At 37.6% G+C, this 72,089-nt stretch overlaps 2 protein-coding genes across 3 annotated transcripts; one reads left to right on the plus strand and one right to left on the minus strand.

Annotated features, from left to right (window-relative positions):
- The first annotated feature begins 30,167 nt into the window (after positions 1-30,167).
- LOC113298659 (zinc finger protein 593-like) lies at positions 30,168-32,500 on the plus strand. 2 transcript variants are annotated; one of them, XM_026547453.1, is made up of 3 exons: positions 30,168-30,479; positions 30,616-30,678; positions 32,071-32,420. In XM_026547453.1, the coding sequence occupies exons 1-3, from the start codon at positions 30,289-30,291 to the stop codon at positions 32,171-32,173; spliced, it is 357 nt and encodes a 118-aa protein (XP_026403238.1). In that variant the 5' UTR covers positions 30,168-30,288; the 3' UTR covers positions 32,174-32,420. The 2 variants fall into 2 exon arrangements, with proteins under 2 accessions (XP_026403238.1, XP_026403239.1); XM_026547454.1 differs by lacking the exon at positions 30,616-30,678 and having other exon boundaries at positions 32,071-32,500.
- Positions 32,501-32,611: 111 nt separating this feature from the next.
- On the minus strand, positions 32,612-39,021 carry LOC113298658 (ABC transporter B family member 1-like). Its single transcript, XM_026547452.1, has 10 exons — positions 38,308-39,021; positions 38,129-38,183; positions 37,867-38,042; positions 37,587-37,787; positions 37,233-37,492; positions 36,833-37,146; positions 36,483-36,706; positions 35,115-35,488; positions 34,222-34,936; positions 32,612-34,115 (listed from the first exon to the last, which is right to left on the minus strand). The coding sequence occupies exons 1-10, from the start codon at positions 38,767-38,769 to the stop codon at positions 32,838-32,840; spliced, it is 4,059 nt and encodes a 1,352-aa protein (XP_026403237.1). The 5' UTR covers positions 38,770-39,021; the 3' UTR covers positions 32,612-32,837.
- Between the last annotated feature and the right edge of the window lie 33,068 nt (positions 39,022-72,089).

The following is a 72,089-nucleotide window of genomic DNA, read 5'->3' on the forward strand; positions in this document are numbered from 1 at the left end:
GAAACAAAAAAATAAAGGACAACACGAAAAGAATCATATAAATCTCAAAATAGACTTGCAACCTGTAGAGTTAGGCACGAGGGTTCCACACACCATGTTCTGATAGCCGATATCAAAAACGAAATTACAAATAGTTTTATTTTGATATGTTATCAAGGAAACAATTGTCCGAAACAATTTTTCCACTTTAGTTTAGCAAACCAAAAATCAACTAAGTACCTTAGTTCCTTTGCTAAACCGATTGTACAAAAAACAATCGCTTATTCGATAAGACCAAAATAAATATAACTTTATTTTTGTCATCAGGTTATAATTATCCATAAACTTAAACCTTTCAATTTTAAACAAGACAAGTACTAGGTTAGTTAACTAGCATTTCTTGTTAAGGCATTCGATTAGACTTGAATAACCGAAACCTCACTTTGATAAGTCTAACTAAGATCAGAATTAACTTAGTTTCTCTTATCCGGAATCGAATTGGACTAAAAAACTCATCCCGTAAACCTTTTATTTCGTTAAGCTATAAATAATTCATACAAACCAAATAAATTAACTTGCATAATTATTCACCTCAACCGGAAGCAATTGAAACAACATAGACATTAAAGCACCGCAATTGCACCGAAATTTTGTAAGCCTAAACAATTGATATCACACAATAAAGCAAGATAACAATAGTTTTTCTTAACTATAACCAATTGAATCACACATACATCCATACACAAATAATGGAATAAACATCAATTGTACCGAAATTTTGTTAAGCAAAAGCAATAAATATATATGAAATAAATTCAGGCTTCTCTTAAACAGGAAAACAATTAACTAACAAGATTGTTACCTCAAATTTCGCATCCACTTCTCCAATAAGTTTGCATCTTCGTCCAGGGAGAATTGATATCGAAATATCATCATGTTGTCATCCTTATGCAAAAACAAAATAATAACAACAACCAATCCGGTTTAAACAATTGCAAGCAAAAGTTGAAAACTGGAACTACAAGGTACTAATGTACCTTGACAATCCCTATAGATTTCCTTAGATTTTCGAAAGTAGATCTATCTAAGGGTTTAGAGAGAATATCAGCTAGTTGACGTTCGGATGGAACATCACCATTCTCATATAATTCTCTAATAAAGTGATATCTAATATCTATGTATTTAGTACGAGAATGTTCAACTGGATTCTCAGTCAAGCGAATAGCATTTGAGTTATCACAAAGGATGTTCCTAGTTGAAATATTTATTCCATAGTCAATGAGCATCTGTTTCATCCATAGTAGTTGGGTACAACATGTACCAACAACAATGTATTCTGCTTCACAGGTTGACAAAGACTGTGAATTTTGTTTCTTGTTGTGCCAAGCAACAAGATTTTGACCAACATAGAAGAAAACACCAGAGGTGCTTTTCTGATCTTCTATACACCCTGCCCAATCAGCATCTGAGTAGGCAACAAGACTGTTGTTTGTATCCATAGAGTAAGATAAACCATAATCTAGGGTACCATTAACGTATCTTATGATTCGTTTTACATCTTTAAGATGTGACTCTTTAGGATCTGCTTGAAATCTGGCACAACATCCCATACTGAAAGCAATGTCTGGTCTTATTGTAGTTAAGTATAGCAAGCTTCCTATCATGGATCTGTATAGTTTTTGATCAACATATTTTTCTCCCGTACTGGATTGGAGTTTCCCAGTAGTTGGCATTGGAGTTGCCATAGGTGTTGAATCTTTTAATTCGAATTTTTCAACTAAGTTCCTTGCATATTTTTCTTGAGAAAGAAGAATATTGTCTTTTTGTTGCTGTATTTGCAAACCAAGAAAGTATGACAATTCTCCGACATTACTCATTTCGAATTCTCCACTATAAGATTTAGGAATTCATTTGTTAGAGATTTTGAGGTTGATCTATATATGATGTCATCTACATATATTTGTGCTATAAGAACATTTTTACCACTCCACTTGGTGAAAAGTATTTTATCAGCACCTCCTCTAGAGAATCCCTTTTGAAGTAAAAAGTATGTCAACTTGTCATGCCAAGCTCTTGGAGCTGGTTTTAGACCATACAAGGCCTTTTTAAGTTTAAAGACATAGTCTGGGAACAATGGTACTTCAAATCCTTTTGGTTGATCTACAAAGACTTCTTCTTTTAGATCCCCATTTAAAAATACAGACTTGATATCCATTTGAAACAGTTTTATCTTAAGATAGCAGGCATAAGCGAGTAAAAGTCTAATTGATTCTAAACGAGCAACAAGAGCAAAAGTTTCATCAAAATTAATACCTTCAATTTGAGAATATCCTTGAGCAACAAGCCTGGATTTGATTATGATAATTGTTCCGAATTCGTCTGATTTGTTCTTGTAGATCCACTTGGTTCCAACAATGTTTACTCCTGCTGGTTTTGGAACAAGTTCCCACACTTCTTGCCTTTTAAACTGATTGAGTTCCTCATGCATAGAGTTTACCCAAGCTGGTTCACTGAGTGCTTCCTCAATATTTTTTGGTTCTATTGAAGATAAAAAACATGAATAGTGACAGACATTCTGAAGTTCTCTTCGAGTCGTAACTCTGGCATTGGCATCTCCAATAATATCTTCAGTAGAGTGTCTTTGATGTACCCACTTGGCAGGTTTTTGGACAATTATTTCAGTATCATTGGATTGTTCAACAATACTTTCATTATCATCTTTATCATCTATGTCACTAATTAGAGGAACCACAGATGGTTCTTCTTCAGTCTTTTTTCTTTAATAACAGTCTAAGAGGGAGGAAGTTCTACTGCAGTGTGGTTATCTTGACTAAAGTCACTAATGTCATCAATAACAACATTAATTGATTCCATCATGACTTTGGTTCTAATGTTGTAAACCCGAAAGGCGCGACTATCAGAGACATATCCAAGAAAGATTCATTCATCACTTTTGGAATCAAATTTTCCTTTATGTTCTCTATCTTTGAGAATATAGCATTTGCTTCCTAAAACCCTTAAATAACTCAGATTGGGTTTTCTTCCATAGGATAATTCTTATGGAGTATTTAGAGTTTTGGATCTTAAGTAAACTCTGTTTATTAGATAACATGCTGTAAAGACAGCTTCCCCTCAGAAGTTTAATGGTAGGTTTTTATTGTGAAGCATCACTCTTGCCATTTCTTGAATATTTCTATTCTTTCTCTCGGCTACACCATTCGATTGAGGTATAATAGGAGCAGAGAATTGATGAGTTATCCCAAGACTATTACAGTATTCATATACTTTAGTATCCTTGAATTATGTACCACGATTGTTTCTTATCTTCTTAAGCTTGCGACCTTGTTCATTTTGTATTCTGTTTACAATAATCTTGAACTCCTCAAGAGTGTCATTCTTGTGCTTTAGAAAAGCAACCCATGTGAAACGTGTATAGTCATCTACCATTACTAAAGCATACTTATTTCCTCCAACGAATGCTTGTTGGATTGGACCAAATAGGTCCATATGAATAAGATCGAGAGGAGCACGAGTGGCTATGTCTCGAGAAAGTTTGTGTGGAATTTTTCCTTGCTTACCCTTTTGGCATGCTCCACAAACTTTAGTGTTGATTTTTGGAACACCTTTGACAAGTTGACGATTAATGAGTTTTCCAAGCATTCGGTAGTTGATATGACCAAACTGTTCATGCCACAAATGGGTTGACTCAACCTTAGTCAAGTTACAGTACAGATTGGACTGTATATCAAGAAGGTAACAATTATTCATACTTCTACGTCCTCGAAAAATTATTTTTCCGGACTTGTCTTCAATATCACAACCTTTCATATTGAAGATAACTTTGTTACCTTTGTCACAAATTTGACTAACATACAGAAGATTAGCTTTCATTCCTTTAACATAAACAACATCATGAATTTCGGGAATACCAGGAAGTTTGATAGTACCTTTCATACTAATAAGACATCTGCTTCCATTTCCGAATGTTACGGATCCTCCTTTGTAGACTTCTGTTTTTGTGAACCAAGAGAGATCACCTGTCATATGTCTACTACATCCACTATCTAGAAACCACTAGAAAGGTGAAGTTGTTTTAAGTGCAAAATCTCCCAGACATAGTTCATCAGGTTTAGTATGAATTGTTAAGTTTTTATAAAGATTCTTAACACGATTTATCAGATGTTTTGCAAAGCAAATTTTCTGATTTAAATAACTCCATCCTTCTTGAAAGAAATTCCTGGAATGTCTCTTATTAGTTTGTTTGAGACATCTAGATGTTGGTATTGAACAACTTAGAAAATACTTTGATTTAGAATCATCTAAAAATTTTACCAGCCTTCTATCACTTATGATATTACTGATTTCATCAGTAACTGACCGGTTTTGTTCAATCCCTTTATCTAACATCTTGCTAAGGCCTGAGAAATATTCCGAATCTTGTTGAAGATCTTCTAAGGTTCTTGAAACGTTAATCGAATTAATCATTGATTCAATTTCTTATAGGTTGGATCGCGCCAAACACAGATTGTTAGATCTTTTCGTGTTTGCCTGCTTTGATACCAATTGAAAAGACGAGGGTACCCAAATATATCTCAATCTAAAACTTTTCCTACCTATAGGTCCTTTCTCCGAGATCGAGGGTACGTGTCTATGGACTGAGTCGATACAATGCATATCGTCTATGGATACGAGATCGAGGCAATACAACAACGAAGTATTTTTATTTGATAAAAAGATTCAGACTTAACCAAACACAATAGGATTCACTTATCAAGTAAATAGGAATTAACGTTTGTGTGATTTACTTTAATTATAATGAAACAATTATAATGCGGAAAATAAATGTAAATGACACAACAAGATTTTGTTAAAGAGGAAAACTGCAAATGCAGAAAAACCCCGGGACCTAGTCCAGAATTGAATACTCTCAGGATTAAGCCGCTACACAAAATTACACCAACTTCGTATAGTTTAGACCAAGCAACTAAACCTATAGTTCACCTAATTCCGTCTGTATTCTCACGCCTCCAATTATAAATAAGTCACGTACTTGGATCAGTTCCTTTGGTTCGTATTCCAAACAGTAAAGGAACAACAAATATGTTTGGTATCAACTCTCTTCAACCAAGTGATATGAGTCGGACAAAGGCTCTTCTGTTTATCTTAACATAAACTCCTTTGTCAGGTCCTTAGATATATCTTATGTTCAATTAACAAAGTAATCGTTAAGATTTTGCGATCAACACTCTTAGTCCAAAGAATTGTGTTAATGCCGATCTACTCAATTAATCAATCCAATTCTATCACAAGGATAAAACCGATTATTAATTGGATCCTCTTTTTACCGAAACAAGTATTGTGCACACCAAAGATTATGAACTCACAAATCAGAAATCTTAAATATCTTCTTTGTCTTCAAATCTTCTTAGATCTTCAATAAACACCTGCACACAATCACTTAAATATCTTGTGATCAATCACGCACAGAATGGAGTCTGTTAACAATGGATTATCACAAGATCATCTTTAAAACTAACAATAGTCTAAAGATCCCTGTCGAAACTCTGAACTAGTTTGAGTGAATCTTATATCAGAAGAGAAGATTCTCAAGCATAAACAAACTAGGTGCAATCAAAGTTCAACCACTGTTAGTTAATCAAATCAATGGAAAAAAAAAGATAAACCGCAATTATCTAGTTTCCCACCAAAGATACTGACTAGAGCTTCTCAATCCCAAAGAAGACTTTAAACTGAGCGGCTGTAAGAGAGTTTGCCTAATTAGGTTACTCTCCTCTCCGAATAGGCGGCCTCACCAGTAGCAGCACAACAAGAGGTAGTTTGCTGTTACGAAGGATTAGTTTGCTAGAAATGCAAATTTCAAGTATTTATAGACTAGGAAGTTTGGACACCAAGGAATTCCCAAAACCGAAAATATTCTCAAGATATTCATTAAAGCACAAATTCGGTTTGCATAATTCCTGTAAATGCTCTGTCCAAAAATAATGATTGAAATATCTCGGAAAATCTCTAATTAGTAAATGCACATTACTAATTCTTATTTCCCTACAAAATGATATTAATAACCTTAATTAAAAGATTCTTAACTTATTTATGTTTCGATCCTGGGATTCTCTTCCCTTAGCTATTAAGGAATAACTTTGAACAATTAAATAATAAACATTCACACCACTTGTTCAAAGTATGTCGACATCCTAACTTTGTAAGTTCTCTTTCATACTTACAACCTTGAAACCGATTTTCCACAATTACAAACAAGTTTAGAATTGGTTCATCTGACTTTCAAGAACTATGTGATTGATCAAATAACATTCAATCACAAATTATGGGTTTAATGGTTCTACCAAAACAAGATTCGGTTCTACATCCATGTGAGTAATGTGCATAGTCATACTAGCTTTCCAAAATTCGGTTGACTAGGTAATAGGATCGGTTCCCCATATAAATATGGTATCTAACTTGAATGTGTTGCACATGTCCATAGGATCGTTCCCCTTTGCATAAAAACGTGTTGCATATGTCCATAGGATCGGTTCCCCTTTCTGCTATAAACCTGCTGCAACTCATACAAGGATCTGTTCCCCTTTTTGATGTACTGCACCTCTTACTAGGATCGGTTCCCTTTTTCCCAGTTTTGGTCAGACATAAAAATACAAACCCGATCATACCATCTCATGTGATTACTAAAGATCGGTTTCACTAATAAAAGTCATACCAATACATAAGTCAGGCCTTTGTGAATAATTATACCAAGAACATAAACAAGTTGTGAGCGGTTATACTCAATCACACATATTGGTTGTTCATAAGATAATCAATGAATAACAAAACCAATAACACCTGGAAATTTTCTTTTCGATTCACAAACAAGTGTATGAACTTACTTCCTTTAGAACACATGTAAACATTGTTCCCTAGGGTGAAACCCTCACCTCATACCCATACATAATCACAATAGCATTCAAATGATTATGGTGATGTCTTATCTACAAAGTTTAATGGTTAAGCAATAAACCTCGTATTGTATTCCTTAATACTATGTTTATCTAAAGTTCAAATATGCTTCGCAGTTTTGTTTTCAATATGCAAGACTTGAAAGATACGTTAGGGAATGAAACAGTTCAAGTCAAATATCACTAACCTCAAGTGGAAGGATGATTGTTGTCGTTGTAGCTCTTTGCTTCTTCACATCTTCAAGTCTTCGCAATATTTGTAATGTCTCATATCCTAATACTTTCAAGATAACCTATATGAAGTTGATTCTAGTACATAATCAAGTGACTCTTAACATGAGTTTTGATTCACTAAAATATGACAACCAAACTTGACATACCAACGCTTGGTGGGTTCAACCGAGCTATGCTCTAACAATAGATGGATGCAGCCGTTTACTTTTTTTTTTTTTTTTTTTTTTTTTTTGCAAAAACCTAGTTTTAAGTTTCGACCATGGATGTAATACCCATGGTGAAATTTTGTTCGAAGGGCTAAGTGCCCGTTCGACCAGCCATGTGTGCAACTCGGTCATGGGCACATATCCCGTGGCTAGAGCATGATTCGCGCGTGGCTTCTCCTCTCGTCCTTGCTAGCTCGTTATCCTCATAATTCCCATCTTTGAGCTTTGGCTATTAGTGGTTGCATCAAAATTCGACAAGAAGTTATGTGTATGATTCCTCTTATAGCATGAAGCAGTGACTCTCCTCATTGTAGTTATTTGAAAGTGAACGTAAAGAATCTTCGTTAAGATGTCACCTGGAAATATTTGTGCCGCTAAACTGGGAAGCGTTAACAACTCCAAAAATATGCCAAACATTGATGATGAGCTCTTCGTCGTGCCCTATCCGAATATTAGGAATCATCCTGGCCATAAGATAACCCTCCTCACAGGTTCAGAGAATGAAGAGGCTACTCCGTTAGTTTCTCCGGTGCGTGTGATGAGGTTTTGTCTCCAAATGAAAGAGTTTTCATCTTCTCCTATTGATTTCAAAAAATTTCACAATCCGCTGCGCTCTTATGAAGGATGGATGAGGCATATGTTGAGCAATGAACACATCAAGAATAACCTGACTAAATCACAAGTTGTTGAAGCTGTCATGGTGTCTGCAACACTTCATATTATGAAAGATGTTGCAGGTTTGATCACTTTCATTTCTCGATGTTGTCCTTCCATGCATACGGCCATATGTAGATGGGAAGAAATAACCATCACGTTGGAAAGTGTAGCCGTTTTGTTGATTCTTCCAGTTGCAGGGAATCTTGATGTTAAGTTGTCCGCTGAAGAAGGGGTGATGTTCGATGCTCTAGTGAATAAGGAGGAAGGATATAATCAGAAGGAAAACACCTGAAAAATGCTTTTATACTTGGTGGGTGTCTAAATGGTTTCCTACGAAACTGAAAGCAGGCCAAGTGTTGGATGATGTACTCAGTGTTGCTGCGTTTTTATCCTTGTGGTTGTCCAGGGGCATTTTTGATGATGGCTCTGGTAAGAAAATTATAAGACAGAAGCTCGTTATGTTTACCATTAAGTTGGCGCAAGGCGCAGTCCTCCCCTTAGGCAGCTTGTTCCTTGGGTATTTGTACTCTCATCTGGATACCCTGGCAGCAGACATGTATGTTTCCAACGGATATATGAAGGTGGATTCTCATGTTCACATTGTTTTTCTTCAAGCATGCTTATGGGAGCACTTTAACGTTATGCTCCCATCCCGGCGACTTCGTTCTCCAGTCTGTATGGAGGTTCCAAAATACTCCACTGGCAACAGAGGCGCCCAAATCCTGGGTTAAAGCTTATCGATTTTTTCGACAGTGTGCCTGCTATAGATTTTCGTCCGTGGGCACCGGTTCATTCCTCTATAGTTCAGCCAAAAACCTTTGTCGCCGCTCCTGATACAGTGTTACATACTGGTGGAAAGGATATGAGCTTTGAAGATATTATATTTATGCGAAGCTGCATGCCGAGATATATTCCGCCTTTCTTTAATGGATCCTTTACTGTAGTTCCATATAACATCGACAGGGACACCCGTCATATGGGATTTTATCAGGGTGTCCCGTTTTATCGTCCGCCCACGCCTTCAACAGAGCTTTTGCCATATGTTTTTAATGCCAGCCTCTTTGCCACAAAGATGAGCCTTCCCTTCTTGCTCCAGGAAGAAAACCAGCGACGACTAATAAGTATAAAGAATTATGGAAAGAAGATCTCTTATCTTTTCAGGGATTCATGGAAGAAGTTATGACAGTTCCACGCGACATGCCTTCTCCTAAGACTTTGAAGCGACATAAGATGTTGAAGCCGCTTCCTTCGGGCAAACGGACTAGGGTCAGTCCCTAGGAGAAAGAGACGAGTTCCAAGATGCGTGCAGGCGGCATTCGAACGAAAGCTCCGGTAATTTTTAATTCTTCCAATATGCAGGTAGATACGTGATTTCTCTTAACCAACTAATTTTAATCATTTTGATCCAGCCTCATTAAACGTCTTCCTCCTTTTAAAAAATCAGGTTTTCGGGAATGTGAATGCTTTTGCTAGACTCGCATGCAATTACAAAACAGTGCCTTCAGAAGAGAAATCTGGTGATACTGAGTCTGTCGAAGAGGAAACTGAAGACGAAGAAGATTCGGGGTTTGACGGTGATGAAGGAAGCACTTCAAAGCGTGGTAGAGAATCTAACTCTCCCAGCGAACAGGAAGATGAACTGGTACGTCTTCTACACATTTTATGAAGAATGATTCGTTCCTTGATATGAAATAAACATTAACCAGTGATATCGCAGGACGAGACCGTAAAAGGAACAATATCGAGGTGGATATGGATGATGATGCAGGGAACATTGCTACCCCTTCCGGTGAGAATGGATATGCCACATCCGTGGTTGTAGGTATAATTTCCCCTGAAGAACCTCTCGGAAATGACGCGGCATTAGTTGTGCATTCCGTTGCTGGAGCCACTTTTGACGCCCCTTTCACAGACCACGTGCTAGTTGGAGGATTCAGCGTGCCGTCTAAGTATGCAGAGTTGTACACCAAGATATGGAAGAAGCATGGGCATATTTCCACTTACAAGAAGATTAAGAGTCATTTTTCATTGGTTTAGCGCGTTGAAGAAGCTCTATATTCCATTCATGACATGTGCAGCGTGACTGGACGCACCGTCTTTGAGGAGATAGTTCAAAACTAGGAGTTCCACTGAGATATGTTTGTGAAGTTTGAGTTTAATGCCTCCTGGTTCTGTGAAGGATTTTCTAAAGTCCAAGAGCTGCAAGACAAAATGGATGATGTTCCCTCCATGGACTTCATTACTCAGCAAGAAATAGAGGTCGGGAAATTATCCCAGGAGTTGAAGCTGAAGCAGGCTTCTCTCTAGAATATAAAATACGCCTTTGCCGAAGGAAGAATTGTTGTTGGACGATTTTCATTGAATAATTTATGCTTTCCCCTTTATTTTATTTTTAGGTGTCTTTGAGTGACGTGAGGAATAACTTTCATGGTTTGATTTTCTGGTTTTGAACTAGCAAATGATTGCTCTTTATGAAGATATTTGAATTTGTTTTTTGGGATAATTCATGAGTAGTTTTCTGAAAGGAATTATTCTTGGGTCGACTACTCAGACTGAAATTCTAATTTTTGAATGCAAGTAATGCAACCTAGAGAAATCATGCATGTTGCATGAAAATTGCAGGCATTGCACGAAAAGGGAAACATGTAGAGGAAAATGTAACTCGGAGATTGAGAACGATATTAACTTCGTTCTCAAAATGGGACGCGTGCTTCGAGTCCCGAAAAAATTTCCAAAAGATCTCTCGCACAAATAATCGTTTAACGAGACTTACTTGTTGACGAGGTTCCAACGAACGAAATTGGGCTCTCACAGATAATTGTTTAAAATCCAAGTTGCGACCCGAGTTGTTGTAACACGCCTCTGATAATGAAAAAGTCCCCAGCTGATTTGATATCTTCTGTGAAACTACACATGTTGACTCGTGGAGAAAGGAAAGATTTCTAGTTTATAGACGCAACTCCCCTGAATTAATTTTCTCCTGGACAATGCGTTTCAGGCCGTTGCATTCACTGGTAGGGTGACGGATGAATCTATGGTAATGGCAATATCTCGGATCGATCATCTCCTGATCATTTGGTGGACGCCATACAGGAGGTAGTTGAACTACTCCGTCTTGCACCCAAACTTCTAGAAACTCCAGAACCTTCCTCATTGGAAATGGGAAGTGCGGGTACCCTAAGTCTAGATTCTCTTGTGTTTGCAGCTGTTGTCGTGAGAACTCTTGCGGGCTTTGATACGAGGCTCGTTTCGAGAGTGAAGTTGAGACGTGAGTGTGTGTTGACATAGACACATACCGCTTAGCTTGGCGGTTTTTCTGAAGTGCAACTTCTCTTGAGGGCCCTGCATCGATGGCAACAGCGCTGCGATGCTGTTGAACCGAGTACCGTTCATTAATGAAGCTCTTGTCTTCATGGAGGTCTTGGAAAATTTCTCATTCTTCAGGCGCTTATCTGCTCAGTAAAGTCGGGGCGGTCGTGGTTGCGGATTGTTGAACATCTCTCTGAACTTCTGCAAGGGTCTTGAGGTATAGACTCTCCAATAGAGTTTCATAAGCCGGTTCCCTGCTCTTATTCCGCAGGGATTGTGACACTCCTGGCGAGTCCCTTTCCCTGTGAAATTGTTTCGGCTCTTTGTTGTCGGCTGGATTTTGTTGATCGTTTCCTTTCATCTCATGTCCGATGTGGTTACGTATTCTGTCTGTATCACTGTTGGTGGAAACACGGACTTCAGATAACGATCCGATGTCATCCTTATCGTTGATGATATTCTTCGGGCGGGTGCTTGCCGATTCCTTCCACAACCGGTTTACTATACTCCTTAAAAGACACAGCGTCTCATTTTGCTGTTTGGCGGTATCAGCTTGATTTGCAAGAACATCTTCTAATATCCTAGCCATGCCTTCCATGGTGATTGCACCTTTATCATTCATGGATTTCGAAGAGTTTGGCTGGCGGGGATGCATTACATAGTGGATGTTGAAATTGGTGTTTGAAATGAAATTGGTTTAACGAATGTGTTCAGACCTAAGATTCGCCCTCTTGAATTTGAGAAAATTGAAATGAAATTGAAAATTGATCTTGCAACCGAGAGATTAATCTCCCACTGTGGTCGCCAGTTGTTTTGGGGTAAAAACTAATTCTGTTGTTTTTGGTAAATTTGGGTGTGTAGATGAGAAATGAATTCAAACCCTAAACAAATGCACTGCACGGGAGTACTTTTAGATTTGAGAGATCAATCTGTAAGACTCTGGCCTAAACCAATAAATGGCCATTCCAGATTCAATTCGGTCACAAAGTGAAGGAGAAGGGTTGATTTTTGGGAGGGAAGCGATGAAGGTGTTTGAGATCAGAATGTTGAATTATGAAGGTGTGGTTGTTTTATGACTTGTATCAAAATATGGTTTCTGGATACCTTTGTTGATAACACTTGTGTTTTCGAAGACAATTTGTAAACCTATATATACAAGTCATTGAGCGCACTCCTGACCTCGTAGAAAGTGGAGGCGATTAAGTAAAGGAGAAGTGGAGTTGTGCAAAAAGTGGTGATCACCACGTTTCCATTACGTAGGAAGGCCGACCACACTTTCACCCACTACTCTCATTACCGTTAACCGTTCGTGCTTTCCTGACACTTTCTCGTAATGGACGCGTTGCACGCCGTACGCTGTAAACTGCCAGACCAATACCCCAGTGAGCATTCCCCATTTTGTGATATTTTTGATGTCTCAAGTAAATGGGTCAAGTCGTGAGACTTTCCGCTAAAAGCAGCATATAATGCTTGTTAGGTTAAATAACTAAATTATTTGTGAAGATGATATTCATAAAATATCGTATGTATTCAATGCACGTAAAGCATCGCTTTTAAGCAAGTAGCTCAAAATAATCGATGTGCATGGAGCATCGTTGTTTTAGAGCCTGTCTAAATTAGTCGCGAGTCGATCGTCTTAAAAAGAAGAGTGTGATCGGAAACTTTTGGGCGATCGTTTGGTAGATCTAGGGACGAGCTATTGCTTGGTCGATCACTCCATGTAGACGAGTGACAGATGGTAACCATTCTAAAATCCTACCGGCTGATCTAAATTAGATCTGGATCGCCCAAATCGGCTAGCCAAGTCGAGTGGCCGAGACGATTTGCGTCAGTTAATGAATGTTGTTGAAGCAGCGCGAAGGACCATGTTTGGAGTGATCTTTTGAGGATTACATGGGCTAGTTGTAGATTGGACGATTGCTCCTCATGGAAGGGGGTGGCCGGTGATCACATCATCACCCTGTTGGTTATCTAATATCTGATCTAAACCGTCCGACCAAGCTAGCGAAGTTCGATGGTCGAGATGGTTTGCGGCAGCTATTTGCTGATGTTGATCCAAATTAGGGTTTGGAAGCCGTGTGGCCAACCCTAGTTTGGGTGATTGAATGGAAGCGTTGGGCGATAGTTTGAGAAGGCCGATCGGCTACGTGCAAAGATGGGCCACTGGTGTGCACGCTGACATCTCTTAGGCCATCTAAAAGTAGATCTAAGCCATTCGATTTAGCTGGTGAAGATGCGCGGTCATGGTCGATTTGCGACAGTAACATACTGCCGTAAACATAAATTAGGGTTTCAAAACAGCCGCGTCCGCCCTAGTTCGATCTAATGGTTTGATGCGTTGCCATGAGCAAGTCGATCGACTCGGGAGAAAATTGGGCCGCCGGTGAACACATTGGCACCTCTTTGATTATTCGAGATGTGATCTAAGCCATCCAACTAGGCCGGGTAAGTTGGACGGATGCGAAGGGTTTTGAGACCGTTTTTGCCGGTCTTAGCTCGTTTGAGCTTGTTTTGCCAATAGCGCAATCACCCACATTAGGGTTAATCGTTTGAAGCGCTAAAGATGTACTAGATGGAATCTACTCGGTCGGGATGCTAGTGGACCCGCTGGCGGTCATCGTGATGATTGCCTAATTCTGCAAGGAGTAGGCCAGGCATGTTGAATTGCGTGGCCAAATTGTGTGGCCGTGATTATTTTTGGAGACTGATATGAACAGTCCAGGTTTTCCTTAAGGAACTTAAACGCGTTCGATTGCGTTATTTTTTAATTAAAAAGTGTGTAAACACGCTGATCTCTTTATCAGAGAATGGTGTAGCCTACACTAGTGTTTTCATGCAGATTTCAATACTGACATTTCGGGAGATTCGTGCTACTCTGCTGCGAGTGAACATTAATCGTCATGTCGTGCCAACATTGAAAGTTCAGTTGGGGAACATAGCATAGGAAAATACTAGGTAGGTCAATGCATTAGCGAATAATGCCAACGGAGAATAAATCCATAGAATATTTGAGATCGTTATTGTATGCACTGTTCTGAATGAATTCTATATGTATATTCAAATATATTGAATTGCTCAATACTTCTACGAGCGAAGAGGTTCATGCACTCATCACTTTCAGATGGATTTCGTTCCTTTGCAGGATGACAACGCATTAAATACAGGGTTTTACAGTTTTATCCCTGAACTGAAAACCACCATCAACACAAGCGTGTATAGCGTCGGTGTTTCATAGGTTAAGTAGGCCGCCAATCATGTAGAATACTGAATGAGACTTGACTAGCTTGTTCTTTGGTTGGCTGGGATAGAAATTGGAGGATACATTAAGAAAAGCAGTCATTAAATTTGATCGGGTGCATCGAAAAGGGCTACCTCTTGCTAAAAGTGTCATGTAATGTATTTTTCTGTCTTTGTGTAAAGTTGTTGTGTCATCTTGTTTTTGTACCTCTCATTATTCCAAAATCAGTTGGAAAAATAAAATCAGTTAAAGAGCCTCCATTTTCTGTTATTATGTTTTATTTCAATAGAAGAGTTAAAGAATCTCTCTTGCCTCAAAATAAGAGAGTAAGTCGATGTAAATAAGAGTCATGTTTTGTTATATGTTGTAAATAGTCTTGTAATAAGCAAGGGAGGGTGCACGCCTTAGATGTACAACGCGGGTAAGCTGAAATATCACCACTCCTAAGGTGAACATTCACAATCTCGTAAAGCCGGACATCTAGCTTGGCTTTGAATTCAGTTTTTAGCCTAAAAATTATCTCTTAGTAATTGGCAGTCATAACTTCCTAGAGTAAATCATTCTCTATGCATGTCTAAGGTAGATGCACTTTACAATCTTATCACATGTCCTTAGTCGTTTCAGTGCTAGAATTGTGCCTTTGAAAGCTAGAATAACATATCCAATTGTTGTGAGCTAAAACTAAAATGCAGGTATCACTTTCATGGAATCTGAGCTTATATTTTGTCCTAGAACTTTGTGGGTATGTTCTAAGCAAACCCTCATGAGACTTCAACTCGTCCACTAGGGACACTTAGTGGTTTAAAAGGATTACTGCATTCGCTAAATGCAGTCGAGAGACCAGCGACAGTGGTGTAGTTAGGATTTTCTTAGTTCTTTTGTTTACTCGAGGTCGAGCAAAATTCAGGTTTGGGGGTGTGATAGGTGCCTAATATTACATATTTCTTGATCATTTTGTTGTCTTTAATCACATCTCTAGTGTCTTAATGTTCTATTTTATAAAAAATCTTGTATTTTGCACATATCTCTTTTAACGGGTAAATTTGTCGGAGTAATCTCATTTTGTATTGTGTTGTAGGTGGTTGAGTAAATGGTGAACAAGAGAAAAGTAGGTTGATACAAAGGAAGTGATTAGAGAACCTGGTGGCACAACAAAGAAGTGGCATCTGACTGTAGCCGCAAAGAAGAGTTTTGGTGGCTTTGTGGTTCTAGCGAGGAAGATACATATGGAGCAGCGAGGATTATAAAATCGGCTAGATTGAAGAGCCACTCAAAAATAAAAAAGTTACCATTTGGAAAACAAGGATACAAGTCAAACTCTCATATATTCAAGGTAGGTGTTAGTGCCTAACACCCAAATAAACTCTTCTATCACCTTTACCAATTTCACTTCGAAGATCAGAAATCCTTCTCCTTCCTGCTCCACTCGATAACAGTACTGCCTATCTTTCTCTCTCAAGCTGCCAAACCTATATTTTTAGAGCATTGCTAGGTCGAACTCGCATGCGTTGCTATCTCAAGCATGTTTGTCAATGTTAGTGATCAAAACTATAAGTCTTGATTTCTAGTCTGTTATAGCTAAGTCTCGGACTAGGATAAAAAGTGTAGTTGAGCTCAAGGACTTCATGGCGATTCATCATACAAGAAGAAGAACTACTCAAGGAACCGGTGGAACTTCTCGACAAAAAGGTATGTGAAGACTTGAACTTATCTGTCACTCAAAAGTCTATCTACTCTATCTCCTACTCTTTGAGACAAGAAGTCGTATGCTATACATATAGACTTGGATTATACACATTTGGTATTTTGAGCCGAGTATACCCCGCCTATCTATATCTCGAAATATGTGTTGGTCATCTTTTCGCTTCGATCAAGTTTGTCTTTACCTAGTGACAAAAGTCATGATATATTTCAATCACTTTGAAAAAAAATTGACGAGAAATGGTGTAACAACTATATAACGTCCTCTAAGAATGTTTCAATGATTTAAATGAGAGTTTAGGTTACATAACCAATGGTGTACATAAACATTATTGTGGAAACACATTTATGTATAAGTCTTATTCCTTGAACCAAAATTTGCGAACTTTGTTGATCAAGAGAAACTGGAAGAATGGCTTGTTTCCAAGTCCGCAAAATCAGTCCGCCAACTGCCGAACTTCTCATCCCGAGAAATTCTGCTGGAGTTGACGAACTAGCTGCGTCCGCGAACCGGTGGAAGGTCTTTTGCCGAGATTTTCTGCTGGAGTTTGTAAACTCTGCCCGATTGCTTAAGTTCTTGAACGTAGTATGCGAACTTGAGAAAGGTTATATATCTGAAGATGATTTCTGAACTTAAACTTAAAAATACTAAGGAATGCAGTTTGCAAACCGTGGATATAAAAGTTCATGAACTGATTCAAGTGAATCAAATCATCTTTGCTTCAATTGTGTCTTGTGTAGTACATAAGATTTCCTTGCAATTGAATAACTCTCTAACTAGTTCATTTGAAGGTATTTGAACTGGTTATGGTGAAGAAGAACATGGTTGATATGAAATGCTCATATGGCTAACCTTTTGGTTAACTATTATTGAACCAACAAGTGCATACGTTTGGGTATGGTTAACAAACCTAGAAGTGTGCATTGTCAAGTGTGTCTAATAAGCTAAGTTTTCGATCTAACGGTTGAGAAATATTAGCTTGAATCTAAATCAAGTTTTCATCTAACGGTGGATATTGTTTGCTTTGTGACCAAGGCAAAACCCTGACTTGAAAGACTATATAAAGGAGACATCTAGTATTGTGCAAATCTATTCCCCACAACTTACGTGTGATACTAGTTTGCATACTAGAGTCGATTCTCCTTTAACCTCTGGTTTTCTTTTCTCAAACCTGGTTAACGACTTAAAGACTTCATTGGGATTGTGAAGACAGACCGATACTACTTTTATCGTAGTTGTGTGATCTGATCTTGTATCTTCTATCGTACGAGTACAATCAGATTGATTAGATTAAGATTGATATCTCCGATAGGCAAGATATAAAAAGTAATCACAAAAGTCTTCGTCTCATCGTTTGTGATTCCGCAACATCTTGTTTCGCTACCATACAATTAAGATTTTTGTGAGGTGATTGATTAATCTATGCTGTTCTTCGGGAATATAAGACCGGATTATCAATTGGTTCCTGTTCACCTTGATTATTATCAAAAGACGGAACAAAACCTTTAGGGTTTATCTGTGGGAGACAGATTGATCCTTTGATAGACTTGTCTGTGTGAGAAAGATTTGTTTATTGTCAAAGCCTGCGATTTTGGATCGTAGCAACTCTTAGTTGTGGGTAAGATCATCTAAGGGAATCAAGTGCGCGGTATCCTGCTGGGATCATAGGCGTAGGAGCATAACTGTACCTTGGATCAGTGGGAGATTGATTGGGGTTCAACTACAATCCAGTTCGAAGTTAGCTTGGAGTAGGCTAGTGTCTGTAGCGGCTTAATACAGTGTGTGTTCAATCTGGACTAGGTCCCGGGGTTTTTCTGCATTTGCGGTTTCCTCGTTAACAAAATTTCTAGTGTCTGTGTTATTTCTATTTCCACATTATATTTGTTTATATAATTGAAATAATACATGTTGTGCGTTTGAATCAATCAATTGGAAATACGACCTTTGGTTGTTGATTGATATTGATTGATCCTTGGATATTAGTCTTTGGTACCATCCAAGTTATTCCTTGTGTTTGATTAAAGACTCGCTGATTTATATTAGCTCAAATAAATCAAAACAAGAGAGAGATATTAACTCCTCGATATACTTTAGCCTAGATTGAGTCTGATTGTCTAGTTGATTCTCTAGAAAAGTATATTGGAGTTAGTCCATACATATTGCTAAGCGAAATATTGGGTGGTGTTGTTAGACCCTCGCTTTTCCACATATCTTCTTTATCTCTCCCTAATCAATCAGATGTCCAATTCATACTCCTATTGTTTACTCATTTCAAGCTTACCCTAGATATCAATAGTTGTTACTCGAGGAACAATAGGCCGGCGAATTTTTCACCAAGAATAGTAAGAATGGCAAAGGGAAGGTCTGAATTTCTTGTTCTCTATAACATCAACATCGTCAGACAATAACGTGGCTGTAAACTGAAGACTCCATCAGTGGTGAGTTCCAATAATACTAAATCCCTAATTTTCTAATTGTATTGTACTAAAACTGGTATTGAAATTGGGGAAATTGGTGTATAAATGGGGATGGTATTGTGATGAAGAACCAAAGCCCTGAGTAGCCAGTACACCGAGAAGTAATCAGGTTTATTTTCAACATTTTTTAGTCATGTTATAATTTCTTAGCTAGGGCTTAGATGAAACTCTTAATCTGATATTAAATGATTTTGGTTATGAAGTTGTTCTTGTTGTGCTTAATTGCTCAAGGAATTGTTTAATCTTTGAACCTCAATGTATAACTTTCACCTTGTATGTCATGCATCCTAGGTCATTAGAGTATTTATATGTTGGTGTTTCAAGTTTCAACCCATGTTTAAATGATCTAATTAATATGTGATTAGTTGTGCCGTAACAAGACAACTAATGCTAGGGATTAATATCTTTTGTTGTGATTAAACTATCCAAATTCAGATCACCTTAAGTACGCGGTAGACTTGCATCTTCACCGATGTTCGTTAAAAGGACAAGAGTAATTTCGATAACTGAATCATCTAGCGTAGGTTAAGCAGTGGATTCAATTTCCCTAGTGCCTTCTAATCTTGTTTGTGTAGTATAATCATTCATAACCTTTGTCTTATCGACGTAAACCCTCCTCTTTGTGTTACTCTTGTTTGGAATCAGTTATAGTAAGAACGTAGCTTCAACGTTACACCCAACTTGTCCCTGAGGATCGACCTGTACTTGCTCTGTGTTGCATATATATACTGTGCGCTTGCAGATTAATACAATTGTAGGTATATTTTCTAGCCTACCATGAGTCATAAAGCATGGATCTTCTGGAGGCGGCTGGCTAGGAACGGTGTTTATATCAAGACCCATATGTGATAACCCTGGGAAATCAAACCCACATATGTGCATGTTGTGTGTACCACTTACAGGATTTGCAATTGACTTGTACCAGTTGACATACCGCGCTTCATTAATATCCACCCGTGTGTTTAGTTCACACCTCGCCCACGGTGTCATTCTCTCCCAAATAAAATGCGATGCGGAAGTTTGCATCTGGCATGGCGGGTTAATAACAATTGCATAAATCCCTTGTAACTGGAACAATGGTGAAAAACCGGGGGTCTAACAACCACTCCCAATATTTCTCTTAGCAATATGCATGGACTAACTCCAATATACTTTCAAGAGAATCAACTAGACAATCAGACTCAATCTTAAGAAAAGTATATCCAAGAGTTATATCTCTATTTCTCAATTCAATCCGCAATCAAACAAGTAGGAATTTGCGAGCCCGGTTGATTACAAGAAATAACTTGTACGGTATCAAAACCCAATATCCAAGTGTCAATCAATTTAATCAACAACCAAATGTTGGATTTACAATTGATTGAACTTACCCATAACCTGTGATATTTGAATTATATAGAAAATATAATGCGGAAAAGAAATAACACAGACACCAGAAATTTTGTTAACGAGGAAACCGCAAATGCAGAAAAACCCCGGAACTAGTCCGGATTTGAACATCACACTGTATTAATCCGCTACAGACACTAGCCTACTCCAAGTTAACTTTGGACTGGAATGTAGTTGAGCCCTAACCAAACTAACACTGATCAAGGTACAGTCGTGTTCCTTACGCCTCTAGAACCACGCCGGATTCTGCGCACTTGATTCCCTTAGCTGATCTCACCCACAACTAAGTGTTGCTACGACCCAAAGTCGAAGACTTGATAAACCAATCTGTCTCACACAGAAAAGTCTATTGAATAGATAAATCTGTCTCCCACAGATATACCTATGAGTTTTGTTCCGTCTTTTGAAAAATCAAGGTGAATAGGAACCAATTGATACATCGGAATTATATTCCCGAAGAACAACCTAGTAATATCAATCACCTCACAATAATCTTAATCGTATGGTAGGGAAACAAGATATTGTGGAATCACAAACGATGAGATGAAGATATTTGTGACTACTTTTTATCTTGCCTATCGAAGATTAAATCTTGAGCCAATCTTAGAGAAGATAATACTCAAACACGATAGAAAACAACAAGATCAGAAAACGCAACTACAGAGAAAATAGTTCGGTCTGGCTTCACAATCCCAATGAAGTCTTTAAGTCGTTAACCTACTGGGTTTTGAAAAAACCTAAGGTTAAAGGATAATCGACTTTAGTCGCAACTAGTATCACACATGAGGTGTGGGGATTAGGTTTCCAAGTTGCTAGAGTTCTTCCTTATATAGTCTTCAAATCAGGGTTTGCAATCAATGTTACCTTGGTAACAAAGCGTTCAATATTCACCGTCAGATGAAAACCTGATTAGGCTCAAGCTAATATATTTCAACCGTTAGATCGAACTTAGCTTGTTACACACAAATGAAAATTGACTTCATTTAGATATGGGTAACCGTACCTAAACGTGAGCACCTTGTTACCTAGTTGACCGAAGTTAGTCATATGAACACTTTCATATCAACCGTATTCATCTTAATCATAACTAGTTCAAATGACTCAAATGAAACTAGTTATAGAGTTGTTTAATTGTTTATATTTTCATAGAAGTACAAGACACAATTGAAGCAAAATCGATTTTGATTCACTTGAATCAATTCATGAACATTATAGCCACTATTGCAAAAGATTTCATTCCTTATTATATAAATGTATTAGTTCATGAACAAAACGATTTTAGAACATAACCTACTCAAATATGCAAACGGGTACGCATACCTAAGTAGCCGGACTTGGACTGTGTTCTCCAGTATGCAAACGGGTATGCATACTGTCGTTCACATCCGAACTCAGTTGAATATAGTGCGCGTACGGGTACGCATACCAAGGTTACCGGACTTCAACTGACTTCGCCAGTACGCATACGGGTATGCATACTATAGCTCCCGGATTTCACCTGACCAACCAGTACGCATACGGGTATGCGTACTAGATTGCCGGTCTTGGACTACACATATGCAAGCACGCATACTGTGTTTATATCCAATCATGGTTAATCATTCTAAAATCTTATTTCGATCATTGAAACATTCTTAGAAGATGACAATATCCATCTCACATAAACTATTAGCTTCAAAGCAATTTTCAAGTGATCGAATGATCAATACGAAACATTCTGAGTCTACATCAAATGACTGTCTCATACAAATCATGTAAGATGTTACCAGGTGATTTTCACATGATAATCTTTTGACTTTCGTCAAGAATATAAGATAAACTTGGTTAAAGCGAAAGCTTACCAACACATATTTCGAGAAATATGTAAGCGAGTTAAACTCGGCTCGAAATATCAAATATGTATAATTGAAGTCTATATAGCTATACGACTTTTGTCTCAAATAGGAGATAGAGTATATAGACTTTTGAGTGATAGATGAGTTCAAGTCTCCACATAACTTTTGTTGATGAAGTTCCGCAATCTCCCCTTACTAGTTCTTCGTCTTCAATCGATGAACACTGTGGAGTCCAAAGCTCAACTACACTTACTATCCTAATCCGAGAATTATCTATGAGTAGACTAGAAATCAAGACTTATAGTTTTGGCAACTAAACTTGACAAACAAGCTTGAGATAGCAATGCTTGCGAGTTCGACCGAGCAGTGCTCTAACAATCTCCCCCTTTATCAATTTTAGTGACAAAACTATCAATACATATCAAAATAAATAAACTTTGTAGCTTCTCATCCAAATGCTTAATCTCTTTGGTTCTTCAATATTACTCGAAATCTTCGTCACTTCCAAGTACTCCAGTGATTCTGAATGTGTTCAACTCAACATCATAGTTGTTGAAGATCCGTATATATAACAATATATAAAAACAATATGTTTTCGTAATTTTATACAGTGTCATAGTATTATTACACAACACCAAAGTCCAATTGTATCACAACTTTGACAACAATACTATGGTGATATGTATCACTCCTCCTTAGTCAATACTTCATCTTACATGAAAACCACTCCCCCTTACATAATGATCTGTAAACTATATGTATTTGTAGTGTGAACTACATATTAATTCTCCCCCTTTTTGTCAATATAAATTGGAAAAGGTACGAAAACTAGTGGGATCCTAGTGAAATTCTCATGGAGATACTTCATGACCAAAAGAAAACATATCAACTTTGTTTAGATGCAATCATACAGTCGAAACTAAATGCATTCATCAAGGAGTTAATAAAGATACAAGAAAACTCCTACAATATTTCACAGCCGCACTTCCCACTAACATTTGGCAATTAAGCACAAGTTCAATTAAGAACTATCCCTCATAAAATGTCATTCCCGAAAGAAAAACAAGAACGACCTTACTTTTACAAGAAAAGAAGGATTTCTTTGGACATTAACAAATCATATGAAACATGAATTTGTATCCAGAAAACTCAATTAAATTAACCACAAGAGAACCCATGATTAATTTAATCGAAAATGCTCATATAAGAGAACTGACAGAGCCGCACAATATTTACACAAAGATGTGGATCAGGGAAAGACCGATACTGCAGAATATTCAAAGATTCATTCTATTTTTCATCAATATTTTCATAAAGACATATAATAGACTTAATCTTTGTAATCAAAAGTTCATCCTATCTTCCATCAATATTTGCATAATGACATAATATGCTTAACTTTTGATATATATGGGACAATCATAGTTCACGGACGCAAACACACATATCCCACAACAAGTTGCAATATATAAAACCATGAAGATTAATATTGCAAAATCATCTTCAAAATAAACTTTAGAATTTAAATAAATAAATCTAAAAATATTGTAAGATGAAAATCGTTGTCAATAGCTATGTGTACTCACAATAATTGCTATTCCAAACCCTAGTTATCCTTCTTAAAACACAAGAATAAATTCTCATCAGAAGTTTCCTAGACAAAAATAAAAATCAAGTTTCTTTGATAACATCATATCTCTCAAAGGGTCCGTCATAAAAGGTATCACTGATATATTTGATTCTTTTGACCGTAGAGACTCCATGTTCATGAGTTAGAACATTAACCTTACGATCAACAATGCGGGCAAGATGCCTAGCTTTGACACAGTTCATGATGAGTTTCTTCTGATTCCTGATCAAGATCTTTTGATTATCAAGGATTTTGGTCTGACCATCAATAAGCTGATCTATTTACAATTGAAGATTTGCAAATTCGACCCTAGAGTCATTCTGAAAAAGAATTAAATCCTTGACAGATTCTCCAATCCAGGATTTGTACTCTTTCCTTTCAATCATCTTTTTCAAGACAAGTTCTTGAACCGAATCGCATCCTTTAATGTCTTCTTCCATCTCAAGATTCACCACTTCGTGAGGTCTTGAGGAGTTCTCCATTCCTTTTTTTTTATATTAAGGAAGGAAAAATCATAAAATATATGTTTACAAACAAGAGAAGGACACCCTTGTTGTGGAAACCCTAGAACTCCAAGAAGGACATGGACGATCGTGGACTAGGTGAGGAAGGCTAATGGATCAGAAAAAAAATCCAACAAGAAATACTCTTTGTTTTCAAATATCTCTTATATCAAGGCTCAATAACTAAAAGACTTAATCAGAGCATACGGAAGAGATACAAGTTACAAGGGGTCAAGAAATGACTCAACCTTCACGTAAGGGGAAAAAATCAATCAAACATAAGAAAAATTGTAACCAACAGTAGACTTGAGTATCTCGAAAATATCATCCTTGCAACTCTCAAGTTAGGTATAAGGATGAAATTACCTAGAGTGAGGAAGCAAAGTGGGATGTAGTCCCACCATGAGTATTGAGAGATGAGTTGTGAATACCATCTGAGAGTTTGAACCTAGTATTTCTTACCTTCCTTCGGTTATTTATTATTCCAGAATAATTCGACATAACCTTTTTTTAGAAAATCCATTAGAGGGAATTTTCTGAGGATTAAGTCTAGGACCTCTAGAAATCGGTTCTAGAGGATTAGAGGAGACAGGTCTCCACCTTCTAGACTTAGATCTGCCAGACTTATTCTCATAATCACTGGGAATGCGTATTTTTGTGGTGTAAGAGTTTGCACCATGAGGATAAACAGAATCCATGTAGAGATTTCGAAATGAGTAACCATTGAAGTCCTTTTTATGAGAGTTCTGGCTTTCTGCTGGAATGAAATCCATTGTAGATGTCGTCAGACAATTTACTCAGTCGACTATAAAAATATGTAGACTTTGAATATCAGAAATCTGTTTCTTTCTAGCAAAACAATGTTGAACATAGTAATTCTTTTTCCCATGGAAAGAACAAGTTCGTGGAAGAAAAACATTGGAAGGAACCTGTTTTAAGTTCATAGCCCTATTAGAAGGCTGCAAGTTATGTAAACATTTCTTAGCAGGAACTTCCTTTGGAGAACTTTTCTTCATGTACTGTAATTCTTTCTGAGAATTAATGATTGGCATAGAAGATTTTCTCATTAAAATAGAGTTTTCCTTCTTCAAGGATTTGCAGTGTTTTTAGGCTAGAAGAAGAGAAGCAACCAATTTCTCTTTTTCAACACGAAAGTTGTCCAGATCTGATGAATGAGTAAACGTTTTTCTCTAATCGAATCTTCTTTAACAATATCCTCAAGAGTACTAATCTTTTCACGTTGTAGAGTAGTTTCTTGAACAAGTTTTTCGATATAGTTAGAGAAGGACTCAATAATGCTATAGAGTTCCCGTTCTCGACCAATAAACTTCTCAAGTTCATCAATAAGATGATCATGTTTTTCTTCAAGAGATTTTATCGCTTCTTGAAAAACAATAGTCTCAGCTGAATTTTTTAGATTTCTGGTGAGTTCCGTTTCAGCTTTAGACATGGTGTTAAATGTCAAAACAGAGGGAATGTTATCAGAATCTGATAACGAAAAATTCCTACCTCGGGATCCGGAAGAATCATCAAAGGAGTTATCCTTGGAGGTATGCCCAAGACATTTGATATAATCAAAGCTTTTAGAACTCATTTCTATGTATGCGAGTTTGAGATACACAACTATCCACACAACTCAGATTGCTACAAACACAGACTTATAAGGTCTTAAATGTGTTTGCCTGCTCTGATACCAATTGAAAAAACGGGGGTCTGACAACCACGCCCAATATTTCGCTTAGAAATCTGTATGGACTAACTCCAATATACTTTCAAGAGAATCAACTAGACAGTTAGACTCAATCTTAAGAAAAGTATATCCAAGAGTTATATCTCTATTTCTCAATTCAATCCGCAATCAAACAAATAGGAATTTGCGAGCCCGGTAGAATATAAGAAATAACTTGGACGGTACCAAAACCCAATATCCAAATGTCAATCAATTTAATCAACAACCAAAGGTTGGATTCAAAATTGATTGAACTTACGCACAACCTGTGATATTTCAATTATATAGAAAATATAATGCGGAAAAGAAATAACACAGACACCAGAAGTTTTGTTAACGAGGAAACCGAAAATGCAGAAAAACCTAGGGACCTGGTCCGGATTTGAACACCACACTGTATTAAGCCGCTACAGACACTAGCCTACTCCAAGTTAACTTCGGACTGGAATGTAGTTGAGCCCTAACCAATCTCACACTGATCAAGGTACATTCGCGTTCCTTACGCCTCTAGAACTATGCCGGATTCTGTGTACTTAATTCCCTTAGCTGATCTCATCCACAACTAAGAGTTTCTACTACCCAAAGTCGAAGACTTTATAAACCAATATGTCTCACATAGAAAAGTCTATTGAATAGATAAATATGTCTCCCACATATATACCTATGAGTTTTGTTTTGTCGTTTGATAAATCAAGGTGAAGAGGAACCAATTGATACACCAGACTTATATTCCTGAAGAAAAACCTAATAATATCAATCACCTCACAATAATCCTAATCGTATGGTAGAGAAACAAGATATTATGGAATCACAAACGATGAGACGAAGATGTGTTTGTGACTACTATTTATCTTGCATATTGGAGATTAAATATCGATCCAATTTTAGAGAAGATAGTACTCAATCATGATAGAAAACAGCAAGATCAGAACGCGCAACTACAGAGAAAATAGTTGGGTCTGGCTTCACAATCCAAATGAAGTCTTCAATTCGTTAACCTACTGGGTTTTGGAAAAACCTAACGTTAAAGGAGAATCGACTCTAGTCGCAACTAGTATCACACAGGAGGTGTGGGGATTAGATTTCCCAGTTGCAAGAGTTCTCCCGTATATAGTCTTCAAATCAGGGTTTGCAATCAATGTATTCAATATTCACTGTTAGATGAAAACCTTATTAGACTCAAGCTAATATCTTTCAATATGTTAGATCGAACTTAGCTTGTTACACACAAATGAAAAGTTACTTCATTTAGATATGAGTAACCATACCTAAACGTGTGCACCTTGTTGCATCACTAATAGTTAACCGAAGTTAGCCCTATGAACACTTTTATATCAACCATATTCATCTTAACCATAACTAGTTCAAATGACTCAAATGAAACTAGTTATAGAGTTGTTCAATTGTTTATATTTTCATAGAAGTATACAAGACACAATTGAAGCAAAATCGATTTTGATTCACTCGAATCAATTCATGAACATTGTAGCCACGGTTTGCAAAAGATTGCATTCCTTATTATATAAATGTATTAGTTCATGAACAAACCGATAGAACATAACCTACTCAAGTATGCAAATGGGTACGCATACGTAAGTAGCCGTACTTAGACTGTGTTAGCCAGTATGCAAACGGGTACGCATACTGCCGTTTACATCCGAACTCGGTTGAATATAGTGCGCTTACGGGTACGTATACCAAGGTTTCCGGATTTCAACTGACTTCGCCAGTACGCATACGTTTTTGCATACTATAGATTCCGGACTTCACCTGACCAACCAGTACTCATACGGGTATGCATATTAGATTGCCGGTCTTGGACTACACATATGCAAGTACGCATAATGTGTTTATATCCAATCATGGTTAATCATTCTAAACTCCCATTTCAATCATTGAAACTGTCTTAGAAGACGACAAGAGCCGTCTCACACAAACTATTAGCTTCAAATCAATAATTTCAAGTGATCAATACGAAACATTCCAAGTCTACATCAAATGACTGTCTCACACAAATCATGTAAGATGTTACCAGGTGATTTTTACATGATCATCTTTTGACTTTCGTCAAGAATATAAGATAAACTTGGTTAAAGCGAAAGCTTAACAACACATATTTCGAGAAATATGTAAGCGAGTTAAACTCAACTAGAAATATCAAATGTGTATTATTGAAGTCTATATAACTATACGACTTTTGTCTCAAATAATAGATAGAATTTTGGGTGATCGATGAGTTCAAGTCTCCACATACCTTTTGTTGATGAAGTTCCACAAGCTCCCCTTAGTTGTTTTTCGTCTTCAATCTATGAACGCCGTGAAATCTAAAGCTCAATTAAGCTTTCTATCCTAATCCGAGACTTAGTTATAAGTAGACTAGAAAATCAAGACTTTTAGTTTTGACAACTAAACTTGAAAAACAAGCTTGAGATATCAACACTTGCGAGTTCGACCGAGCAGTACTCTAAAAAATAGTCTTTCTCTTAGGTACCGAACACCTCTCTCCATTTCCGGAGTGTAAAAAATAACTCTTCGGAGAAAATAATCAAGAATAGCTCGTACCCGCTCATTTTGAAACTCCGGAAAATTAACGTAAGGGTGGACAACAACATTCTTGTGTCTCCGAGTCATCTGTTGATATCTTTGAACATAACTGGAAGTCGAGCCGTCGCTACCAGTGTCCTTCGTCCAGTTAGTCGTGTAGCACATGTCAAGTATTGGAATTTTACGGGTATTGTATTTAAGAACTGGTTTACCAACACGGAAGTAGGTATACCACCAATACTGCAAATTAATCCATAATTTAGTAGTTTTGACCATGTCTGTTTTCATGTTCATAATTTTTTTTTTAAAATTTAAAAATAATAATTTAGATATTTACCTCCACGAAGCCCCAGAAACCAGTGAACTTAGGTTTACCTATGGACGCTTGATCCAGCCGACGTTACATTTCTCCTAAAATTGCAGTCCCCCAATCATAATGTGCCGCTTTTTCAAGATCTTCTAACACTTCAAGCCAACCAATATGTGCAACAATAGCTGAGTTTGGAAAGAACGTGTGACCCATCAACCATAAGATAAACACTCTTTTGAGTTCAGGATATTTAGCTTCATTTGTTGAGTTCATCTTGAAAGTAAGGAAACGCTTCAATGCTGAACAATGTAATCCACCGCCTTTCAAATCTTTATGATCTTCACGTACTTGTGATTCTAAAAACGAGGGAAGAAGATTCCTCCATTTATCATTTGACATCCATTAGTTTTGGTTGAATGGTACGGGCTCTCCCACTCCACTTGGAATCCCACAAATGAAATATAAATCAAGGGGCATAATTCCTATTTACAAGAATAATATCAACTATAATTAATTGTTTTGGATTATTTAATAATTGCTTAAAAAATAAATTCTTATTTTAGTTAAACAGACTTACCAATTTCAAAATCCATGAAATGGAACACGTGCGTGGTTGGCCACCACCTTTCTATCAGTATTTTCGTAATTTTGTTGTTGTGTTTTATGGGCTTCACTACATAAAACGCACGCCAGAGATATCTATCAATTATTTCACGGACTGCAGCGGGTAGACCAGAATAACAACATTTAATTCTTTAAATCCAATAATTCTCAGACTGTTCTTGATGCCTCGACACTTGACCTTCAACTAATGTTGGAGCAGCATCGCCACTCGGCGAAGCAAACTCTGTTTCACGATTTTAATTATATGTGGCAAGCCTCGGTGTTTTTTTTCCATGTTTTTTTTATCTCTTTTATGTCTCAAATCATTGACAACAGCTCTTACCAGATTGCTCATTTTGTAGCAAGGTTTTGTTTAGAAGAATAGGAAGAAGAGAGTGAAGTTATGTGAAAAAAAAAGAATTCAAATGAAGAATTTTATAGGATTTGAAAATTACAACCGGTTGAGAAAATAGTCGTTAGTTTTTTACCCGTTGGCGATTTCTCTGAATCCGCCCGCGGGTCTTATGCGCCCGCCGCATATTTTGATCACCGCTGACGATTTATTTTGGCCCACGAGTCTCTTCATCGTCCGCTCAATGCGTTTCCCATAATACAAAATCGTGTTTGATCATCCACCTGGGTTGGCAAAAAATCATGTTTGTTGATTATCATAGGAATTGCCCTCGGATCTTGAGTAAAATCTACCCAAGCCTTTCTTTTACAGACTCTCTGAACTCTCAGTCAAGAGTCAAGACGTCAGATCTCAAAAGGGCAATTTCGCCAATTTAATAATATTTTTATTATTTTTGTGTGCAAGTATCCTGTAAATATATAAGTTGCCTTTACGACCGAGAGAGTTTCTTTTCCCTCGTTTACTTCTTTAGGGTTTAGACGAGTTGCAGAAGAGAGGCGGATTGGTTGGTTGAGCAAAATTAGCTGTTTAGGGTTTTTAGTTGAAGAAGAAGAAGAAAAATGGGAAAGTGTCCACACAGAAAAGTAAAGAAGAGGAGGCTTTCTCATAAAACAGCTCGCCGTACTAAGTTTGAAACCAAAGGTGATGATACTGTCTATTCTGAGCTCCGGAAGCCAGAGGCTGAGAAACCTGTCTTACCTCTTGATGATGATCTTCCCGGAATGGGTCAATTTTATTGTTTACACTGCGAGTAAGTTGATTCTTATTATTAGGGTTTACTTGTTTCATATTCGAGTTATTTTTTCTTGATTTGATTGAGATTAAGTAGGTTTTTTTTTTTTGTTTATTTGGCTTAATTGTTGTTTGGGTTTTGGTTTCATTTTCAGTCGGTATTTCGCGAATGTATCTGTGAGAGATGATCATTTCAATACTAAAAAGCACAAGAAACGGTAAGTGGAATTGAACCCATTGGTTTTCGTTTTTAGGTTTTATGTTTGTATCTATGTTTGGCTTCTTATTCATTTAGAAAACACTTAGGGTTTAGGGTTTTTCAGTAGTTCTATCAGCTATGTTGAATTGTCTATGTAGAATATTGTTCAGAGTCACAAAACTTGGCAATTAAAAGATTCTTATATTATGTTTGTGTTCACAACAGTATATAGAATTGACCAATGTTTTAGCTAAAAAAGTTAGACTGGATATTTAGACTATAGAGAATACGGGAGAAACTGTTTGCAATATTTATGCATCGATTTCCTTGATTAGAAGCAAATGTCTCAAAGCTGAGGAATGTGATAAGCAAAGATTGTCAAACATCTGCTCATCTATCCCTTATAGCATACCTATTATCTTTTTAGATAGAAATATGTCGTGGAAATCTGTGGATTTCAAATGGTGTAAAATTTTAGGAAGGAAAGATAGAAGGGTTGACATGAGTGCAAATGCACCACCTAAAAACCGGGGTGCACATTTTCCATCTTTCTTGTTGGATGGTTCATTAACGAGGAGAAGATTATGGATTATACACAAAAAACTTGAATTTCAATAAACTTCTCCTATCTTCAAAGCAATGAACCATCCAATAAGAAGGCGGGGAATGTGCACCCCGGTTTCTAAGGAGTGCACAAACTTGCACTCAGGTTGGCACCAAACGCTTGTAGCACCTTGTGCCTTAAGCAATTGTGGATATCTCGAGTTATTGTAACATCAAGTGTTATGATGATGTGGTTCCATATGGTTGAGTGGTATGATGTTTACTTCACCAATAATCAACTCTTTATGAAATTAACTGACCCTATCATCCAGTAGAATTGGTTGAATAGATAAAATGATCTGATTGATAGCGTATGGTGGGTGGGGGGTGGGGTTACATTTTTAGAATGAGCTGACCTTTTGTGGGTATCATCAATATACTGACTCTATGAGCAGGGGCGGAGCCAGCCCATTGCATGGGGTTGCAATTGCACCCCCTGCCCAGCTGGCTCCAAAGCCTAATTTAGGCCCAACAAGAATTTTTTTTCATGTACAAGCCTATTTTTGCTTCTTTGCACCTCCTAAAAATATTTTTTTGCACCCCCATCTCGTAATTCCTAGCTCCGCCCTTGTCTATGAGTAGAACATCCCTCCAAAAACCAGCACTTTGTTCTGTTCAAAGTGGACGAACTCAATATTCTCACAAAGTTAAAAGAGTAGTATAGTGAACAACATCCATTTAAGTATTTCATACCAGATACCTTAGTTTCGTGCTGGAAGATGATAAATTGTTGATAGTGGGGTTGTGAGTTGATTTAGCCCAAGGAGTTATCCATCTAATGATGAATTATGGTTGATTATTTTTGCAGTGTGAAGTTTATGAAGGGACCTGCACCACATACTCAACTCGATGCAGACATAGCTGCTGGGATGGGGATGCCCGACAACGGCCCAAAGCTAATGGTAGCTTGATTCCAACAACACTGCCAGTGTTCTGCCCTGTGTATGCTGACTCCACTCTTTAAGTGAACCGTACTGTTAGTGAAGTACAGTATATTGTTTTTTCATGTTATTTGTAGTTTGCTTACTTGGTTACTCCCAATCTTGGGTCCACTAGCATGTAGAAAAAGACTACCTAAAGATAGAATGCAATGGTTCAATTTTTAAATGTTTGAAGGTGGTGCAGCTATATATAACTGGCTTCTTGCAAGCCAAGTTAGAAAATATCATTGATGTATCCTGTGCTCAATTTTAAGCCAGATTCCGCATTCCAGAAAGCGAAAAATATCTATTTTTTTCTTTGATTTCTTGAAACATTTCCATCCTCATACTTAGGGTTCTGATACTGAGCAGGTATCTAAAATCTTCTATTGCAGAAAGAAAAATTCTAATCCAACTTTGACACCAATCTAGAGTGAAGAAGCATATATATATCCCTTTTAACTTTTCTAAATTCAGCTTCTTTTTGTTATAGCTTAATAGGAATGACTACAATGAGCAGATAAAAAAACAAAACAGAACAAAGTACTACTATATCCTAAGTTATTAACATAAGATGCTTCAACCAAAGCAGAATCGCTAAAAAGAAAACGGGTCTTGAATCCTGATTAATGCCTTTATCTCTTGTTTCTGTCCCTCAGATACAGACTTTTCTTTCTCCTCCCATCGAAGAACTTGACCCTGGAGCAATACCTTGCGCCCCCTTACCGAACCTTTGCAATTGTATCATATTTGCATAGCACCCATCCGGATAGTGTTTCAACAGATGTGAGTGGGATCCTTGTTCTACTACTTTCCCCTCATCAATCACTGCTATCACATTAGCATTCCTTATTGTTGACAATCTATGTGCAACAATTATAGTTGTCCTTCCTGAACTTGCCCGTTCAAGTGCCTCTTGTACGCTTCTCTCTGACTCTGCATCAAGTGCACTTGTTGCCTCATCTAGTAACATTATGTCAGCCTTCTTGATTAAACCTCTAGCAATAGCAATCCTCTGTCTTTGTCCACCTGACAATTGTATCCCTCTCTCTCCTACCCATGTGTTATAACCTTCAGGCAGTGCTGATATGAATTTATGCGCATTTGCTAGCGTTGCTGCCTCTATAACCTCCGCTTCGGTTGCTGATTCACTTCCATAAGCAATATTTTCATGTATAGTAGCAGCAAAAAGGCAAGGCTCTTGAGGTACCATTGCTATGTGTTTTCTTAGTGACTTGAGATTGTATTTCCGTATGTCTTTGCCATCAATTAGTATCCTTCCTGATGTTGGTTCATAGAATCTTTGTACTAGGGAAATGACAGAACTTTTCCCACAACCACTAGGTCCAACAAGAGCAAGGGTCTTTCCTGCCCGCGCACGAAGTGTAAGATCTCTAAAGATCTGACTGTCAGGACGAGATGGATAAGCGAAGTCCACATGCTTAAATTCAACTTCTCCACGTAAAGTTTCAGGAGCAGGTGTAGAATCCAGTTCATCTGGTTCGATTTCTGTTCTTCGATCAAGGAGATCAAATACAGATTTCATGGCTTGTCCACCTTTAATGAAATCTGGTGCTAGTGTTAGTGTTTCAGCAGCTCCGTTTGCCGACACCATTAGGACCATGAACACCCGGATTGTCTTTGAGAAATCAGATATGCCATGCTTTACCAGCCAGGATGCATACCATAACCCAAGAGCGTACGAGGCATAAAGTAAGAATTGAGCTACTCCATACCCACTTCCAGCAATCTGTCCTTTCCAGAAGCATCTTTTTAGAGGTATCTCGAGGTTTGAAGAGAAGAGACCTACAATCTTTTCCTCTGAATTGAAGGCTGCGACTGTTCTGACATTGCTTACTGCTTCGCCTGCTAGTTGCGTGGCCTTGGCATGGGAACCTTCCAGATCTCCTGAAAAGCCTTTCATGAACATTTTCTGCTCAAATCAAATAAGAAAACCCAGGACCAGGTAAGTAAACACATGAGGATTGAGTGGGGACTTCTGTAACTTAGAAAACAAAATTCGGTGTAATGTCACGAACCTGCAAAACAGTTGCTGCCACCACAACAGGGAAGACTGCAATGAGAAGAAGAGCAAGACGCCATTCCAGGACGAACCCTGCCGTGCAAGCTACAAGCATGAGAGACGAATTCTGCATGATGACTGAAATTCTGTCTCCAATTGCTGAACGGACATTATTAGCGTCAAGTGCTAGCCTTGCTGCAATCCTACCACTCTCATTCTCCTCTTGGTCGAACCATGCCATTTCATTCTTCATTATAGATGCCAACATCTTCTCTCTCACTCGCTTTGTTAGATTCTCCCCAACAACGTCCCAGTAGTAATGCTGTAGGGTGTTGAAGATGAGAGCTGCGGATGACACCCCAATCAGGAAATAACAGTATTTACCAATCTCACGGCGCATGTATACATAGTCTTGGCTGTAGTAGACACTCATGACAGCACTGAGAACGTAGGCAAAGAAGGCACTCATGGAACCACAGATAACAGAGCCGATGGAGCCGAAGAGAGCATAAACCCACTCAGGGGAATTCATCTTCGCAAGGCGCAAAAAGGTACTGGCTTGATCTTTAAAAGCAAGTTTCTCAAGCCGGTAGTTCGGTTGAGTACCATCAAGGGAGAGGCTGAATTCAGATGTGGAAAAGTCTGAAAGTCGACGAGAATAAGGCGACCTCCCATAAGATGAATTACGACCGATTATGGGTGAGCTGACTGAGTTTCTTGCACTTGAAGGCCTGCCAAAAAAATGAAGCATGTTATTACCACATGATGTAGCAGGTGTTGTGGCAGCTGACAGTTATATCCCATATCAGCTTCTGTGTACCATATGCACGTAACCTAATCTGACCAGGTATGATTCATTTATCATTACTCAGTCCATAAAAATGTAAAGCACTGTGCAGCGGAAGTTACCTTGCACTGCTTTTCCTGCCATTGTTGAGGGCAGTTTCATTTGAAGTCTCCTGCATGCGAATAAGTTTGGCATAGACGCCATTGTCTCCTTTCAAAAATAGCTCTTCGTGGGTACCAATCTCAGAGACGCTTCCTTGCTGTAGAACAGCCACAAGATCAGCCTTACGGATAGTTGAGAGCCGATGAGCAATGACAAGAGTTGTCCTCCCAATCATGAACCTATCAAGAGCTTCTTGCACCAGTTTCTCAGATTCCGAGTCTAGTGCACTTGTTGCTTCATCCAAGAGCAGGATTGCTGGATTCTTGAGCATCGCTCGGGCTATAGCAATTCTCTGCTTTTGCCCTCCTGAGAGCTGTAACCCCCTCTCTCCTACCTGTCATTTTCAGATTAAGATTCCATTTTAGAGATTCCCACCAATATATTTTCTATGGATTCTTCTTCTGCAACCATTTATTTTTATTAGTTGTGTTTTACACATTTTAAAATGAAGTCCTACTTGGGAAGCATACAGAGAGTCTCGACAAATTGAAGGACATTAATAGAGAAATATGGAATTTCTTTCCTTCCGCAATTTGCTGGATGCAGACACCGAAAAGATATAGAATTCCCACCAGTTGGAAGCTTTCATTCGACAGTTTAACTATTTGTCAATTCTGGGTTCTTAATTTTTTTTCCAGAATTTTTTTTAACCATTTTGTCCAAAAATATAAATAGGATATATAGCCTCAATCATTCCGGTGCCACCATCTACACTGAACATGAGTCGTTTTCCACTACCTAACTGTACCTAGATTCACTCCTTCAATCATTCCTCCTGTCTCATGCTAACTCTGTTGACTGAGACCATGTTTAGTTATTAAACTACACACTAAACTCTAGCCAAAGCTATAACTTTCTGCACTAAGGCTTAACTTGATAAGTGGAAGTTGCAAAAAGGATAAAAATTGAGTCCAAGATCCCAGCCTGAACTTCATCTTACTTATGAGGAAATTTAGTGTATAATCATCAAAAGAAGTAAGAATCTCCCTAATATAAACATTGTGTGTCAGCTTTAAAGAATTTTTATCTGTAGAAATAGAGGAGAAAACCAATAAAATAAGGCAATTTCAGCTTCACATTCTCTTCCCCCACTTGGTTTTAACTTTTTCTAAATCATATGGTACCTCAGAAGTCCTGCTTTATTCCTTAATCTAAGGTTCTTTTCTTTGTTTTGTTTAAACACATAAATCAGAGTGCAGGTGAACAAAGCTTGTGTTTTTTGTTGAATGTAAGGTACTACTACCACTCTCTTTTGTTGCTTAAACTTGACTCCACATTATTTTTTAAGTGCAAAAAGGCTGACTAAGAAATTGTGTGGAAAAACAAACCTGAGTATCATAACCAAGAGGAAGTTTGATGATAAAAGACTGGGCATTAGCTACTCTTGCTGCCTCTTCAATTTCCACCTGTGTAGCATCGCTTCTTCCCAAGAGCATGTTTTCTCTGATGGTGGTTGCAAATAGAGCTGGCTCTTGACTCACAAGTCCTATTTGTTGCCTCAACCATTTTAACTTCAGTGTCTTTATGTCATGCCCATCTAACAGAACTTGTCCTGTTATGGAATCACAACACTCATTTAAAGTGGAATTATTTGTACAGATTTCATCGTCATAAAAATAAAACAAAATAAAAATAAATAAATAAAGAAAGAATGAATGAAATTGTGCATTCTTTTTACCTGAAGTGGGATCATAAAATCTCTCAATGAGAGAAACAACAGTGCTCTTACCGGAGCCACTGCTTCCTACTAAGGCTATGGTCTTCCCTGGCTGTACATTCAGAGAGATGTCGGATAGGATCTTAACATCTGGCCTTGATGGGTATGAAAATTCCACATTTTTCAATTCAATGTGACCTGAAACAGAATTCAACTCCAGACCCGACTCATTTTTGCGGATACTTGGATTGTGATCGATGACACAGAAAATCTTTGCAGCAGCAACTTTGGCATTTGCAAAGGCACTGATACTTGGGGCAGATTGTGCCAAACCTCTGTTAATAAGAAGAAAAAAAAGTTCATGGAAACTAACTTGATCCGGTAGACAAAAAACTTAGGTGGAAATTAAGCGAACGCTTACATTCCCCCTATCATAACTGCAAACATGGTTGAAATGGCTAGTCCTCCGTTGGTATAGTCATGTCTAACGAGATAACCTCCGTACCAAAGTAGAAGTGCATAGCAACAGAAAACAACAAAGTATGTTGCACCCAATCCCATTCCTTTGGCAAAACCAGTCTTGTATCCGATCTTTTGAGAGATTCTTAATCCAGAGGAATAAGCTTTTAATGCTCTCGATTCCCCTACGAACGACAGAACCGTCTTGATTTGCACTATTGTCTGCAAATTATAAGGAAGGTAATTGAATTTCAATTTTACATTGAAATCGACTAAAAAATTTGAAAGAAATGAAATATAATATTTTTTGCCAAACCTGCTCAGCAATATTTCCTGCTTCTGAAAGAGCTTCCTGGCTCTTGATAGAGAGCTTAGCTAAAGTGGTGGTCTGAATTCCTCCAACTATAGCTATGAGAGGAACAACAGCAAGTGTCACTAAGGCTAATTGCCAAGCTGCAGTAAAACCCACTACGAATCCGGACACGAAAGTCGCCATGTAATGGATGAAATTACCCAACTGCAAAATCAAAATCAAAATGGGTTAATAAGAATTCTAGTTGAACCTTAAACTAACTAATAAGGCTCTTTTATTTTACCTTCTCACTAATAGCATCTTGAACCATAACAGCATCACTGTTAATGGCGAAAACAACGTCTGAGGTTCGAACTTCAGTGTCGAAGTACTGAATATCTTGACTCAAAGCAGCTTCTAAGTATTTAATTCTCATCTTTGTCGATTGTCGCTCTCCTGTCCACATCCAACATGATATTTCTGCAAAGTAATTCAACTTCACACCATTAACAACCCAATAAGAACAGGACTTACTAAAAATTTGAAGTAGAAAGAATTTCTCTGACCTGCCCAAGAAGAAGCCCAAATTGCTGCACCCACCACCAGAAAGTAAAACGCATACTACAAAATCACAGTAAAGCAGACATGTTTCAGATTTTTTGTCTCTCCAAATAAATTTCCTGCTCAAACCCAAAAAATAAAATAAAAGAAAGTTCTTTCCTGATCATCTGTTTATTGAATTTACCTTTAAAACTTCTTGCATCATCTTATCTACATTGTTAGCATTAGAACCAAAAGAATTCACAAGATCAGCAAAGAAGCGAAGAAAAACGGGCAATGAACAACCATGAACAAGAGCACCAACTGTGCCAATACCCATTAGAACATAATCCAATCTATCTGCAAATCTAAACAACTCTTTAAATGCAACTGGTTCTATTGAATTTGGTTTTTCCCCACCACTACTGCCGTCTTTCTTCTCCATGTTTTCGTTCTCTCTAGTATCTCTTCTTCTCTCCCGTGGTTGTTTTTGTTTCTCTTCTTCTTTTTCTTGTTCGTCTATGTATAATAAATCTCTTGAACGATCTTCTTCATTAGATATAAATCTATTAGCAGCAGAGTCGAGATGGACAAGTTCAAGTCCTTGCATTTCAGACCATTTCCATTTCTCTGCTACCGTTTTTATCTGTTCAGTATCTTGTGACATTGCACGAATTATTTGATTACTTTTCAAACAACCCTTTAATTCTTTTTTCTTTATTTTTCTGTTTTTTTCTTAACTTTTAATTTCGTTAATTCAAAGACTGAAAATTGGAAAAGAATTAGGTTTGAACTGTAAAAAAAGACAATAGAGTGAGCAGTAAAGAATCACTTTCGTTTCCCCGACAAGAAGAGAAAAGGACTGAGTGATAGGAGGATGAATCAATGAAACTTGAGAAATAGGTTTTCTTTTTTCTTTTTTCTTTTTTACTGATCAAACAAGAAGAATCAAACAAATTTCAAAAAAAAAAAATGTTTTTGATTTTCTGTAAGAGAGATGATGAAGAATTCTCAATCAGTGGGTGTTTGTTGAGAAAGAATGGATAATAAGTAAAGAAATCATGATTTTGTTTTTTTAGCTTTCTTTTTTACTTTCTTTATAAACAGTTTTTCTTTCTTTATAGAATTTATTTACTTTTTACTTTTTTACGCGGGAATTACAGTTGATAAAGTTTTTACTGTTGTTTTGTTTTGAAAAAATAACAGGAGTGGAACCCTAATCCTTCTAACATGTCAGAAATCACAGTTAGAATTTCCACTAGTTTTGTCGGACTAAATATTCTTCTGATGATCTGGAAGGGAAAGAAACCCTGATCTGTTATTGCGAGATTTTTGTCAGAAATCACAACTGATTCCACCAAAACTTCCACTTAACCACTTTTTTGATTCCTAAACTGAAAAATCTCACTGGTTACCAACCATTCTCATCTTCGCATGATTTCCAATAGTACTAGTACACATCAGTCTTCATCATCCCAATATTTCGTATTGTCTCTTTTCTTAATTCAAACTTTTGCCACCATAAACGGACTATGTTATATCTAACTCTGAATGTTCACTTACAAATGAGTAATTCTAGTGTCATAATATCAATGAAATACAGCCGTTTTTACCTAGAAACTAATTTTTTTCTTCACTATGACTAAGACTTCAGATTTACCAAGTAGATCTAGGTAATGTTATTAGTAATTTTTTTTAGTCGTATGTAATCATTATGTGGAATAACCCATAATTCAAATTTGGGGATTATTAGCATTTTTCTTAATCATGTTCTGTATAAACGGTTTTTTAGTTACTTATCATATGATTCTATGCTAACTAAATATGCGTCCATGCGCTGCACGGGTTCAGCTTCGTTACCCAAGTCTTAAACGTAGATAGCGGGTGCAACAGTTTTTTTAGATTTGGGATTATTTAAACACATGCAATTATCATTATATATTCTAAATTTTGTAAAACAATTTCTTATTGTTCTAAATATTTTTGGGACCAGAAGCTCTAAAATTTGTTATTATATATTTGAAATTTTGTAACAATTTTTTATTGGTCTAAATATACTCCGGTGGGGCCAGAAGCTCTAGAAATTGAGATTGATTCGATTTTTAACCACAACATAGAATTTTTACCTGAAACCATATTATTATTATTTCATACAGCCTTTATATGGTTTCTATTGTTTTAGGTATATTTTCTGGGGCACTCTACAGGATTGTCGATTTATTTTGTAGACTGTTCGTTCTTTAGATGATCTTCTATCTTAATGAAGATTTTTTTCAGATGGTGGAGTCTCAATTCTCATACCACCAACCTCCTTTATGAACTACTGGTTGGTTTGGATGTAGAATTTTTAAATTGAATTTATGGGTTCATGGGATTTGGTAGAATTATGTTTCCCTATGTACGTTTGTTTGTGCGAAACCTTGGAATCACGTTTCCCACGGGAATCAGTTTTCCAGCAAATCCTCCATATGGAGTCCGACCCCCTAAGATTTGCTGGGAAACTTATCAAGGGATTTATGGACCCACTTTTTTTAAACTCTAAATCTCATATATGCGATTTTATGATTTGAGGATAATGCCAAACGGTACAAAGACTTTAAAACAAGAAAGCTTTATAAATCCTAAGAATTTTAGTTGAGTTACCAAACACACATTTCTGAAAATTGTTGTAAATCCCATGGGATTATAAATTCCTAAAAACAGTGAATTCTGCAAAAAAACCCACCATACATGTATTTAATACTTTAGTTGTATTTTGGAATACATAATATTGGTTTTCATCATGTATTTCAGCTTTGATATATTTGATTGATGTATGCACTTTTCCATAACCGTTTTATTCCCGTTCCCTCAATAATACAAACTACAAATCTTAGTCTCCATAATTTTAATTAACATGTAACCTATTTGTTTACTATAATGCCCATTAATATAATAATATGTTATTATAAATATTTCGCGGTTAATTACTTTGGTTGATTTCTAGTGCTAATATAATTTTTCCGGCTATCAATTAACACAATAAGGTGTTGATTTTGGGTCACAATGTAGATTTTGGCTTGTGCAATAAGTTTGGATCACAAAGCTGAGCATTGTAATATTTAATCAAAGATGTCTCTCTGTTTTACTCATGTTCCTCAACCTCTTCATGTTACTCTTAGATATATCCTTCTCTAACCCTCGTTTATAATTTGCTAATCCTTAATCCAAATACCTCAGTGTTCCTTTATGGCTCCCTTTTTGCTTAAATCTAATCTTTTTCAATATGTTACCATACATAGAGAAATATTCTTCAGACTTTCTACCTTCAAGTCTCGTACCACCAATGTAATACTAATCAAAGAATTTTTCCTAACAACTTTTATGTAAGGTGAACTCCCAGCATCGCTTGCGTCTTATCTTAGACGTTTTTCTCTTTTTAATTTCAAAAAATGGTGCCTCGCAATCAAACACATGTAAATACAGTGTTTGGATCATCTTAATCCAATCCTTTTATTTATTTCCGTTGGAGTGGAAAACAATGGTTTTACAAATTTGGTATTGCTCTTTCCTTGCTACTCGAATATAGTCTCTATGATCAAAACCCACATCTAAACTCTAAAAATATCCACATTAATATTAAACCTCTCAATACCCAACCTCTCTAAATAATAGTCAGATGTGGTTAGAAATTATCATCAAGGAAAATACCTTAATCTCTATCGAAAAGCTATGAACAACATTCGTTTGAAAATCCAAACCGTTAGTTACTCTATCTCGTTGTACATGGTGGATTTTCGACAAGGGTAAAATTGTAAAACCCTAACTATTTATACTCCGGATCCGGCAATCGGATGAGTATTAAGACTCATGTCTTTCAATAAAGCATGAAAGCTCATGCCATAAAACCTCTGAATGAGAAGGCTGTTTCTCAGAGTATATGTAGATGTGTAGTCTCCTAGATGAGGCCACGACACATCTCATTAATACTGAGAAATTTCGGTAATTATTTATACTCTGGATCCGGCAATCGGATGAGTATTGGGACTCATGTCTCTCAATTCATGAAAGCTCATGGCATAAAACATCTGACTGAGAAGACTGTCTCTCAGAGTATATGTAGATGTGTAGCCTCCCAGCTGAGGCCACGACATATGTCATTAATACTAAGCAATTTCGGTAATTATTTATACTCCGGATTCGGCAATCGTATGAGTATTGAGACTCATGTCTCTCAATAAAGCATGAAAGCTCATGCCATAAAACTTCTGACTGAGAAGGTTGTCTCTAAAAGTATATGTAGATGTGTAGTCTCCCAGCTGGGGTACACGACAAATCTCATTAATACTGAGCAATTTCGGTAATTATTTCTATACAGAATCGAAAGATTGGACGGATCCTAGACAACATGCCTGCTAGTATAGAGCGACAACGTCTTCGGGATGCAACCAGGTTTTCCCTGACTATATAGGAGAAATATGATACTCCAGCAAGTTCATATTGCTCAACTCTCAGATAATTAATGCTCCTAGATAGGAAGCCCTGCTAGTATAGAGCCCTCAGTTAATTATCTCTAATCGCCTGAATATCCAACAATATTCTACGATTCTTCGTTATATTTCGTCACTTCAATTCGTGGTTCTTCCCAGCAGAATTCCACGGGTTAGTGATAAATATTCAACGAAACAGGCATCTGAGCATCGAATAAGCCTTGACTAAAATGGTGCAAGTGTACTTAGCGATAATGCACAGACCAGCATTCGAATGCACAAACGAGCATTTCAAAAATACGGATGAAAGATGAACCTATGCAAAATAGGAAGGAATAATAATAATAATAAAATATTAGCAAAGGCGACAGGGGACTGGGCTCACCAGCCGGCCGGTCATGCTGTGACCAGTCCCACGCCCAATTTTATATTTTTATCATATTTTATTATTTTTTCCTGATCTCATGAAAATTCTCTCATTCGAGCAAATCTCCTTCGTTTCAAGGAAATTATCTATTCTCGTGATATTTTGTCAAGGAAAATAATAAAATTAGGGAAAGGTGTCGCGGGACCGAGCACCAGCCGGCCGGCCATGCCCTAGCCGTGGCCGATCCCACGCCTCACATCCCCATTATTTTATTATTTCTCTCAATCCATGAAAATTCTATGATTTCATGAATTTTCCCTAAAACCATGAAAATATTATAAAATTAAGAAAACTCGTGGGACCGGGCTCTAGCCGGCCGGCCATGCCCTAGCCGGTCCCACAAACCTCTTATTTTATTATTATTATTTGTTTTGTTTTCCTAGTTCCATGAAAACTCCCTGATTTCAACAAAATACCTTGGTTTCAACAAATCTCTTTGATTTTATGAAGATTCCTTAAAATCATGAAAAATTACATAAAACTGGGAAGAGTGCCCTGGGACCGTGCCCGTTGGCCGGCCGGCCATGCCCTTTCCATTGCCGGTCCCACACTCCATCATTCCATATTTTATTTCTCTCATCTAATGGAAGTTCCCTAATTTCATAAAACTCTCCAGTTTCATGGGATTTCCCTCAAATCAGAGAAAATACATAAAATTACATAAAACTGGGAAAAGTGTGTGGCACCGTGCTTGCCAGCCGGCCGGCCATGCCCTAGCCGTGGCCGGTCCCACACCTTGCAAATTCCTGTTTTATTTATTATTTTTCATCATCTCATGTATTTTTCCTAGTTTACGCAAAACCCTGGATTCTGCATATTTTCTCAAATGTTGCTCAAACGCGCACCAGAAAATATCAAAACTCTCAGGACTGAGATACGAACGCTATGATGACACGGGCACATCCCCTTGACCGACCAAGGGTGACCCTAAGGCTTGCAAACAACCATTTTCACACGTTTTAATAATTTTAACCTAATTTTCTCAACTGCTCATATTAGGTTCAAACTCTTTCCGAACAATCGAGAGTTTGCTAAAATGACCATCCATTGGTCCCACGGCCACCAAGAGCCGGTCTCATGACCTCTTGGACGGTTCCTCATCCTTTCACGACTAGGTTTTATTATTATTTGTCGCTCACACGAGCATTATTTTAATAAATGATTAAACCGGCATTTAATCATTCTTTTACCAACTCGTCCTCAAGAGACTTTGGTATTTTGCTCATTCGAGCGTCTGGGCGTTACATGATGAACTCATCATCCCATGTAGCCGGTTCCCGCGTCATTCTGCGGTTGATTGGCAGTAAATCATCATTTCGGTAAAATTAGGGTTTTGAATCCAAAGCTCTACAGAAACATGATTCTGAGCAGATTCAAATACTCTGATAATTTTATGTTGATTCCATGATCTACATTTTTATTTACTCGACCCAGCAGTCAGTATCTTAAATTAATATTTAATTCGGTCCTGCTACCAACAATTCATCAAACTAGCAATATTCACTCAGATTAGCAATATTTGCTTGAACCAGCAATATTTGCTCAGATTCAAGAATATTGGTTCAACTATCAATATTCAACAATTTAGCAACCCAGTTTTCTCGTCTTAGGTAATCAACATAATAATACCTCATCTCAGCAGACGTATTTAATTCATGAGTTTCAGAGCATTTACAAATCATGTTCAACTCAGCAATACATAGACTCATTGTCCCATAAAGTCAGCAACTGACTCCACAATCACGAGATTTCAATCATGTCACAAGAGGGGATATTAACTAGGGTTTTAGTCTGGCGGTCTACGGTACGTGTGTTCATCCACGACGAGAATGTGAGCAAGTCGTGCAATCAATTTGAAGATTTAGCAAAGTAGTGGGTGGAAAATTAACCAAGTCTTTGCATGATGAGTAACTGGTTTTGACATGATTTCCCACTTCCCCACTCTCTGATTCCATCAACTGTCACACTTCATGGGATCATGGTGTTTTCAACTCCGGCATTATAAAATGTCTCTGAATCCTGATTGAAAGGACAAGATTCGAACACTCGAACATTCATCTACCCAAGAATTTCTCAGCAAGTTCATACATACAATCTTTCGTCTACACGAACTCATCGCCTGAGCAATCACTCTCAATTGAGTAAAATTCAATCATTCAGAGCGTTTTTATGCTGAATTCACAACACACCTACAATCTCAGATCATCATTGATCTCACACGTTTCTCAGCTTCCCTCCTACAGATCAACCCATCCTCTCTTGTGACCGAATCGACTCTGGAACGACCATTGTTCTTGGTTTAGGACGGAGTCTTATAGATTGATCTCTCGAACTTAAAGCACTCCCTTCTTGCAGTGCATCTGTGTGAGGTTCAACATTTCGCTTGGTTCAGGGAGCCTCCGAACGGTCGACTCTTCAATTACGTAAAAACCAGCAAATTGTTTTTCCTCATCTACAGATTGGCGACCACAGTGGGAGATTAACTCTCGGTTGCAATCTCACAATTTCACAAGATGGCTGGTCTTAGGTCTGGGTTAGTTACAGGTTCCAACACAAACGACGCTAGCACTAGCAACAACAATGAGGATATCCCGGAAACCATTCTGGCCTCCAACACTGACGGCGGTGATGTTAATCCTCCTCACGTTAATACGGAAGGTCATCCTCTGTTCGGCCGACACCCTGAGGAATTCATAGGAAATCCACCACCTACCATTGCTGATCTCATTAAAGTGCAAGAAACTCTTGCGAAAAATCAAACTGATATGGATACAACATAGAAGGAGCTATTTAACCAACTGAAGGCTCTCACTGACAAGATGTCAGATAAAATTCAAGGAAAGGGAAAAGAGAAGGAGAAATCCTCATATGCTGATCCTGAAGTGATTCCAATTCATACAGTGGATGATGACGAAGTCCGCAAAGATGCAGACGATCCATCAGCAAAGGAATCATCAAATTTCATTACTCGGGAAGATTTGGAGCGCCTTTTCGGAGAACCGTGGAAAGGATAAGACATCACATGTCCATCATCACCAACCTCCATATCCTACCGCTACGCAAAGGATCCCTCTTCCGAAAGGGTATACTGCTCCGACCTTCACTCTGTATGATGGAACTGGCAATGCTCGAGAACATGTCTCTCGTTTCCTGTAAGCTTTGGGAGAACACGAACACAACCATGTTGTTCGCCTCAAGGAATTTTTCAAAATCTTTGAAAGGCATGGCATATACCTGGTACAACAATATCGCGCCAGGTACCATCAATAATTGGGGAGAGATGATGAATGCCTTCTACAGGAAGTGCTTCTTTGTATCAGAACAAGTCACTCTCTCTGATCTTGGAAGAATGTTTCATAGGGTCAGTGAAAATACCAATGACTACGTGAAAAGATTCAAAGTCCAGGCCCTGGACCGCCATGATCCAAATGTCACGGAGCAGCAGCTGGTAGACTTATGCATCAATGGCATGATCCGGGTATACAGAGCTTTACTGGAAAATCTTCGTTTCCAAACTTTCTCGGAGCTTCACGAGGATGCGAAGAGATCGGAAACTACTGCACCTGCTCTGTTGGAAAGAGCAAAATCCTACAAAGACTGAAGAATCGCGACATACTCGAGGAAGCAGACGTCTGATCAACAAGAAGTACAATCTTCAATACTCCACAAATGCTGTCGCAGAAGAGAGCAAACGCAATGCCGAACTTCCGAGTAAGCATACCTCTGATCCTCCAAAAACACAAAAGAATGAAAAAACAGAGGCACAAGCCCCTAGCCAACGCACAGAGATTCCTGATCAAGATGCACCCAACTTTCCTCTTTCCATTGGAGAAGTGCTCGAACTGCTGGACGCCTGGATCCAAGATGGTGCGATCAAATTGCCATATGTCAGGAGAGAGCCAACTAAGAAAGACATGGAAAATCCTCGTTACTGTCGCTTCCACGGGTTCGTCAATCACCCCACAAGTAGCTGCAAATTTTGAAACGCATATTCAGAAAAAAGGTTGAGTCAGGAGAACTTAATCTGTGGGCTGAGAGAGTACACAAATATCCCCTCCGAGTCAGGACTTTCACCATCTCTGAAGAACCAGTCAAGAAAGCGGTCCAGTCATTGATAGAGCATGTCTGCGAATTACTCTATTTGTAAAAAGCGCAAAGGGGAGACATGTTCACAGCTTTGAACCACATAGTGTCTGGAAAACGCCTGCTGATTCCAGAAGTACCTCCTGAACCTTCAGCCATTGCCAAAGAAATGTATGACTGGGGACTGCTCACCACAGTGCATATTAAAGGAAATGAATTCAAGAGAGCATTTGTTGATGCGGCACTGCTGTCAACATTATTCCTTTAAAAACTCTCAGAGTCGCTGGCATTACTCGACAAGAGGCTACTCACGCTCCCATGGCAATCAGGGATCATGAAGGGACTTCAAGAGACGCATATGGCTATATCGTCCTCAAAGTCGAAGAAAATTTGGCCTGCACCGAGACCAAGTTTTACATAATCCGAGAAGACACGGGATATGACATGATCCTTGGACGAGCTTGGATTCACGCTGGAAAGAGGGCTCCAATGTCTTCAACACGTCCTACTGTCGAAGAGGGCTCTGGCTCAGAAGAAATAGAGGATACTCCACCTTTTGAGCATCTGGAAGAAGTTAAAGCTTTGACGGAACTCACACAGAAGCCTGGAGAAAGTGCACATTCTTTCATCAAAAGGTTCTGAACTCAGGCAAGTCTTATTCCTCTTCATGCGCCCATAATGCCAATATTGAAATATGCTACTCTGGTCCGGGGACTTCCCCCTACTAACAACTTAGCGATTACCAAAAGCTACGAGTGGATAGTTTCACCTCAACAATATTACACCAAATGGTTACGCTCAGAGCCCCTTCAAATTGGTCATTCTATCAAGAGGTTTATTGCTGAGGACATGGATAAGCATGACCAATAATATGCTGGATACTCCCCTCTGCACGAGTGTCCATATGTGCCACAGCCATGGAATCAACAGAAGATATTCAAGGCGTGAACTACTAAACCGAACAAATTCGAGGCAGGATATTTGGTTCTCAAGGCAACTAAACGTGATCTCTATTCTGCAAGGAGCTATAATTGGGAAGGACCATTTATGGTTGCTAAATCCATAACCGGAGGATACTACAAATTGATCAACACAGATGGCAGGACCCTTCCAGTAATTTACGAGAATTGGCTTAAGGTATTTGTATGAAATTATTGGGCATTTGAGGTACTGGACGTTTGAGAATTTATGACGTCTGAATTTGGCATCTAGGATTTTCTTACATTGTATTTCAATTCCTCCAAAACGTTTGCAATACTTGCAATCAGTATTTGAATTCAGCAATTTATCAAAATTCAGTTCATTTTACTTAAAAGAAAATCTCTATTAACTCCAAAAGAAAATCCTCAATCATCTACCAATCCAAGCCAATATCAAAACCCAAATAAAAACCTTACATCTCTCAGAAATTCAGAAGTTCAAGAGATTATGAAAAGGAAATCAGCAAAGAAAGATTTTCGCTCCTCTGCATCCTTCAAGACTTGCAAGGCCGCCTTCTCCTTGTTCAGCTCTTCAGTCAGCCTGGCAATCTTGTCTTATTTCTCCATCACAGCATCGTTGGGAAAGAGTATGTTGTTCTCACATGAGTCCTTGATAGCATTTATTTTCTTACGAAGACACTTTACATTGAAGCCAAGTCTTTCTGAATTCTCCAAGTTAAACTCCCAATCAAAGAGTACATCTGGAGTCACGGTATTTCTGGCCCTAGTGCATATATCACTTACAACACGCAAGATAACACTTACTTGCATTTTTAAAGCATAAGCACGTCCAGGATTCCTGTCAACGATTATGTGACCAAATTTCTTCCATATTTTCTCGTACAAGCCTGCATATCCATTGGGAATGCTGAACCCACCAACTAGTTCATAATACGGGAGTGAAGCATAAAATGGAGGATCAAAAGCAACTCCTGCACTTGGATGTTCATGCACCACTATGCGGTTCTCAATTACCGGAGCAGCTTCTACAATCAGGGCAATAATTTCTTCAGTATTCTCTACTGGTATCTCGGTTTCTTCTATCACTGAAGCAACAACAATCTGGGTTACTTCAGTGAAAACCTTCTCATGGACTTGAAGTGCAGGGATGGTTGTCTCTTCATCAATAACTCCAGGGCAGCTTGATATCCTTATTGGTTTCAGTATCCTCAACTTCAGTATTTGGCACCTAACGCGAAGATTACATGAGGTTAGAGTCATCTAAGCATGAAACCAAATGAGATTATAAAATACAGTATACAAGCAATCCAACATTATACAGGTTCATCATTATACACTCAAGGAACGAGAAAATAGCATGAAAGTCATGAAATTACGTTTTACGGCAAGCTCGTCTGAAGAAACTGTACTCTGCCCTGTACTAAATGACGAACTTGGAGCAATATACAAGGAATCTGAGGATGCGTTACATACCATTCTCTTCGTATGGGTGTCCTCTACCATATGTAAAAATTTCATAACAATCCGATGAACGAGCATGGAGATGTGGTCAAAATATTGAGCAACATACCGTATGAAAAAGTTCTGAAAGTCTCCTGGAATTTTATTGTTTCACCTTTTTCAGGCCCTGAGCATGCTCAAAACTTAAAAAGCTTTTATGTTAAATCTTGGAAATTCTCCGGGCTTAAATATGCATATGCAGGTCATGAAAATCCGACTCCGGATGAAGGTTTTACGGTGTTTTTGCTAAAAAACTGGGTTCTGAATTTTCTGACGACGAATTTCGACAAAGTTTTTCGTATATATGCATGGATTCTCATTCATTCATTCACAAATAAGAAATTTCATACTTCTATGAAGAGGTTACAATATATGTAATTACTTGGGAAGTCTCTGAAGCGTCCAAGGAATTAGGATTTCCCATGTCGACATCAAGAGGCACATTACTTCCATTCGGTTCCGAATCTTTGGAATTTCCTTCATCTCTATTCTCAGAGGATGACCGAGTATCAGCACTCTCCACCTCCATGGCGTCATCCTCCTGGACATATTCTCAAGCAATTAACATGTTACATATGAGGCATTATATTTGGCTATGAGGAAGAGTACTCACGTCATTTTCCTCTTCAACGCTCAAATCAGAAATTTTCTGCCCAGCAGCAGAGAATTGAAGACCATCAATACTAGACGGAGCAAAATTCTGTAACCAAATAACAAACATAGGTTTTACGATCCTAATAATACGGATAGAAGAAGTCACGGCGGTAAAGTGTCGATAACTCACCAAAGAAACAACTGGGGACTTTATGGTGTTAGGCAGCAGCTTACAATTCTTGTGCCTTCCTTCTCCATCGTGAATGACTGTTTCTGCTTCCGAGCACTTCAAGACGAGGTCTCACATCACGACAATCCTGCAAAAGGAAATTGAGGAGATCATCAAAGGAAATAATTTTAATTTTAGGAAGAATGTGCAAAGGATACATACTGGTGAACATCCTGGAGATGTCTTTCGCTTATCACCGCCGGAGGGGTTTTTCAATATGGGTCGAGAAGCAATCATATCAGCAGAAGGAAGCTCTTTCATCAAGGGTTGACTAACCTTTACAAAATCATGCAAGCGTTCAAATTGCTGGTTCCAGAAATCTACATAACCCGGAGTTACATATGTAATTCGGTCAGCATAAGGGAACCAATAAGAACTTCCTTCGATATGTGTACGGTCTAAGCAAGTCTTAATCTGTTCCACCGATGGTTTTCTCCTCCGAAAAGTTGTAACGCATTGATCTATACCCATCTGACGGGATGCTCTATCAATGTTGTATTCCTCCACCGAAAAGTCTCCATATGTTGCTGCCATTAAATAACTTGGAGTGCAACTCAACACGAAAGATCATTCGCTATCGCTCAAATCAGCACCAAATTTCAAAGCCATGCTTTCTCTAGCTTTGAAAGTGACCAGTTGAGAAACATGAGGAGGAATCAGCACCCAGGGACGAAAGTTAACCTCAGACTCATCATCTATTACATCAATGAAGTGCGTCTTGGATTGAGGCTGTTTTGTTGACCAGCGCATAATCCTGGCGTTATCCTTCTCGGAGAAAATACGTCGAGAATCAACAACATTCAACCCTTGCAAGATACTACGGGGAATAGATGCATACTTCTCAAAGCGTTCCCACATCAAAGCCTGGAGAAACATCGTATTGGCGTAGCATTCAATCTTCATAAAGTCGTTCGAAACACTGGAGTCTATAACCAAGGAGTCCAGGTTAGAGTACAAAGAACCCAAGAATAAGCTACCTATGGGAAGTTGTTCACCTTGAGCCATCTTAATGGAAAGAGGGATTACAAACGACTTTAATAAAGTTCCAGCATCTTCAAACACGTCCCTGGACAGCCATAAACACAAGAAAGCAGCAATAGACAACATACCGTCAGGTTCGTTGAGAGGGACATCTCGTGGACACCAGTGTGTTAACCAGTGGGCATAACAACCTTTGCCAGAAGCCTTGTTAATTCTCTCCATCTCAGATGATAAGGTTTTGGAAATTGCTTTCTCCTCCGTCGAAAGCTCTCCAGGAAAGTTACCTGTCATTGTAAGATGCAATAATGCAACTACATCTTCCAAGGTAATAGTAAACTCTCCCCAGCTGCATATAAAGGTGTGAGTTGGAATGCACCAACGATCAAGAAGGGACACAATACCTCGCGCATCATAAAAATATACAAATCTCCGGATGTTTGAATAGCTCTGGTAACTTGTGCTCTATCCAGCTTAGCTCTAACACGAGGAAAACCCAGCATGTGTCTTGCCCATCCAGAAAATTTCTCTAAAGGTCGTCGAGAAAGCTTGAATTCTATAACTGAAGCAAGGAAAAATCCTCGTTCAAGGAAAAACCGAATAGTTGCTCGAGGGGTCACCAATTTCATTTGAATAACCGTCCTGGGATTATCAAAAGACGAAATGCTGGAGTCCTGAGATGCCTTTCAGTGTCTCGCTGAACCGTGAAGAATACATCATCTATGTTTGGAACATTTTTAATTCCAAGTGCTTCTTCTTCTTCATCACCAATAGAAGTCTCATCCATACACGTATCATCTCTGGAAACGTCATTCTCCTGTGAGTCAGACATCCTTACGAAGTATCTGTAACGTGCACAAAGCATTCTACTTCAATATATCATCATACCAGGTGCAAGTTTCGACGATATGATGGGGTCGTATAATCCGACAACAGGATACCTATGGAGACATCTACAAAAATGGTAATTCTTAACTCTTACCTCTTTACAATTCCACTAACAGTAGTCATTGTGCCGCAAGAGTTAACACTCCAAAATTAGTTCGTTCCTTGAAATCTGCAATAACGAACAAAGTCTTATTAATTTTCGAAACTGATTTTTCATAAAATCATTGATATAATTTTCATAGCATAAACATTCACAACTGAGCTATGAAATTTACGCCAAGACAACATTTCATCATAAATAAGTTGTCTAATTTCGAGGGTTACTCAAAATCCACGTTTTTGATTTTACGAAACGATAATTAACGTGAATTACTCACGTAAATTTTCAAATTTTACCAAATGAGAATAAACTCATGTGAATAAAATATGTCATCATATTTTGCATAATATGTCACGGCTATATATATAAAAAAATCTCTATTTTCCTTCGAACGAGCGTTTTTCTTTAAAACGAAGGTTTATTTTAGTTTTGTGGAAGCTCACATCTTTTAAAGATAAAGTTTTGGTTTCCATGAAAGCTCATAAATAAAATTTTATCACTGGACACAAGTCTATTTCCAAAGAAAAATCTCTCTCAAGTTAGGGATTGTTGCTAGTTTCCTAAACTAATGATCGAATAAACGTACGTTCCTAAAACAAGAGTTTTTTGTAAAACTCACATCCAAAATATGTGTATACCCATATTATTTTTTATGATGAAAAACTCATGAACAAACATCAAGCTTTGAGGAAAAAAAATTGCGTACCTGACATGCCGGCCGGAAGTTGGCCGGACGGCCGGCGACTGCGATTTCCGGCGATTTTATCCTGTTACTGCTTGATCGTGAAGATGGAGAAGAGAGAAAGACGGTGGACGTACGGGAAGAAATAAAAAAAAGAGGAATTAATTCCTTTTATACCAAATTTTATTTCCAAAACCTAATCCCGTAAGGATTTCCTTTTCGGGCCCGACCCGTAAATCCTAAACCGTCCAAGGTTCCACCATCAAATCAGCGGTTCTACACCAATTTATGCTCATTGGATGATGCTCTATTATGCCACTTGGGTTTTCGCTCAAACCATGGTTTGCTCATTCGGTCGGAATCCGGTAATATTTTATCCTATGACTAAGTTCAATTACTTATTTTCGTCTGTATCTGGAAAATCACCATTCAATGCTGACTGAGGAACATGATTGTTCCTCAATAAGCAGGGGACTTAATGTAGATGGTGGATTTTCGACAAGGGTAAAATTGTAAAACCCTAACTATTTATACTCCGGATCCGAAAATCAGATGAGTATTGAGACTCATGTCTCTCGATAAAGCATGAAAGCTCATGCCATAAAACCTCTGACTGAGAAGGCTGTCTCTCAGAGTATATGTAGATGTGTAGTCTCCCAGCTAAGGCCATGGTACATCTCATTAATATTGAGGAATTTTGGTAATTATTTATACTCCGGATCCGGCAATCGAATGAGTATTGAGACTCATGTCTCTCAATAAAGCATGAAAGCTCATGCCATAAAACCCCTGTCTGAGAAGGCTGTCTCTCAGAGTATATGTAGATGTGTAGTCTCCCATCTGAGTCCATGGAACATCTCATTAATACTGAGCAATTTTGGTAATTATTTATACTCCGGATTCGGTAATCGGATGAGTATTGAGACTCATGTCTCTCAATAAAGCATGAAAGCTCATGTCATAAAATCTCTGACTGAGAAGGCTGTCTCTCAGAGTATATGTAGATGTGTAGTCTCCCAGCTGGGGCCATGGCACATCTCATAAATACTGAGCAATTTCGGTAATTATTTCTATATATAATCGAAAGATTGGACGGCTCCTAGACAGCATGCCTGCTAGTATAGAGCGACAACGTCTTCGGGATGCAACCAGGTTTTCCCTGACTATATAGGAGAAATATGATACTCCAGCAAGTTCATATTGCTCAACTCTCAGATAATTAATGCTCCTAGATAGGAAGCCCTGCTAGTATAGAGCCCTCAGTTAATTATCTCTAATCGCCTGAATATCCAGCAATATTCTACGATTCTTCGTTATATTTCGTCATTTCAATTCGTGGTTCTTCCCAGCAGAATTCCACGGGCTAGTTATAAATATTCAACGAAACAGGCATCTGAGCATCGAATAAGACCTGACTAAAATGGTGCAAGTGTACTTAGCGATAATGCACAGACTAGCATTTGAATGCACAAATGAGCATTTCAAAAATACGGATGAACGATGAACCTATGCAAAATAGGAAGGAAAAATAATAATAATAATAATAATAATAATAATAATAATAATAATAATAATAAAGTATTAGTAAAGGCGCCAAGGGGACTGGTCTCACCAGCCGGCCGGTCATGCCGTGAACAGTCCCACGCCCAATTTTATATTTTTATCATATTTTATTATTTTTTCCCGATCTCATGAAAATTCTCTCATTCGAGCAAATCTCCTTCGAGCAAATCTCCTTCGTTTCAAGGAAATTCTCTAATCTCGTGATATTTTGTCAAGAAAAATAATATAATTAGGGAAAGGTGTCGCGGGATCGAGAACCAGCCGTCCGACCATGCCCTAGCCGTGGCCGGTCCCACACCTCACGTCCCCATTATTTTATTATTTATCTCAATCTATGAAAATTTTCTGATTTCATGAATTTTTCCTAAAACCATGAAAATAATATAAAATTAAGAAAACTCGTGGGACCGGGCTCTAGCCGGCCGTCCATTCCCTAGTCGGTCCCACACACCTCTTATTTTATTATTATTATTTTTTTTGTTTTCCTAATTCCATGGAAACTCCCTGATTTCAACAAAATACCTTGGTTTCAACAAATCTCTTTGATTTTATGAAGATTCCCTAAAATCATGAAAAATTACATAAAACTGGGAAGAGTGCCCTGGGACTGTGCCCGTTGGCCGGCCGGCCATGCCTTGGCCATTGCTGGTCCCACACTCCATCATTCCTTATTTTATTATTATTTTATTTCTCTCATCTAATGGAAGTTCCCTAATTTCATAAAACTCTCCAGTTTCATGGGATTTCCCTCAAATCAGAGAAAATACATAAAATTACATAGAACTGGGAAAAGTGTGTGGGACCGTGCCAGCCGGCCACCCATGCCCTAGTCGTGGCCGGTCCCACACCTTGCAAATCCCTGTTTTATTTAATATTTTCCATCATCTCATGTATTTTTCCTAGTTTCAGCAAAACCCTGGATTATGCATATTTTCTCAAATGTTGCTCAAACGCGCACCAGAAAATATCAAAACTCTCAGGACTGAGACATGGACACTATGGTGACGTGGGCACATCCCCTTGACCGACCAAGGGTGACCCTTAGGCTTGCAAACAACCGATCCAACACGTTTTAATAATTTTAACCTAATTTGCTCTACTGCTCATATTAGGTTCAAACTCTTTCGAACAATCGAGAGTTTGCTAAAATGACCATCGATTGGTCCCACGGCCACCAAGAGCCGGTCCCATGACCTCTTGGCCGGTCCCTCATCCTTTCACGGCTAGGTATTCACAAGAGCATTATTTTAATAAATGACTAAACTGGCATTTAATCATTCTTTCACCGACTGGTCCTCAAGAGACTTTGGTATTTTTCTCATTCGAGCTTCTGGGCGTTACATGATGAAATCATCATCCAATGTAGCCGGTTACCGCGTGGTTCTGCGTTTGATTTGCAATAAATCATCATTTCGGTAAAATTAGGGTTTTGAATCCAGAGCTCTACAGAAACATGATTCTGAGCAGATTCAAATACTCTGATAATTTTATGTTCATTCCATGATCGACATTTTTATTTACTCGACCCAGCAGTCAGTATCTTAAATTAATATTTAATTCGGTCATGCTACCAACAATTCATCAAACTAGTAATATTCGCTCAGATTAACAATATTTGCTCGAACCAGCAATATTTGCTCAGATTCAGGAATATTGGTTCAACTATCAATATTCAACAATTTAGCAACACAGTTTGCTCGTCTTAGGTAATCAACATAATAATACCTCGTCTCAGCAGACGTATTTAATTCATGAGTTTCAGAGCATTTACAAATCATGCTCAACTCAGCAATACATTGACTCATTGTCCCATAAAGTCAGCAACTGACTCCACAATCACGAGATTTCAATCGTGTCACATGGGGGGGGGGGGGGGATATTAACTAGGGTTTTGGTCTGGCGGTCTACAGAACGTGTGTTCATCCACGACGAGAATGTGATCAAGTCGTGCAATCAGTTGGAAGAGTCAGCAAAGTAGTGGGTGTTAAATTAACCAAGTCTCTGCACGATGAGTAACTGGTTTTGACATAATTTCCCACTTCCCCACTCTCTGATTCCATCAACTGTCACACTTCATGGGATCATGGTGTTTTCAACTTCGGCATTATAAAATGTCTCTAAATCCTGATTGAAAGGACAAGATTCGAACATTCGTCTACCCAAGAATTTCTCAGCAAGTTCATACAGACAATCTTTCGTCTACACGAACTCATCGTCTGAGCAATCACTCTCAATTGAGTAAAATTCAATCATTCAGAGCGTTATTATGATGAATTCACAACACACCTACAATCTGAGATCATCATTGATCTCACACTTTTCTCAGATTTCCTCCTACAGATCAACCCATCTTCCCTTGTGACCGAATTGACTCTGGAACGGCCATTGTTCTTGGTTTAGGACGGAGTCTTACAGATTGATCTATCGAACTTAAAACACTCCCTTCTTGCAGTGCATCTGTGGGAGGCTCAACATTTCGCTTGGTTCAGGGAGTCTCAGCACGGTCGACTATTCAATTCCGTAAAAACCAGCAAATTGTTTTCCCCCATCTACACTCGTAAAAGAAAAAAAAATGTTTGTATGAATATATCTCTCAAATCCATTATGATCATTATGCGTCAACCTCAAGAATGAAAAAGAGAAATCATAAAATAACCAATTATGTGCAACATGCTAACCCCAAAGACAAACTTGGTATATGGGAGTATTCTATTGCCGTTTCAGCTTATTCTCAAGCTTCCTTTTGGAACGATATTGATGATCCTATTAATAATCAATTTAAGCCAAGAAACAGTTTGATTTCATGTCGATAAATTTCAAACAAGCTGTTATTATTGACACGCGTCTGATCACTTTCATTATGAAGATTGGGATTTCCGTATCAACTCAATGCCATCAGTATCAATGTTTTCGCTTGGGAACAAGATTTTCTCAAGATTAAAAAATTTCTTATGGTTAATGATTTTCAAGTATGTTTATCTAGAGTTCCATTCCAATAGAGGTCTTTAGATATCTTTCACTCTTTGGCCAAATCATGTGCAGAATTATTAGTCCTAAATAAAAAAACTCCGCATCTAATTAATATGCTCATTATTAAAATGAAGATTAGAAATGTATTGGAAGTCAATGATATTCTGAGATTCATTGAGTTGTGTACTTTTTAAAGCATCACTTATTTTGACTAATATGTAATTCTACAAGGCTTATTTTGACTAATATGCGATTGCACATTCTTATTTGTAATTCAAGAAAAATTTCTCACATGCTTATATGATCAATCTATATGGAGAATTTAAGTTCACTTGGTAATAAATAATTCGTAAACATTGAAAGAAGCACGAACTCAACTTTGTTCATATGCCACCTAGCACTGTTTATCAATATATATATATATATATAGAGGACTATTTGCATATTAGAATCTCAATCTTGGCAATTTTGTGTCCTAGTTGCATCTATAGTCGTCCTTTAAAGATATATGTTATTTTTATGAAACTATATTGGGTTACGACTTTTAAAGTATTTACTAAGGGGTTCGTGAAGCCCAGTCAAACTATATTTTACCTAATAGTTATTGTTATCCGGATCTTGATTCTATTGATTTTTGTAGTTTGCGAAATATAGATCAGGAACAAGATAGATAGAAATCACAAAGTACGCTTTGGATCAGACTTTGTGATTTTACAAGATAGATTGTTCTTGTGAGGTATAATCGATTAGGAATCTCTGTAACCTTTTGAACATAGTAATCTATCCTAATTGTTGAGGTTTGATTGATATCTTCTTTACCTTTAAGATCCCTCATATGCAAACAATTTCCATTACCTTGATTAAATATATGAAGGAAAGCAATAGCTATCTGTTAGAGGCAGATCAATTAAAAGTCTTCACTTAGGCTGAAGAAACTTCTATGGATGTAAATGACGTCAGCTACAGGAATCAAGTGCGTAAGGTCTTGCGAGATCCAAGAAACATAAAAAGCACGACTGAAGCGGAACTTCTCGTAAGATCAATTTGGTCTCAACTATATTCCAGTCCAAAGTCTGATAGTAAGCTAGTTTTCGTAGCAGTTTAATACAACGTCGTGTTCAAGACTGGACTAGGTCCCGAGATTTTTCTGAACATTGAAGTTTTCCTCGTTAACAAAATTTCTGGAGTCCCATGTTATTTATTTTCCGCATTGTATTGTTTATCTTTATAATAGAAATATTATAAGTAGTACGTTAACAACCTATACAGTTTTACGCTCAAACTGTACAGAATCCACAAGACTTGTTCTTGTGAATTCGTATCTTGAAAAATAGGTTAAAGAATTATTTTTGTTATCCATTCGTATATAGTTAGGGTACATACTAGGTTGATTCTTGGATATTGATTTTTGAGATTGTCCAAGTAAACTTGTTTACAGATCAAGTATATCAACTTTATTATTGATATATACTTACTGATTGTGACAAGTTTGTCCGTACATATTTCCGAACGAAAAAGTTGGTGGTGCACTTGTTACCCTCTCTCCTTTTCAATATTCAATATATATAGGATTCTCGGGCTAATTGTTATTAACAAAATTTTTTGAGAAATCTCGTGCATACATGATGAAGATCTCTATTAATCTATCGAATTATCTGTCGAAAAGCTCGTTGGACAAGAAAGGGCGTAGGGATGGAAAAGGACGCAAATTTTAAATATTTGGTTTCATTGAGAGTAGAAATAAAAGGCAAAAATAGAGTCCATCTCATTTTTCTTTCATTCCCGAAATGTCTTTTTTTGTAACTATTCATCATACTCTTCTTCCTCCCGCCCTTCAAAATCATTTTGCTCGGCTCATATTACACCTAAAAAAGTTTGGATGAAAAAACACTCTTCGGCATACTCAACCTCAAGTTCATCTACTTCACTTTCTTTTTCTTTCCAAATGTATCCATCACCCAAACACGCTACTAAATTTATGTTTAAACTCCCCTTATCTTATTAAGATTTATCTTTTGCTTCCTCAGCGTCTCACTCTTTCAATATTCAATCCTATCTCTTTTCTCCCCTTAATATAATTCCATTCCTACTATTTTCTTTGTATCTCTTCCGGCCACTATTCTTGCACCTCCCATGCTCCCTTTCTTGTTTTTTGATTTCCTTTAATTCTTGGCCCCCTTCTCTCCTTGTTCCCTTCTTCTAACTCTGTATCCCCTCTCATATCTTCCCTCTTCTTGCCCTAGTTTTTTTTTGAATTTTTGGTTATCACCCGAGATTGATAGGTTACTTAATATTGGTTTAATGTCCTGAAGGTTCTCTCTGAAATTTTATAGAAGTTGTTGATGTGGTTTTTAATTCAGGGCTAAAACCGTAAAACCCTATATTTATGTACCTTTTGTCTGTAAAGAAATAGAGCCATTTAAAGTTGATGAACGCCTACGCCTCTTTTCTTAAGTATATACTGAGAAATTCAGTATAATTATATACAAAACTTAATTAGAATAATGTTGGTTGCAAAAATTCCAAGTATTCTGTAAATTTTGTTGAGCTCTTACTCGCATTATTCACTGATGCAGGGCTTGCTGAGTATCTATCCTATATTGTGCTCCTAGATGAACTCTTAATATTGACATGATATGACAATTAATGTTCACTCTCAGCTGAGTAGCATGAACTTCCCGAAGTGTCAGAATTAAGATGTGCATGAAGGTACACAATCAGAGGCGCTCAAGTTGCGCCAGTGAGACCAAAGTTGTGCTGCTCTCCAAGGTAAAAATTAGTGATTTTTGTATAAGGTGCAAAATTCACCAAAGTGATTAATTTTGTGTCAATTCACAAAATTCAATTTTTTGACCTAATTTTATCAATTTACAAAAATTAGGGTTTTGCCCTAAAACGGAGCCTGCATGATATCTCGATCCATATTGGTAGAGACTGAGCCTAGGAAAGCAAGGAAACCGGTCCATCATGGAGTTATTAGGAGTAAAATCCTACCAAAAGTTGGAAAATAGGAAAAGGGGAAAATCGTGACCAAATTGGGCAGTGGCAAAAAGGGGCGCCACCGCGCCACTTGGCCGATCGGTTTTCCCTAGCTGGCACCTTCCGCCACGGACCATCCTTGTCCTATATTGTTTTCTCTCGGCCCCTCTTTCCCATCGACCAATAAAATTGCTTTCAAGATGCAAGGTCCGCTTTTAATTAAATATGGAAGTAGGCTGGTCGACGCGTTTAATTTCATAAGAAAATAGATCTTGGCCGCCCAAGTTAGTCGCAAATTAATCATGACCACACGACTTGGCAAGCTCCATTACCTAACCCTAGCTCTTGCAAACTCGGAAAATAAGGTGCCGTTATGACGACTGGTCGCCCACCTATTTCCTCGACCAATCATATCGCTTCTAGTCTACCTGCTTTTATTCCAAATTGTTAGCCAAAGTAGGCTAGTCAAGCTGCTCCTTATTAATCTAGACCGTCCAAGTCAGTCGCGGAACGATCTCGACCACATGACTTGGCCTGTCGGTTTGACGAGTTTGGCTCCCTCCTGGCGCGACCAAGCAATCTCCATAATACTCACTGATTGGCCCTCTACTATTTAACCCAATCAGATCTCTCCTAGCCTACATTCTTTGTTCACAATTGCTATCCAAAGTAGGCTAGTCAAACAGTTTAAAAAGGGTCTTAATTAGGTCAAGACCACCCATGGAAGTCTTAAAATAATCACAGTCATCCAACTTAGCCGGTCAAATTGTCCGGTTTAGATCCAATTTTGAGCAACCAATGGGGTAACACAATTGTTGTCAGCTGCTCTTCTTCCCCATGGACCACTCACGCTGTCTCTAGTCGACTGGCCTGGCTGCCAAACGGCCGGCCAAAAAGGGCCGTTCATGCCCCTTTAAGACCGTGAAATTCGCGACTGACAATCGAGAGGGATCTATACAACAATTCTTTGGATGCATCGATTACTTTTGAGCTGCTTACTTAAAAGCGATGCTTTACATGCATCGATTACAAACGATATTTTTATGAATATCGATTTCATAAATAATTTAATTATTTAACCTAAAAGCACCATATGTTATTTTTTGAGCGTTGACTCACAACAAGTCTCATTCATACGACTTTACTTGACACTTAAGACCACCCGCCACCTAGCTTGCGCGTGATTGGTCGAAATAATTAGGTCTTGCAAGAAAGACCCACTCAACAGCTACCATGTAGGACTTGTTACATTCTTCATGTAACTTGCTCCATATCTTCTACAAAAATACTGGAGACATCAAACATGTCACGAACTGGGGGATGTTCATCAGGGTATTGGTATGGCGTTTTACAACGTGCTGAGTGCAATACACCCATTGTGAGGAAGTTTCAGGAAAGGCGGACAGTTAATGGCAGTAAAGAAGTAGTGGATGTAAAGTCGACTAGTCTTCCCTTCACAATAGGGACATGGTTCTCACCATTTTTATATGATCCCCACTTCTCCATCACTTAACTACTTCCACTTCCTACGAGATCAGTGTGTTTATTATGAATGTTGTTGTTCAGTGTGTTTATTATGAACAACAACATTCATCATCAACGCAAGTATCGAGAGAATACAGAAAATTTACAGCTTACCAATTTCACAACAAATTCCATTTTTTGAGATAAATCATAAACAACCACACCTTACAGAATCTACCTCCATGATCTCAACACCTTCTCTGCTTCCCTCCCTAAGATCAACCATTCTCCTTCATTTTGTGGCCGAAAAAAGACTGGAACGACCATTTCTTGGATTAGGTCAGAATTGTACAGATTGATCTCTCGAATCTAAAGTACTCCTGTGCAGTATATTTGTTTAGGGTTTAGTTTCATTTCTCATCGACACACCCAATTTACCAGTTTCAGCAGAATCAGTTTTTACCCTATTACAGAAGTATAAGTCAGCTGAGTCATGAAGATATAGATGAATCCTCTTCTATGCCGAGATCCTCAAACATTATCCAAGGGAAGGAATGCAATGCAGCTAAAAACTTATTTGAACTTGAGCTTGATGGTTAGTCAATGAAGAATGATAAATATAGATAACTCTTTGTCGGACAATGCCAGTTCTGGCTCTCTTATAGAAACTTTGTTGTTCTGCCAAATAAAACTTTGTTGTTCTGCACCAAGGTTTTACTTGTTTTTTTTGCATAAAAAAAATTGCACTATCTGTTAGTGTACAACAATACTACAATTTATTTTATTTTTTTTGATGGAAATCACATTTCAATACATTCAACTAAAATAGTGATTACATGATCGCTTATAAGACTATCAAAAACACCAAAATACAAAATAATCAAAACACAAATATAAATAAAGACACCAATTCCAAATACATTGCAAAGAGAAAGAGCCAAGAACCTCAAAGATATTCAATTTTTGTAGATGCAGTAGTGATGAATTATGGTGTGAACCAAAATTAACTCATACCAGTTAAAACGATTATCTTATTTAATAAGAGATGCTCCAAACAAAATGGAGTATTTTTCCTAAAATTTTGTAGATCCAAACGAATCTGGATGCCCTATATCCCACTTGTCGAAGATGAATGTAAAGCGATCAACGGTCAGAATTTTTGATGTACTTGGTGAATGAAAATAGCAAGTCAAGAAACACCGGGAGATTGAAAGAATCGCAATGAGAGCGAAGAAAAATTCGTCGTAAAGATGGAAAAAAAAATCGCTCAAATGGTGAAGAAATTTGTCCATAAAAACCAAAGATTGCTTGTGGGTATACATTATAACATATCGCATTGGGCAATACATATTATGATGACACAACTCAAGTTGTATCATGACTATGATCACCTGAACATTCCTTGTAATTATAGGATAACGACGACTCTCGGACTTCCTTGTCGTCATATGCTTGGTAGGTATAGAGCTATGATTCTGATTGAGGATATTGATCCTTATTAGAGGAAACTATCTTTTAATCCAACACCAAGATAAGCTCCCGATGGAAACTTTAGGGACATGGAACTTGGTAGAATAATCATCGATAAGTTAATCCAAAGATTACTCCTCTTCTTGAGAGTGAAGCAAGTGTACAAGATGTTGAAAGGAAACGAGGTTGTTTGAGGAAGATAATAAAACTGGTATTAATGGATATCTCGAAAAACTCCCTTCAATTATTTGAGTTTGTATGTCTATGGACGGGGTCCCAAAAGATGGAAATTGTGAGTTTCTCGTTTCCTCGCAATAATTGGGACACTTAGGTGAACCTGTCTCGGAGAACCTCACCCACGTCAATATATAAGAAAGAAGATGGATACCCGACTAGAAAAAGACAAGGAATTTTATATTTCAATGATGTTAGAAGGTTCAATGAAAGACAAAGAAGTTACTTTGAAGGATTTGGTTGCTCGTGTTCAAGGCTCGGAGGGGAATGCACCAATTACAAGGGATCATTAGATGAAAATACCCATTGTGGCCATTTATTGGCGGATCTGTAGTCATGCGTTCCAACTTTTTTAGTCCTGGATTTTGTCTAATTAACATTTGCACCAAAAAGAATGGTTTGGTTAGAGCCGTTAAATTATACAAGAATTATTATAGCTTTGGCGAATAACAACCATTATATTGGTCTACAACTACACAAAGATTATCCTTTACCTCCTCTTTGTAGGTTCAGCAATTGAGAAAACTTCACCAACAACGAGTCTGCAAAGTGGGTGTAACGTTACGAGGATAAATATGAAACTCTGGAGTGATTTGGATGAATTTATCAAGGGTACAATAGATTTGAGTGAAGGAGGTCCAGTAGATTTGAATGAAGGGAGTCCACTAGGTTTGAATGAAGGGTAATTGTGTTTGGAAACTACTAATTTTTAGCTATCGCATTTATATTTTGTGTAATGTGCTTTGAACTACTACTAATGAATGAAATGGATGTTGTTTTTTGTGTTTGTATACTGCAATTTTAAGAAAGTCGTCATTATTCTCTATTGCTGAACACGCCGAACAAATGGTTTGCTTACTAGTCGCCATCATAAGTATTGTTAGAGCACTGCTCGGTCGAACTCGCAAGCGTTGCTATATCAAGCTTGTTTGTCAAGTTTAGTTGATCAAAACTATATACTTGATTTCTAGTATACTTAGAGTTGTGTCTCGGATTAGGATAGAAGTGTGTAGTTGAGCTTTAGACTTCACGCGGTTCACCAATTGAAGAAGAAGAAGATCTACTGAAGAGCTTGGAGGAACTTCATCAACAAAAGGTATGTGGAGACTAAAACTTATCTATCACTCAAAAGTATATTCTATTATATCTTCTAAAGAGACTAAGTCGTATGGTTATATAGACTTTTACATTATACACAATTGAAATTTCGAGCCGAGTTTATCTCGTTTATATATTTCTCGAAATACGTGTTGGAAGCTTTTAGCTTTAGCTTAAACTTCATCATCTACTTGACGAGTTTAGTTGGAGACAATTTATTTGTTGGAAAATAAATATTAATTCAAGATGATCATGCGAAAATTACCTTGAACATCTTACACGATTTGTGTAAGACAAGCATTTGATGTTAACTTGGGAAGTTTCGTATTGATCGATTAATCACTTGAAAATTACTTTAAGCTAGTAGTATGTGTAAGATTACCATTATTGTCTTGTAAGGATCTTTCAATGATTAAATGAGAGTTTTAGAATGACTACCAATGCCTGGATATATCACAGTATGTATACCTTGTATGTGCACTGTGAAGTTCTAGTTCAGGTCCGTAACTCTTGTTTGCAAACTATGTTTGCGAACGGATTTACCTGTGAAAAGGCACGGAGCTATTGTTCGAGTAATCTGTTTGCGAACGGCTAGACAAGGCTAAGTCCGGAGCTGTTGTTCGCGTACATTGTTTGCGAACAACTAGACAAGGCTATGTCCGGAACTGTGGTTCATTTACTCTGTTTGCGAACGGCATGACAAGGCCAAAGACCGTGGTTAGGTTCTAAAATCCGTAAGTATGAATTTTCATACTCATGAACTCAGGTTCGTTTGCGAACTAAAGTCCCTGGAACTTTAATAAAATAAGGTATGCGAACTTGTTTTGCAAACATTGGCATTATGTTTGTGAACTGGTTCTTGTATAAGTACTTTGTACAATTACAAACCAAACCGATTATGTTTCAAATGGTTCATATATATTTTTATGAGATGGTGAACATTTGAATGACTCTCTACAATTAGATTCATTTGATTATCTATCATGATTAATTGATCATCATATTTGATCTAGAAGTATTAGATGAATGTAGCTAAACTATAAGTGTTCATGTGGCTAACTTCGGTTAAATGTTATTGAGCCAACAAGTTATACACGTTTAGGTACGGTTCATCCATATCTAAATATTAGGTATATTTCATTTGTGTGTATAAAGCTAATATCATTTAACGGTGGATATTGATTGTTTAGTTTCTAAGTAGACTTAGCTTGAATCTTAAATCAGGAGTTCATCTAACGGTGAATATCAATTGCTTTGTTACTAAGATATCTTAGCTTTGATTCAAAACAACCCTGGTTTGAAAGACTATATAAGGGAGAACTCTAGTATCTGGTAAACCTAATCTCGACACGCTTGTGTGTCCTAGTTGCAAACTAGAGTCGATTCTCCATTAACCTAGGTTTTCCAAAACCATTATTAGGTTAACGACTTGAAGACTTCATTTGGGATTCATGAAACCAGATCCAACTATTTTATATGTAGTTGCGTATTCTGATCTTACTTTTTATATCGTATTGGGTTTTATCTTCTCTAAGATTTACTCGAGATTTATCTCCGACAGGTAAGATATAAAAAGTAATCACAACAATTCATCGTTTCAGACCCTTGTGATTACGCAGTAACTTCTTCTATTAATCAGTTAGGTTATTGTGAGGTGACTAATATTTCTGGGCTGCTCTCCGGGAGTATAAGATTGCATTATTAGTTGAGTTTCCTGTTCACCTTGATTTATCTAAAGACGGAAACAAAACCAGAATAGACATATCTGTGGGAGACAGGTTTGTTTATAAGTCTTCGACTTTGGATCGTAGCAACTCTTAGTTGTGGGTGAGATCAGCTAAGGGATTCAAGTGCGCAAAGTCTTGCTGGGATTCAAGAGGCGTAAGGAACGCCATTTTACCGTAATCGGTGTGAAACTTGGTTAGGGATCAACTACATTCCAGTCCGGAGTTAACTTGTAGTAGGCTAGAGTCTGTAGCGGATGTGTGATGTTCAAATCTGTACTAGGTCCCGGGAGTTTTCTGCATTTCCGGTTTCCTCGTTAACAAAATTTCTGGTGTCTGTGTTATTTCTTTTCCGCATTATATTTGTTTATATAATTTAAATATCACAGGTTGTGCCTAGTTCAATCACAGTTGATAAATCCGACCTTGGTTGTTGGATAGAACTTGATTGCCACTCGGATATTGGTCTTTGATACCATCTGAGTTATTTTCATATCAATCAGTCTCACGGATTTCTATCTAGTTGATTTACTGATTGTATTGAGAAAGAAATAAAGTTATTTGATATATTTATTGATTGAGTTTCGCTTTTAAGTTGGTGATCTCGGAATTATATTGGAGTCGATTCTATACAGATTGTCGAACGAAATATTGGGTGTGGTTGTTATACTCCCGCGTTTTCAAGTATATACGACAATACTGACTAGAGCTGGCAAACGGGCGGGACGGGTCTGGCTTGTGACCAACCCGCGGGTTACGGGTTAATACAAGCCTGAGCTCGCGGGTTGAAATTCTTCACGGGTGGTCATTTATCCCACCCGTGCCCGTCCCGGGTAAAGCTCGCGGGTTTACGGGTGCTCACGGGTTACCTGGTTTTTGTTGAGTCAACTCGCCAGAAATCGATTTCTGGGCTATTTCCTTCCACATTCAGGGCATCTAAAGTTCCTTTCCTACAAGCTACAACCTAAGTATCTAACATTCATCCAATTCATTTGGTATATCAATTCAAAAACTCAAAATTGCAAAACTAAACAAATTAGTCTTCTTAAAGAAACACAGACACAGTCACACAGATACTATCATAGTATCATACATTCATAACATCTCCGCATCATCATCTTCATCATCAGCACTCATAACATCCTTGAAATGGTCTGGTTCTGGTAACTCTTGCTCTTGTACACTTGACATCCTGAAATGGATGGAGCGGCCACAAAGAACAAGTCAAAGAGTCATTCAGAAACATGAAAATTACATAAACAGAAATTGAAAAAATACATAGACAATGACATCCAACAAAACTATTATAGTACATGCATTTTCAAGTCACCCAAAACAATAACATCTAACAAAACAAACAAATCAAACAAATCCCCTAAATCTCTGTAAAGAACATAAAAAATCTCAAGACCCACATGCCACAACAGTAAGAAATTTAATTCAGTTAAAACTGTCATTCCATGTTTCAACAAGAATTCATGTGATAAAAAAAAAGATGGAGACACCAATAAGCAGTATTGCAGTAACATTGTAAGACTAAGAGTCTAAGAGTCTAAGACCCTGACTTAAATCAAGAATTGCATTATATGAAACAACATCTGTCTGCAATTCCATTTCAACATCTGGTCTGCAATTCCAAATAACACTTTAGTTTTGATAATGATCCCAATTCCCAATACATGATTAAATGTAACATAAGATGGTAAAAATACTAAATACTAATTGATCAACTAAAAACTTAACCAATAAACCAAAGTTACCAAACCACAAATTAGACAAAATTTGTGAATAATAAACCAAAACTAATTGATCCCAAATTCCCAATTGTTAATATTCTTAAGGATTTCAACTAAAAACTTAACTATCCACAAATTAGACAAAATTGTGAATACCCATTGATTGGCTCACAGAAATCAAATCACCAAATCAACTAAAGCCTTTAAACCAAGCAAAACTAATGAGTAATAAAAAATTAAAGATTAAGAAAAAACCCTTTTTTGTGGTAACTGGTAAGAACTGAAACATCATGAAATTAAGAAAATTAAAGATTACCTATCTTCACAGAATCACAATCACAAGTTCACAACACAACAATACTAAGAATATTAAAGATTTGTTGGGATTCCTATGTAAAACCCTAGATTCCTAGAAGAAGAAAATAAAGAAGAAAACAAAAATTAAAATCTGATTACCTGCTAGCCTTGAATCTTTAGATATTTGTCGATGATGGAAAGATATGAGAATCATGAGATGTAGCCTCAAGACTCAGGAGACTCTCTCTGAGTCAGGGAAGAAGAAAAAAAGAGGAAGAACAACCGAAGTCGAAGAAGAATGATAGGAAAGCTTACGGTTTCCCCGTTTTATACGATGGAGATTTGGTTGACACGTAACTAGATACGTGTTTCAGTTTCAGCAGGGTATAAATCTACGGGTTACGGGTCAGACCGCGGGTTTCACGGTACGGGCCGGGTTAACCCGTATCTTCACAAGCCACTAATTGTACAACCCGCGCCCGTCTTGTTTACTTACCATCCGGGACGGGTACGGGTTTTCACGGGACGGGACGGGCCAACCCGCGGGTTTTGGCTCGGATTGCCAGCTCTAATACTGACCATTTCAGACTAACAAAAATTATTTGAATTTTTTACAGGGTCGTATGGTCTAAATTTGTCAGGTTGACCGACTAATTAACTCTCAAAACCTTATGACAAAATTTCTGGAATAGTCGGCATGATAATATATTCCCAAAGTTGACGACTAATAGTATGTCGGCATGGTATAAAATATTAAGCCTGACGATTAAAAGGGAAACCAATCTCAATTTATCGAAACTTATTACCCACATTAGTCATCAAGGTAATATAATGCAAAGGTTGGCGTCGAAGCTGTAGTCGGCACGTTAAAAAATATCTAACTGGATGATTATATAGAAAAAAGTTGACGTTACCTTGGAAATTTTTTTCATATTACTCACATCATGTTAATAAAATGATAACAATGACGACCATTAAGTATTCGACATGTTAAGAAAACTTTAACATGACAACTTATGCAAACATTAATATTCTCTTAGACAACGAAATAACAAACATCGTCATTTTCTGTTAATAATAATCGTGAAGACCTTAAGTAAGTCGTCATTGTATAAAAACACAGCCCACTGATCAAGATTTAGTCATCGTGTTAGGAACATTGGAACCTTGACAATGATAAGATAGGTTAGTTTACATGCTAAAAACATAATCTAGATGTCAAATGAAAATTTTGCAACACTTAATTGGAGCATACAAACATCAAAAAATTAACCCTAACACATTCGGGGCATAGGTATCCATTACACATTTATTTTGGTGAGGTAGGTAACTTCATCCTACCATCGCAACATGGACCTATGCATGGTAGAAGGTTGATTTTAGCAACTTCATCTTCATGCAAATCTACATACTCATATGTCCAATAGAAAAATCCACAGCAGCTGCATTATGAAGCATACAGTTGATATAATCTCCTTTTGCAGCTTTCATGGGAAATAAAAACCCCTTACAATTAGCAATGGTGCATTTGCTGATTTTAAAGGGGCAATCACTTGAAAAATGACCAGATAGTATACAAAGACTATAAATAATTAGTAATAGCGTACTTGAACCTTCCATTCTTATGCTAAGTTGAAATTACTTTTATACTAACAACTCAATTAACAGATAGTATTTGAAAATACTAGCCGTGGCATTTAAAAGAGTGTACTTCTACTTAAAATGTTATCTTTATACTAATAATAGGTTAAAGGTTTGTGTACTGTTTTATAATGACATATGTCGTCATGGTCTATACTTTGGTACCGTGACGGCCAATGAGCAGTCACCAGAGACGTTACTTTAATAACATGACGACCCTGGAATAATCGACAATTTCGAAATATTTGTACCTTGATGACTCGTTACTTGTCTAACATTTTTTGTACCGCAAAAATGATTAAAATCTAAGGGTAACTGAAAGTGAAATTAACATGAGTTAAAATGTCTCAAACTACAACCACAATTAAAAAGTATACAACATATTCTAAAATGTCTTAGAATCACCCAACTACAACTAGTAAAGAAAACATATAAAAAACATTAAAATGGATCAATATTAATGGCATCTTCTTCTTCAACTTCTCGACCTTTTCATCATCGCAAGCTCCTACCACCCTCTCGTCGGCACCCACCTTCTTGTCAACAACTTCTTCCAACTACTCATAGCAACTTGTTCTTCTAACTCCTCAGGCGGACCTATGTATTCACCGTTTTCATTATAAGATGTGTTTACACCTGAAAAGTCTGATTCCTTGGGGGAAAAACTCGGATGATAATCCTCCTCTTCTTCCTCTGATTCAATATAGTTGAGGATTATTAACATTGTTCATGAAGATTAGTAATTCTTTTGGATAACTATCCATCATGCTTAACAATTTTGCTACACCTCTTCAGTTATATCACAGGTAGGCTTTAAAGGAGGAGTAGCCTTTTTTTTTTCCTTTGTTATTTTGTTGGAACCTAAAATAATAAAAAAAATACGCAAGTATATGAACATATAAGAGAGAGTTGAACCTTTACTAGTCATCATGTTGTAGTTTGATCGACGCGCCGACAATAAGTGTTATTACATAGTCGTTAAGTTATTTTTTAATACCATGACGACCCATACTCTAAAATTTACACAAAAACATCGATGTTCCTATGACGTTAGGTCGTCATGGTATAGATAATACAAAGATGACGACCAAAATAACTATCGCCTGTCGTCATGTTTGAGGAACAATTTCCATGGTAACCATTGATATCGGTTCATCAGTTACCATAAACATTATCAAAAGTCGTTATGATCTTCATCTTGCGACCATGACGACTAACACTAAACATCAAAAAGCTCCTCATAACGCTAGTACATATATCGTGATAACCTGAACCTTGAAAATCACTATTTTCGATAATTTAACCTAATAAAATAATCATAGTACACAATAAAGTAGTGAGATTGAGTTTAGACCATCACTTACAGTCTTCTTCTCGCTGCTGATTTTTCAGCATTTTCAGGGATTTCATGATTGGGTTCATGGATTTCACTAATTCAAACTTTTCTTTTACCTTTTTCTGTTGATTTGGAGATTATAATATCAATAGTTGCTTTTGGATTGTTACTTGATTGCTTCCGATCACCCATTTTTGAGGGAAGTCAAAGATGACGATTTTGAGATGAATAATGGAAGATGAAAGAGTTTTTAGCTTTTAGGTTAAACTGATTTTATGAAATATGGTCCAGGTTTAAGTCGATTTAGGTCACGAAAAATAAGACAATTTTACTACATGTTACCACCCTTAGCCGCCCCTCTAAGTCCATTTAAATTTTGAGTTTGAAATTCTGTTGCATAAATAGATTTCTTCAACAATACAATCATATTTAAGTAAGCTTTATTTATTCTTATAGATATTTTATTTTGATGCAAGTGGAACTTTTTGCTTATGCTAGAACAATGGCACATCGGCTAGATACGATGAAAATAAAATTAAATAGCTCTTACTCATTAAATAACTCCTACACCATTTGCACTCATT

The sequence above is a fragment of the Papaver somniferum genome, chromosome 7, assembly GCF_003573695.1.
Source record: "Papaver somniferum cultivar HN1 chromosome 7, ASM357369v1, whole genome shotgun sequence".
In the NCBI taxonomy this organism is placed as follows: Eukaryota; Viridiplantae; Streptophyta; class Magnoliopsida; order Ranunculales; family Papaveraceae; genus Papaver; species Papaver somniferum.

Excerpts from the sequence above, each read along its gene's own strand:
- LOC113298658 (XM_026547452.1), bottom strand. The coding sequence starts at position 38,769 with ATGTCACAAGATACTGAACAGATAAAAACGGTAGCAGAGAAATGGAAA. Across the intron at positions 38,043-38,128 it reads TTGGGCTTCTTCTTGGGCAG|AAATATCATGTTGGATGTGG; the intron begins GTCAGAGAAATT and ends ATTACTTTGCAG. Across the intron at positions 36,707-36,832 it reads ATTTTATGATCCCACTTCAG|GACAAGTTCTGTTAGATGGG; the intron begins GTAAAAAGAATG and ends ATTCCATAACAG.
- LOC113298659 (XM_026547453.1), top strand. The coding sequence starts at position 30,289 with ATGGGAAAGTGTCCACACAGAAAAGTAAAGAAGAGGAGGCTTTCTCAT. Across the intron at positions 30,480-30,615 it reads TTTTATTGTTTACACTGCGA|TCGGTATTTCGCGAATGTAT; the intron begins GTAAGTTGATTC and ends TTTCATTTTCAG. Across the intron at positions 30,679-32,070 it reads ACTAAAAAGCACAAGAAACG|TGTGAAGTTTATGAAGGGAC; the intron begins GTAAGTGGAATT and ends TTATTTTTGCAG.